General features: G+C 36.7%; 1 protein-coding gene across 1 annotated transcript; it reads left to right on the top strand.

Moving 5' to 3' along the window:
- The first annotated feature begins 1,248 nt into the window (after window positions 1–1,248).
- Window positions 1,249–56,376, top strand: LOC140171816 (phosphatidylinositol 3,4,5-trisphosphate 3-phosphatase and dual-specificity protein phosphatase PTEN-like). Its single transcript, XM_072195147.1, has 12 exons — window positions 1,249–1,980; window positions 12,264–12,358; window positions 20,020–20,104; window positions 21,596–21,640; window positions 23,661–23,835; window positions 27,304–27,411; window positions 28,713–28,916; window positions 40,209–40,310; window positions 41,150–41,359; window positions 43,087–50,303; window positions 50,819–53,625; window positions 53,892–56,376. Exons 2-10 carry the CDS (start codon window positions 12,280–12,282, stop codon window positions 43,264–43,266), a joined length of 1,188 nt encoding a protein of 395 aa, XP_072051248.1. The 5' UTR covers window positions 1,249–1,980; window positions 12,264–12,279; the 3' UTR covers window positions 43,267–50,303; window positions 50,819–53,625; window positions 53,892–56,376.
- Window positions 56,377–60,948: the final 4,572 nt, after the last annotated feature.

Genomic DNA, 60,948 nt, shown 5'->3' with positions numbered 1-60,948 from the left:
ATAAATTTGGGACCCACCCCCTTCCGAAGAAAATACCAGCCCCCCTATTGGATGGAAAATATAATTCCCATGCATATGTAGGCCTATGAAAAATAAATATGCACGATTTAAAAGAAGCATTGCTGACTGGGAAGAAAGGAGGAAAGGAAAGAAGCAAAGACAGAATAGAAGAAAGAATGGAAGAAAGAAAGAAAGAAAGAAAGAAAGAAAGAAAGAAAGAAAGAAAGAAAGAAAGAAAGAAAGAAAGAAAGAAAGAAAGAAAGAAAGAAAGAAAGAAAAAAAAAAAAAAAAAAAAAGAAAGAAAGAAAGAAAAAAAAAAAAAAAGAAAGAAAGAAAGAAAAAAAATTAAATGAAATAAGGAGAGAAAGGAAATGAAGGACTGAAGAAAAAAAGAAAGATAGAATGTATCATAAAGAAAAATTGAAGGAAAGAAAAAGAACTTAAAAGAAAGATTAAAGAATGAAAGAAACTAATTTAAGAAAGGACGAAAAGGAAAGAAGAAAGAATGAATGAAAAAATGCAAATGGACGAATGAATGAAAGAAAAGAAAAGAAAGAAAGATCGAAAGGAAGAAGGGAGGAAAGAAATGAAACGAAAAACAAATAACAATCTTAAAAAACTTTACATGAACTTAAGGACTTTGACATGAAATTGAAATCTGAAAAAAAGTTTTATTGCATTGCAAATTAAAACTTTTTGTTCGCTGGCTTTCTTCTTAATTTCGTGTGCATAAAGACATACAAAGTTGGAACCACCGCGGCACCGAGGACACTAAACTCTGACTGATTCATTAACACCGCACATTTTAGGCCGAAACAAAAAGGTACTGAGAAAATAGAAAAATCTTTACAATGTCTTTTTTGGATATTTTATCGAAATAATTATACATGATTATATGTAAAATCAATGTATTTAGTTCTTGAATGGATAATACAGTAATGTTATTGATTTTCTAATGAAAATAATTATCAAACAACCCTGCTACTTCTAAATAATTGAACATCAAGTGTAAGGTAAAATCAATCCATTATGATAATTTAGGAGATGCTAAAGTTACTTTAATGTATACGTTGAAGTAATAAATTTAATTGTTGTATCATTCCACTTACAACTGATTGTATTTCAAAAAGTTATTTCAACAGATGTAAGTCATTGTTATTATTGTTGAAATGGTGGTTAGATATTGAAAAATTAAGCTCAATATTCTGTATATTGTGAAAGGGAATATACTTTAACCGGATGTGTTTAAGTTATCATCGCTCACAGCAAAAAGGGTCGGGTTCAGTAGCATTCACTTCCTTGTTATTAGTAATGGGGTAAATTACACCAAAATTGGAGTTGATAGGCCTCGCAACATCAACGGAGTTGTATATTTACGTGTTAACTTCCCACTGAAGCTGTTTAAATTGGATTGGAAAGCTGACATGTTGTAAAATCAAGCCGGATCTGCAAGATGTGTACGGGGTGAAAGTCCTGTGTTTGTGTACATGCAGCACAGTGCGGTAGTGTCAGTGTATAGCGAACCGTCACGGCATTGCATTGCAAGGGCAGGTACTAGCTCAAACGTATGAACCTCCGTTCATTACTGTACGGTGCACTTGACATATATTATACAATTATACAACATGGACCATGTGGATAAACTTTTAGCAATGTTCAGACAAAATCATGAAAATTGTCAATTGCAGAAGTTCAGGAATTCTGCAGTCGTGCATTGAATCTACTACAAAAAAGACTATATCATGATGGCAAGTCATTGAAGAGTGCAACATTGTATTTCTATTTCGCCAAATTAGCTGATATTGCAACATAATGCCATAAGCATACGCACATTCGTGTTGACTGCATGTAAAAACATTGCATTATTTGAACTTGAAGTTGCACATCCTTTGCTTAATTTGCAAGCATATAATTGCAAACTATACGCCGAAAGTTGAAAAGTGAGATACAAAACCAGCTGAAACGGATATTACTGTGAAGGTAAGGAGGTTTGATAAATTACCGTGTCCACTCGATCGAGAACTCTAGCTTCGAATTTGTAAAGTGTACGATAGTTACACATTCGATGCTATACGTCGAACAACTGAATACATGCACAACGTGTGGACCAATATATTTTTGTAAACATTTTAGGCCTATAACAAAATGTATATTTTCGTACAATTGTACAACTATCGAGTGTGACGTGACCTCGCTGGGCATAATTCGATGCTAGAATCCATTGCTATCGTTTGTCAATCGATCGGCGTTAAAATATTTTGCAACTGATGTTATTTATTCCGTTAATGTTTAAATTTGGATGAAAGTTATTCAGACGAGTTTACTGTATCTTTTGAATTAAGATTGCCTGTTTTGAACAGACGAAAATGTTGTTGAGGTGCAACATTTTTGACGTGATTGCCTGTCGTGCTTGGCTGTGTTTACCACAATCTAGCCAAATTGCTATGCAATCACACAAACTAAAAACAAATAAAACTTTGTCACAATTTTGCTTTGCAAAATTCTGTGCTTCATGCTTCATCAAGTTCTACTAGATTTGATAGCAATGGAGTGGGCTTGAGCCTCGAATGTGAGTTGACTCAAGGGCGTTTCATCAAAACATTGGATTTGCTGGTTTTATGCGCCATCAAGATCCCAACTTTTTTTCTTGGTTTTTGTGATGTAACCATTTGGTACTTCAAAAAAATGCAAAATGTCGGTTGGGATGATGATGGCGCAAGATGTTTATGCCCCTCCAAAGTTTGTCATTTGTGACTGAAGGCTCAGAGAGGCCGAAATGTCAAGAATTTTTTCAGGAGAACGAGGGCGCTGTGCACGCTCATATTTTACATGTGAGTTGTTGGTGTTAATATGTACCAATATATTTTTTTAGAGAAAATTTAATTTTTTTTTGTATCGCAGTTGGGTACATAATACAGGAGACTGGCTCTTAAGTGTCAACCCAGAATCAGACTAAGTCTCATGAAGCCACCACTTGCTTAAGTGGTAGAAAACAAACAAGCCAAAATGAAAGTGTAATATGATGGGAAACTGTCCCTTTGTGAATTCCTTCCAGGTGATAATGTGAATGTCCTGAATTTCCGTGGGAAGTAAAAGTGGATGCAAGCAGTGGTATTGCAGCGGTTAGGTCCTGTCACATATGTAGTGAAGTGTGGTCAGAACATTTGTTATGTTCACACCGATCACCTGTCCAGTGTCCAAGGGTTGTTCAAATACAAACAACTACGTGTACAATCCAACTGAACTGTTGGATGATCATGATATTGATATTAAATAGCTCCCACGACCCACACTGATAATGAAGTGCCTGTGAGTGGTATGCAAGCGTTACCGCAAAATGTACCGCAACCTCCGGTAGCAAGTTCAAACGTCAACAAACGGTCAGAACCACCCAGCGTACCTGCTACAAGTGTGAAGAGATATCCTCAGTGGGAAAGGAAAGAGCCTAATAAAAGGCTGGACTTGTAAAACTGTGAACTGTTAGTCAGAAAAAAATACTGACCATGTGTTATCATAGACCATGGTCTATGGTGTTATTTACGTTGATCATGCAGACCTTTTGAAAATTACTGGCGAGTGACAAACCACTCTCCTCAAAACTTGATAGGTGAGCTGTAGGCGAGTGGTTTTAATCACTTAAGTATTATAATTACACCAAATGTAGGCGAGTGATAAAAAGCTCTCCTCAGATTAATTTTGGGTGAGTGATCACTCTCACTCGCCTCAAAAGACAAGGCCTGATCATGTAAAACTGTTAAAGTTTGGTAAAAACATCAAGGGCAAAATGTGTTTTAACACTGCATAAAAGTCGGCAGATTCATTGCCAAGTTTAAAGTTTTGCCAGATGTTTGATGAAAACTAAATGTTTCAAAAAGACTGTTTTCAAAAAAAGAAAACTAACTGCCAAAATTTAATTGGACAACTAATTGTGTAAGTCAAAAGAAAGTAACTTTTTGTGAGTCAATTGTTGTCTTTTGGAAGTGGAAATTTTTTGTGTGTTCAGAGTTATTGTTTTTGACTTTATATAAAAAAACCCTAAAAAGTGGCTGTTTAAATGAAAGCACAAGTATTTCAGGGTTCAAACTGCAAATGCAAAGTTTGTTTGGAAGCAAATTGGGTCTGTTTTGAGTTGAACCAAAATTGAGCTTTCTGGCAGGTAGGAAGAGTTTTAAGCTTAAGGGGGACGGGGGAGGAGTGTAGTATTATACCCCTTTAATATGAGTTGGTCAATGCACCTTTAGAGGCCGCTCCAAATATCTGGAAAACATATTAAGTTGGGAGTTGTGTAAAGTTTGGTGGTACATGTATAGCGGTGAACAGTGACTTGATTATTATTTTAAGCCTACCCGGTACTTACATGTAATTGGGTTGCCCTTGTAAGTTTGCCTGGTCAACTGGATGGGTCTTTAAGTTGTCTATCGCATCCGGGGATTCCCGTAGTTATTGTAAACAACATGTGCACCCATAACGCTTTGCGTGCGAGGTCTTGTCAAAATGGATGCCAGCTAAAGAGTAATAATAATACAACAGCTGATCATAAACTCTTTTGTTTTGTGCCGTCATTACTGACCTTGTGAGGACTGAGGATTTATAAAAACGGTGAAGTGTCATACTGGCTGGTGAAGCCGAAGTACCGTACAATGTATGACACTGAGCGCACAATAATTTACCGTACCATACCGATGTTGAACCTAATTTATAATAAATAAAGAGAGTATAATGATTGTCACTAAGTCATTCTAAATTAAAGTTACAATTTAGTTTTTAAACATTCTAATGTTTACACATGTTGCAAAAGAGGAAAAACAATACAAAAATTGGATTTTATCTGCCTGTATACATGTACGCAAAGCGCCTTTATACACATCTTGCCGTATGCGATTGTAACACAATACGCCCCCATTGACTACATACAACTAACATGTAGTAGACCTACAAGCGCAAGTACAGTGTATGTATTCAGTTGGTGGTGGTCTTTGAATTTGATGTTTCACTTTAGTGGTATGATAAGGCCAAAAAAAAAAATTGTTTGTTTGTCCAAAAAGGCTTATGAAATAGTTGGGTCGGTAGGTCGGATTTTTTTTTTTTTTTTTATATTTTTTTTACAGATATTGCACTTGAAACTGACAACTGACAAGACTGGTAAATAAGTCCAAACACACAGCACTTCACTGGTTTAACTCTTGAGATGGTTCTGCTGATAGGCCTGGCATTTTCGGGTAATTTTGTACCCGGTACCAAGCATTTTTGGGCGGGTAACGGCACCAAAAAAAAAAAAAAAAAAGTTTTTTTTATTTTTGTGTAGTGTCCCTGGACCTAACGCTAGGATCATTCATGGTTGATCTAAAAAAAAAAAAAAAAAAATTCAAGATGTTTTGTATTTTTAATATGAAAATTTATCCTTTTTATTCATGTCATACTCTATTAATGATTTCAAAATGCATTCAAATTCAATGCATTTTGAAATCATTAATAGACTATGACATGAATACAAATTATCAATTTTCATATTAAAAATACAAAACATCTTAATTTTTTTTTTAATTTTTTATAGGTCAACCATGAATGATCCTAGCATTTAGGTCTAGGTCCAGGGACACTACAAAACCGAAAAATAAAAATAAAAAATCTTTTTTTTTTTTTTTTTTTTTTTTTTTGAAAAATTCCAAAAAAAAAAATCCAAAAAAAAAAAAAAAAAACGGTCGGGACCAGGGTACACGGTCGGTCGGACGTGGACAAACAAACAATTTTTTTTTTTGGCCTAAAGTAGGAAATGATAAACCAAAAAATAAACCATTTCATAGGAAATGATAAACCAAAATGGGGTTTTATTGCATTGCAATTTTAATGGAGGCTATTATAAACTCTGTTGCATGGGCAATTCCATGGTGGTAACATGTGCTACACTTTTGGGTTCAGATGCCCAAATGTAAATCTAACAAAAAGTAACAAATTTAGCCAACAATTTTTCAAAGAATATTCATGGTATACATGCACCAACGTAACTGCAGGAGCATACCTCTTTCATTTGATACCAATTTGCCATTGATTGTTGTAGTTTTTAAAGTTCCGAGCATTTTTCATATTTTGGATCATGTCCACTTTTGCTTGGAATTGCCCATATGTACCGTACGGTCATGATGATGTACAATTTTGTGAATAAACTTCTGCCAAAGTATTGGGTGAAGTCATAACAGCTCCCCTGATTGCAAGTGGGGTGTTTTAGCTCACACCAAAAGCAATTAAAGATGGGTAACCTGATTGACAGCCTCATCCCCCACTTTTCCCCCAACAAAATGCAGATTTTGGTGTCAGGTGAAAGCTCATATTTTTCTCATTTTAAAACATACTTTTATTTATAACATTCGGCCGAAGACAGGCTAAGCCAAATAGTGCTCAGAGGCTACTAAATTTATTAGGGATGCCATTCGGATATGACGGGACAGGGATATGGGGAGAGGTCCGATTTTAGATGCAGGTGGAAAACCAGAGCACCCAGAGAAAAACCTGCGAGGACGAGCAATGCGAGCATGGATTGACAACCAAACTCACATGTGGCACTGCGGGGAATTGAACCCCGGCCACAGCGGTGAGAAGCGAGTGAGAAGACCACTAACCCGTCCTCCCCTAATACATGTTGAAATTGGGCATTCCAAACTGGTATATTTCCGAAGAAATCATCAAAAACTGTTGAATTAGTCTTAATTGTGGTACCGTATACCATGTTTGAGACTAATTTGGCAGTTTTTGATGATATCTTCGGAAATACACCGATTTGGAACCCCTAATTTTAATATGTTAATGAGAAAAATAGGATCTCTCATTTGATATGAATTTATTACATGAATATCATTAATAAAAACACTGTAGACTGACTGTCACGCTGTAGGGCCTACATGTTTAAATGTCAGTAATCCCATTAAGAAACATTAATGTGTACTTTTTGCATGAATGCTTAAAAAGGGACAACATTTTATGTTATGTCAATACTGCACACAGGTTGACACAACCCAATTTGAAAAAGGCAAGGGAATGTGCTGGCATGGGATTTGATCATTTGAACATGACCTGCCGCTCACTAGACAGACGCCCTAACCACTAGGCCACCAGCTTGGCAGTTCCCAAGTGCTGATAAACGATGGTTGGAACTGGGTACGAATCAGTCGAGGTATACAATATGCACAAACAAATTTAACGCAAATACACAAGTACAGGAGATCATTACTGATAATTAATAATTTCCCCTGGCAGCATTATAGGGCTACGCATCCTGCACATGAACATTACATGTACGTGAACACAACGCATGTGGGGAACGATTGGTCGCTACAAGAGGAAACTGGATACATGTAATTAATAAAAAAAGGAAGAACAGTTTATCAACCCAAAGTGTTAAACAAGACAAATACAGAACTTGACAGCCATACATGTACAAGCCATTCTTTAGCTATAAAATGACTCCAAAAGCATGACAATGTCTTCTTGTTTAGCAGAGATAACATCCACTGAGCAGAACACGATTTGGAAATATGTAGTGTCACCACCTTTATTGGTGGGCAACAAGTTCCAAACGCATGGCCCTAGTACAATCATAGACAGAATTAAAAAGACTAGTTTGTGTCTGCTGACGTCATCTGTCATCCTGTCAATCAAACTCGTGTATGGTTTGTTTACAAAATTGTAACAAGTGTCATGATGATGAGTTGCTGAATGCGGCAGAAAAACGGCGCCGAAAATATAATACAAACCGTCGCAAAAGTAAAATCTCCCTCACTCCTTCTCCAAAGCTCTAAGTCCAGTCTGAAACCGAAAAAATGTAAAAATATTTAAACATTTTTTTTACAATTTCTGAAATTTTTCCAAAACTTGGGGGTGGGACTCGAATGTGGGACTATATTCGCGTCAGTACGATGATTTTTTGGTAACTTTTTTTCCAATTTTTTAAAAATCAACCACGAATGATCGCAGTACATGTAAGTCAAGGGACTCTCCAAATCCGCATTTTTTTTAATACTCAATTAAAAAAAAAAAAGAAATTCCGATTTTGTGCAGGGGCTCTCCAAATCTGCAAAAAAATAGCAAAAAAAAAAAAAAAAAAAAAATAATTTTGCGTTTTTGGTGGGCAATCACAGATTTTTGCATTTTTTGGCCTCCAAAATCACGTATTCTTAGCAGCCCTTGAAAAAGGTGACGAGAAATTTTAAAGAAAATACTGTTGGAGATCGTGCTGATACATATCAAGTTTTACTATTATTTTTGATTTTGGAGGTAGTGGTTGTCCATTGGACAAGTGAATGGCTCAACAAAGTCAAAAACCAAAGTGAAGGCTCAAGATAGTGAATGAATGAAATCAGAACCTACATGTACAGGACCAGCAAAACAATGTGCTGTACTTTCCAACATTTTTGACTCAATATTGGGCAACATTTTCAAAGGTCGAAATCAAAAGTCAAGGGTCATTGACCCTTTGTATAGGGTTAGTGAATATTGGGAAGGTTAAACTTTCGGTGTGCAGTGGTATTCAAGGGTCAAGGGTCATTGACCCTTTGTATAGGGTTAGTGAATATTGGGAAGGTTAAACTTTCGGTGTGCAGTGGTATGCGGTCAGGGACACATTGAATTAGTATGCATTGCTAGCTGTTCAATAGAAGTAAAAGTAATTAAGATGTACAACTTTATCCAACTTTGAGTAGCAGTATTTCTCTGGTTTCCAACCTTGAATAACAAGTCATTTTGGGCCTATAACTTGCTTTTCTGGCCAAAAAATATATATATTTTTTTAATGTCGACTGTCGACGTCGGTATACGAATTATATCGACATGTCAACATTAAAAACCGGTGCCGACGACAGCACTAATTGTTAACACCAAGTGAGCACCTACGCACAACACAGATTCCTCCTATGTCAAGCTTTCTACTTGCTTAATTGGAGTGTAACATATGCATCAAGATGACAGATGAGTCTTGATTCTTCAAAATCTGATTTTTCAAAATGTTTTGTAATTAATTTTTTCCGCATATTTGGAGAGTCCCTAGACATAGAGCAAATTGCTAGGATCATTTGTGGTTGCTTTAAAAAAATTTGGAAAAAAAATCAGCAAAAAATGACAAAGATCATTCGGCTCTATGTCCAGGGTCTTTATAAATGCTCAATGTTTTTTTTATAAACTAATGTCCGAAAGTGCACACAATCAACAGCCTCAACCCCCACCCCCGATTTTCCTCATAGTTATGTTGTTAACAAAATACCAGCTTTCATGATTAACTAAAAGCCCGGGGGAGGCACTCCCTATCTGAAATGGCAGGGATGTGCCTCGGCCATGTTAAAAGTAGGGGGCATTCAGGTCAAATGTACAATTACAAAAATATGGGGTCATTCAGTACACAACCTGAATAAAAATGGGGTCATTCGGTATGAAACTTTGAAAAAAGGATGGTCATTGGGGTAACAAAAAGTAAAATGGGAGTCATTGAGTACAGGATTGCCAAAAGAGTATCTTTAAGTACACATAAATAAGTGCCAAACTAAATAAAAACAACTTAGCCACCTTGGAAATGTGAAAAATCTCATTATTTCCGGAGGAGAACACAAATACCACCTAAATTTGGGAATTAAAAGGGGGTCATTGGGTATAGCAGGAAATAGAAAAGGGGGTCATTGAGTACATGAATTTGCTAAAGGGGGTCATTGGGTAATAGGTAGGACCAAAACACAAAAAAAGGGGTCTATCCCGAGGCACATGATGCATATCTGTCATGGAAGTGCCCCCCCCCCCCGGGACTCAAAGACAGTGGAAGCCTTCAAAGGAAATGCAACAAAGCATTTTATTAGTCAAAGTCACTAAATCTTCATTAGAGTCAGCAGTTGGTGTGATATGCAGATTATGCACATAGTGTGCTTTTATTTACCAACTCAGTCAAGAAGATTTCGGTATCATATTAAATTATTTTCTCCTAAGTACCAACCTGAAATTTGATGTTCAAATTGATGTATTTCAGAAGAAATCATGAAAAAAACCATCAAATGGTAACCACGCTAGTGAAATTTCCCACACCCATTTGCATTGTGGATAGGTCCAGGAATTTTCAATGAAATCGGGATATGCATGGAAATTCTGTAAGCTTACTACCAGTTGGTAACAGCTTACTGATACTCCTTTATAATGATTAAATGTAAAATGAAGTTTAATACAATTACAATGTACATTATTCCGTCGTATGTTTTTCGCTGTTTACTTGGAACTGGTTCTAACTTGGCAGTTTACTGCTAGTATGCATCTTGCTAATTTACATAAGAATCACCTGAATAGCACTCAGTATACATGTAAAAGGTGCAAGGTTTGGGTTTTGCCTGGTTTAAACTGGCATAAATGCCAAAAAATGGAAAAAACTTTAATATAGTCAGTCAAATATTAAAAAGTAACACAGAAAGCTCAAACAGTGTTCACAGAAAGTTCTATAAAATGAAACATTCAGCATTTACATGTACCAAAAAAAGTTACTTGCATTTGTGCAGGTAACATAGAAAATCTACCTGCACAAAGTGAAAGTAACTCGCACACAATTTACATGTAACCATATAAAATTTAGAAGTTTGTACATGAAACTAATCATCTTTTTTACAGATGAAAAGTAAAAATTGGTGTATTTCGTGAGGGATATTTATATTACTTGTTTCTGATTCCAACTGTGTAATTTACGACTAAAATTCTACATGCACTTAGTGCAGGTACAGTTGAAAAGTTACCTGCACAGAATCAAAGTCACCTATGTGCAGGTGGTAAATCGAACACTGCTCATTAAGTCCTTAAAATGAAAGCATTTTGAACTTGATACCTGACACATATCAGTTAAGTGTATTATCGAGCAATGAAAACCCATGCCTTTAATTTCTTTTAAATAATTATGTTACGTTACTTATAATTACAAAATCTGGCCATACTCAGGAAATTATTTTTGGTACTTAATCATTTGTTTTGAGATGATAAAAGTGAATCATTTGTCAATTTTTTAGTTTTTTGCCATTTTTGTCGGCAAAAACTGTTTTGCCAAGTGGAAAAAAAAACACATTTAAAACCTGAAAATCCTTATTTAAGGGGGTACTACACCCCTGCCTAATTTTGTGTCTATTTTTGCATTTTTCTCAAAAATTATAAGTCATTGGTGACAAGTAAGATATGTATATTATAGGGGCAAGGACTATAGCTACTGCACTGGAAATTTTATTTCGCACAGACAACAGTTGTGGAGTTACAGTCAAAAATGAGGGAAAACCAGTATTTGATCAATAAATCAATAACTACTTGCCTTGAGTTGCTGAATTTTCAGTGCAGTAGTTGTAGTCCTTGCCCCTATAATATGCATATCTTACTTGTCACCAATGCGCTATAATTTTTGAGAAAATACAAAAATAGGCACACAATTGGCCAGGGGTGTAGTACCCCCTTAAAGGCTTTACATTCTGGGATTTCGAGTGGAATAGTTATGCAGTAATTGACGCAAGAGAAGTTTCAGCATAGACTCTGAAGACAAAAAAGTGTACATGGTTTCAGGAAGTTGTGCACGAAAATTGTTGACACATGTACTCATTAGTGGTATGTGACCTTGACCAGGTTTCACAAAACTTATACATTTGTATTCTGTGATCAGTTGTATTTTTGGTTTATCACAGGTAAAACCCATTTAATTGAAATGTTTTAGATTGATTTGTGACACAAGTCTTTGGCAAATGGACCCCTTGAATTAGGGACACACCATTCGATTCTCAGGGGGGGCATGGGAGTTTGGGTCAGGTGGAAATTTTTTTTCACCGGTGGAATTTTTTTTTTCGCTACCTTAAGCAGGAATTTTTTTGACACCTACGGCAGCAAATCTTTAAAAAAAAATTTTAATGTATACCTTTATATAGATTTGGGTGGGGGAATTTTTTTTTACTAATCAGGGGGGCAGTTTTTTCTTTTCTCACTAGTGGGCAATTTTTTTTTGCTCACTAGTGGGGGAAGTTTTTTTTCTTTCAAAAAACTCCCATGCAACCCCCTAGAAATTACAAGTACATAGTTGAACGTCCATTGGCAGGAAAAACCTCCTATATGTCTCTGGCCCCTGAACATGTTTAAAGCAAAACCGCCTATGTAACCTATTCACAGTTTTGTTTCAAACATGTCCGAGGGCCAAATACACATAGGAGGTTTTTCCTGTTTTTTCATGTTGGATCATGTTGATTTCAAATTTGTATAAAAACTTATGTTCTGTTTATTTGCAGGCAAGTTGGGAAAGCAATGGCTGCCAAAATCCGTGAGCTGGTTAGCAAGAATAAGACAAGATATACAGATGGCAACTTTGATTTGGATTTGACTTGTATCCTTTTGATTAATCATCTGTTCCCAAATAAATGTTTTGAAAAGTAAAGAGAAAAGGGTTGGTGGGCACTTCATGTGTTTAGTAATGAATGCAGTACCGGTGTAAGACTGAAACTTTCACATTACATGTAAGGGATATTCAGTGAGAAAAACAAACATTAAAAAAAATGGGGTCTTTGGGTGACTGAAAACTGAATTTTTGGGCGTAATTTCCCAGGGGGGGATAATAAAAGTGCGTAAAAAGGGGAGTTTGTCGTGGGTAGGCACGATACGCGCGTATCGTGTTTAGAGTGTCAAAAACATGAAAAATTGAAAAAAAGGGTAGCAAGTTGCAATTGCTAATTCGCGGAAATGAAATTTAGGGTATGAAATTTGATGCAAGAAATAAAATACCTGTTTAGGGTGTGAAAACAGGCGCGTGCCCAGGGCGAGTGTTACCTGTTTAGGGTATCGTTTTAGCCAAGGGTTAAATCCTTGTTTAGGGTGCTTTTTAAAAGTTGATTATCGCCGATGGCTCATAATTAGTGCACAGCCCCTAATTGGAATAACCTGCCTACATATTTGTACCTACCTACCTACATATCCTATCCCTATGGCCTACATGTATAAGGCTGCAAGTCCCCTCCTCCAGCTGTCCCTGTATCCCAGGTATTGGCTTGGCTTTGTTCCACAACTCCCTCCCGCAGATTCTTCCTTTCTTTTTCCACTGTTCGACTGCTGACCAACTTTCCCTTGTGTCTTCTGGAAGCCAGGAAAGTGCTGTCATCCAGTGGCTGTTGTCACCGATCCTTAGCACATTGCTGAACCATTTCAATCTCCTTCTCTTTATTTTACTTCTTTACCTACCCTGTTCATTTTGGTTTTCTGTAGTAGGTCATTGTTTGATATGATATATGGCCATCTGATTTAGATATTTGAATTGGAAAGTGTCCAACTTCATGTTATCAAGTCATTGACTTTCATCATCATTGCAACTGTATGGTGATACATGTATCATGATGTATATGTCAATTCTCTTCTCTTCCAAAAAAAAAATCACACTTTTTCCTGAGCTCAACTTAGCACCTTAAAATCAGTCAACAGTACATATAGTGATATTATGAATTTTTGAGTAAAAAGTGTTAATTTAAATGTTGGTCCCCACATAAATGTGGGACTTATGTTATCATCCAGATGGTTGTTGCTTGCCTGCCTGGTTGTTTGCCTGCCAGTTTGCTTGAGCCCCAAACACATCAATTAAATCATAATATCTCGCTTGCATCATTTATTTCAGATTCTTGCAACTTAAAAGTTGAGATTGCCAGAGTACCGACTGTGAACTCAGGTAGTGTAGTGGTTTGATTCTGGACCGGTAATCCAGCCACCTGGGTTCGATCCCAGCTGAGTCCTGATTTTCACTCTCTCAAAATTTTTGTATGTCAGTTTGCTTGAGACCCAAACACGTCAATTAAATCATAAATTCTCAGGCTTGCATCATTTATTTCCGATCCTCGCATATATTAATTTGTGTCTCGCATTGTCTTACGCTCTGCTAGGGTGAAGCATATAGGCCGCCTCCTTCTTCGTTATTGTAGAATTGAACGAAAAATCAGATCAAGGTTGTGTTTTAAAGCAATGCGTAATATTGATTCAAACAAATCTGTTCAGAAAACAATTTTACAAGAATTGGAAGTCATACTACAAGCATAAAATTTTGTGTGTTCAAATTGTTCATTTTAGTCACTATTATTAAAGTATTATGGATTTTTTTTTTTTTCATGTACATGTAATTATATAAACTGTAAAAATGTACAAGTGCACAAATGCACAAGTTCAGTATGCATGTATTAGTGTTGAACAAAAGAAATAATTGCAGCAGTCAGTTGATTAGCTGCTTTCATACTAAACCATATATTGTACATGTAATTGGATATTGTTGAGATATTAGCCCAATCTCCTCGCTGCTATCTATTTTGGGTTCTACGTGGCTTTTCAGTTTTCAGTTCACACACCCTGTGAAACCAATGGATAAGGGGTTTTCCAAAACCAACGGTAGCAGAAATTGTGAAATTTTTTAGTCCCGAGGGCATGACGATGTACCCCATAGGGAATACCCATCAAGGTGTATACACTATGGACCACAATGGCCTCGTCCCAATAGCATAGTTCAATAACCTCAATTAAATAATCAGAGTGCAAAATTTGACCTCAAGTTGCAGAGTATGAGTTTTTGTACCCAAATTTAGAAAGGTTAGCCAATGAATGTACAAATGTATTGGGGTTAAAGAACTGTGGCCTGATAGATGAGCATGTTGTGGATCCTAGTGATATATATTTAGCCATAGACTGAAAAAAGGCTAGTGTATGTATTTATAGTTTTGGTTTTGATCCAAATTCTAACCCACTGGCATTCAATTCAGGAATTGACTTTATGATATTGCACACTTCAGTGATTAGGCAAAAAAGAAAAAGTTAGTGTCAGTGACTTCAGCTGGAAAACCTGAAATTACTGTGTGTGTCTGTGCGTTGTATTATAGGGAAGCTATATGGATACCATGCTCCATGTGGGGGTTCTCTTTTATTATAACCCCCCCAAAAAAAAAAAAAAAAACCCAACAGCATCAAGCAATTTCCATATACACACAAATGAAGAGATAATATGTGTTGGGAATAGACATCAAAGGTAATATTTTAAAACTGGTCAACAACACTCACTTTTTGAACCGAATATTTCAGAGAAACCATTTTCCGTCACCAGCGGTGTAATGCTTTTGGTAGACTGACTGATGATTCTCCAGTGTTTCTAGATGTTGTTGACAATGTCCTTTTTGTCCTTTGTTATGGTATTTCTAGAAGAGAATCCTATATTCTAATCTGCATTAGCAGAACACAGCAAGGACACCGGACATTGTAAATGTTAAGTCCTCTGCAGAGAAGGCAAGTTTTTCCAAGGAAAGTATTAAGGGAAGCCATTAACCCTAACACTGGACCCTGCTTTTGGGATCGGAAGTCAAAGAAGATCCGAAAAAGTCAAGGAGAAGAAGAATTTTTGACTTGGCACCCCCGTGATTGGACCCTCTGACCACTCGCATGCCAACCGCATGATCACGGACCGGTAGCTACATCGGGTTATTGCTGCCCGCCAGCAATTCCGTGCTCATATAACACTTAGGCTGATTGCGTCATCGCGAGACCCTGGGATTCATGCATGCGCAGAATTTTTCATCGTAAGATTTTGTAAGATTTTTGGGTGTTAGGGTTATAGTAGGGTCTAATCTTGAAAAATACATCTTAGTTAACCCTAACACTGGACCCTGCTTTTTGGGATCGGAAGTCAAAGAAGATCCGAAAAAGTCAAGGAGAAGAAGAATTTTTGACTTGGCACCCCCCGGATTCGAACCTATGACCCCTCGCATGCCAACCGCATGATCACGGACCGGTAGCTACATCGGGTTATTGCTGCCCGCCAGCAATTCCGTGCTCATATAACACTTAGGCTGATTGCGTCATCGCAGACCCTGGGATTCATGCATGCGCAGAATTTTTCATCGTAAGATTTTGTAAGATTTTTGGGTGTTAGGGTTAAAATAATACTGATACATTTGGGTTGTTCTGAGATCATGTGGGTGTGTGTACACTTAGTGGAATAGCAGATTGGTTTCCTGTAGTTAACATGATATATAGTGGGGAAATTTTGGCGGAGTTTAATTTTCGCACTTTCCGTGGTAGGACAGGCAGCTGCGAATTTTTAAACCTGTGAAAATATTTATACACATAGAACTTAATGTGAATATATTTGGAAATGCGAATTGAACACCCACTAAACTGTGCAGAATTGATAAAATCATGAAAAATTAATCCAGCGAAAATATCCCACTACACAACACATTTATTGGTCTATCATCATCAGTTAGGATTCCCTCTCTTTGTCCAGCTGTCCACTCCCAGAGCACATCCCATTAAGAAACATTTTTGGAACATCCGGACATTATCATCATTTAATTCACATGCCATGTTTACTCGGACATGTAATTAATCATTGTATTGTAATACACACTGTATAGTACAATGTGATATTCGGGTTGCCGTGTTGTCAGTGGGTGTATGTACAGTTATTGGCATAGCAGATAGGTTTGCTGAGGATTCCCTACCTATCTGTTCTCCTGCTGTCCACTCACTGGATCGGATTTCTCTCAGCTGGACCTTTTGAACTGCAGTCATCATCAGGTTTCAGCAAGGATAGATGGCTTTTAGAATTAATATGGGAAAGAACAGCGACTGAGAAAAATGAGTCGATTTTGTAAAAGGATTTTGTTTGTTTGTTTGTTTGTATGTTTACCCAGGTTGGTGAGGGACACATGCTAATCCATGGGAAATCCATGGACCGTTCCAAGCTCATACAGGAGGAAGGGACAAGTTTTACGGATATTCTATAAACATGTTTTAAACAGGGCTGTCAACTTTTTGGAATTGCTTGGCGTGAGACAGAGGCGTACCGGGATTTGCCGACTCCAATGTTCATTTTGTACCATGATTATTTGAGCCACGGCGCCGAGACAGTGAAAAGCGGGGGGGTAGGAGTAACAAATTATTCATGACGATGCGTGAGATTTTACTCATTTTACTACCTAGGCGTGAGATTATACTACCTTGGCGTGAGACCGTGAGAAAGTGCCCCAATGCGTGAGACTCACGGCCAATGCGTGAGAGTTGACAGCCCTGGTTTTAAAATGCTTTCTGCTTCCCAGATATGATAAACAAGAATTGTCTTTAAAAAAGACAATGCCACGGATGAAGATCATGTTTCATAATTTTGCATTGATAAGTGCCTTATGTTATGATATGCGTATGTGTGCATGGGTAGTTGCCCTTGAACATTGTGTTCAAGGTCATATAACCCAGGTCAAAAGGTTAATTGAGGTGAAGATTTAAAGTACCCTAAAATGAAAACAAAATGAACAATCCTGATATTTAAGATTTTTAGGCCTTTTTGTACTTTTTTAGCCCATATTTAACCATGATAACCCCCTAGCAAGTTGCCCCCTCCTGAAAAGGTTTTGGCTACACCACCCATTAAAGAAAAGAATGAAGAAAACTTAGAAATTTCATGTTATGGTAATGTAATGTTCAAGGTATAAAAACATACTCCTGGCACAGGTCATTTGAGGTCAACTTTTAAAAGAGGCTGAAATAGATGGTCCTGCAGGGACAAAATGGGAACCTATGTGTAAACTGATATAGTGGTGTTCATTTAAACCATATAATCGCACACATACCTTGAAACCGCCGTCCCTATTTTTGGATCAGGGGTTGGCACCTACACTTGTTAATTGAGTGTATCTTTGAGAAGTGTTAATTGTAACCACAGATTTCTGTGTTGTAACACATAGGCCAGCCACCTTGGGTGGTGTAAGCTGTTCATTGCTACACTAGGTACAATCAAAGATACTTGAGAATCTTTGGTACAATGTAGTTAGTGCTGCATATTTTATCCTGTAATAAAATGGAATGAGCGTAGCAACTGCTCAGTGCCAGAAGTGGGTAAGTGCAATAGCTGCCCTGTGAACTAAGGCTGTGTCGACAGGTCCTCTGTCGGAATCCTGTCGACAAAGTGAATTATATCAACATATAGACAGAACTTCGTCCATGGCGACATAGTGCTAAGGCAATGGCCCTGTAAAACTTCGTCAGGCAAGCTCATTTTCACTCAAAATATTGGCCATTTCCAATGTATTGTCAACAAAATGCAATGCCAAATCTTATCTTTTACCTACTATTTCGCCAATTTTTCATGTTATTTGCCTTCAGGGGTCATACTTTTGGCAGTATTTTGCCTTGTTTTCCGGTGTAAATTGTACACTTTATCGCTACATGCTTGATATGAAGACGGACATCTTGGAAATTTGCTGAAATTGACCTTTTCGGTAAATCCCATAACCCTTTGCGAGCACACCTGAGAACTCATCATTTTACGTCACGCCGACTTGCAATGCGCAGTAACGATGTTCGATAAACGATGTGCGCATATCGGCGCAGAGCGGCGTGATGCAAAATGACAAGTTCTTAGGTGTACTCGCAAAGGGTTATGGGATTTACCGAAAAGGTTAATTGCCGGCAGTGTTTCTAGATATTTTTAGGTTAAAATTTTTAAAATATTCCTAAAATCATGAAAACAAAAGTCCTGGTATTTTTTCGAAACCCAAATGTATGTCGACACACTGTCGACGTCAAGAATACGAAATATGTCGACATGTCGACATCAAAAAACGGTGCCGACCCCGGCCCTACTGTGAACATTTGGCAATTTCCACACAGTATGTTGTCCCCATCTACACATGGCAGCTATTGCACTTACCCATTTCTGGCACTAAGCAGTCGATATACAAAGTATCATTGAAAGTCTGCAAATGAAACAATTAACTGCTAATTAGGTGAATCCTGACACTGCAAATGCAGGGACATGTGCGTGACATAATTAGCGGTGTTTGTTACAATGTGAAGCTAATTAGTTACTAGTTAGCTCATTAGTTTTAAGGTAAGAGCATTAGATAATAGACCCATGCAGGAAAATAGCCACATATCATTTATTAAATCAGAATTATGTAATATAACCAATGTTTCATGAAATTTTAAACATTTCTTATGTTTTTCTTTTATTTTTTTTTAAATTCCCTAATTTTTTGCCCCCACGCATATGTGGGGCTTACATGTTATCATCCAGATGGTTGCCTGGTTGTTTGTTTGTTGGCTGTCCGGTCGGAGGAAATTCATATCCACTCTGCAGCTCCAACACAGTAACCGTCCAACTTCAAACTTGGTATGGGGATAGGATGTGGTAGCCTGACGTGCTGTATAGTTTTGTGTCATGTTATTTGCATATTTATGAATATTAATGAGCTTATTTGCATATTTTGCCTAAATTTTCATTAATCCACTTTGGAGCTTAATCGCAGTTTAAACCGATCAACTTCATTATTATGTTTTCAGGGTTATTAGGAGTTAAGAAAACCTAATAATGATAATATTGATGGCTTATTTAGATGATACCATAACATATCGGATTCGTCATACAAATATCGAACTCGCCGCTGGCTCGTCCGATATTTTTATGACTCATCCGATATGTTATGGTATCATGCTCAGCCATCCAATATTATATCAAACTTGGTATTGTGATAGTATATAGTGGCCTAATGTGCTGTATAGTTTTGTGGCATGTTATTTGCATATTTATGAATATTAATGAGCTTATTTGCATATTATTTTTTATTAACAAACCTTATACATGTATTATTTACACACCATTGTGTGGGGGCCACCTTAATTACGAACTGCATAATAGAGTTTCTACCAATAATTATTGCTAGCCAGCCTAGAGGTAATGTGATATGGTTTCCATAGTTTGAGGGGCAGCGTAACCTGTGTTGCTACCGGTCGGTGATCATGTGTGATTGTGTGTGGCATGCGAGGGGTCACAGGTTGAATCCCGGGATGCCAAGTGACTTCTTTGTTCATCTTCTCTCCTTTTTTGTTTCTTCTTAAACTTCCAATAGCAAAATGCAGTGTTCAGTGTTAGGGTTCATATCTCGAAAGCATTTTACAAAATATAAATGACTTGGTATATGTCATTTATTAGATGTCAATTTTATGATTTTTCCTTAATGTAAACACTTTGATCAGATATCTGTCCGAACATTATTGCCATGGGATTCCCAGCAGAAAGACTGGAGAGTGTATACAGAAATGATATGGAATCAGTTGTCAAGTAAGTACAAACCACAGACTATTACAGACCATGTATCAACAGCCAAAGCCCTGTGTATTGTATGCTGCAAATTCTTGAATATTCATGAGGGCTGAATCAGTTGTCAAGTAAGTACAAACCACAGACTATTACAGACCATGTATCGACAGCTAAAGCCCTGTGTATTGTATGCTGCAAATTCTTGAATATTCATGAGGGCTGAATCAGTTGTCAAGTAAGTACAAACCACAGACTATTACAGACCATGTATCGACAGCCAAAGCCCTGTGTATTGTATGCTGCAAATTCTTGAATATTCATGAGGGCTGAATCAGTTGTCAAGTAAGTACAAACCACAGACTATTACAGACCATGTATCGACAGCCAAAGCCCTGTGTATTGTATGCTGCAAATTCTTGAATATTCATGAGGGCTGAATCAGTTGTCAAGTAAGTACAAACCACTGACTATTACAGACCATGTATTGACAGCCAAAGCCCTGTGTATTGTATCTTGCAAATTCTTGAATATTCATGAGGGCTGATTGTTTGATCGTGCTGTGTCTACCTATCATGCCACCATTGCGTGCATTCGCGTATAGGCAATAGAACTTTACTGTGTCTTTGTGTAATGCGATAGACCGTAAAAATATGCGGTAAGTGCGTATTAGTTTTACGTGTTGCATTTCATGGAACCGTCATTATCGGGTGATGCTGAGACTTTGGCTGCTTGTACACGATCTGTTATCTTTTTCGTCCATGTTACAAACAGACCATTCAATGCCATAGTCCAGCAGCATCTGTTAAGGAGGGCCAATCGTTCCATGAAGTACACGCCTGAAAATGCCACACCCATTCTGCGCTTGTTTCCATGTATTTTTTCAAAGCACAGTCTTGACATCTTTTGTGAGGCACCATAAAGCTGATAATAAAGCGTAAAGCGGCCCCATGATAGCCGCAAACAGATGCCAACTCTCCCTGATTCTCGGGTAGGAGGAAAGTAATGGAAAGAAAAGGAGGAACAATTGAAGGAAGACAGGGATGGTCTGGGAATGATTGTCAAGGAAAGAGCAAGAGAGATAGGGGGAGAGAGAGATAGGGAGAGAGAGAAGAGGAGGGAAAATATAAGAAAAAAAGAAGCTAGATGTGGAATAAAGGCAGTGGCGTAGCCAGAGGGGGGAAGCTGTTCCGTTGGATTCTGGCCATCCTGATATTTAAGATTTTTAGGCCTTTTTGTACTTTTTTAGCCCATATTTAACCATGATTGTCAATATTTTCCCCCTTGCAAGTTGCCCCCTCCTCCTGAAAAGGTTTTGGCTACACCACCGATTAAAGGAAAGAATGAAGAAAACTTAGAAATTAGACTGATTAAAGGAAATATTGAAGAAAACTTAGAAATTATACGCAAAATGGAAGGAAAATATTTGAAGCTGTCTGCACTTGCAGTACACAGGACAGAAGTTGTTTTTTGTATTTCATGATATTTTTTATGCTCTTTTTTTTTTCATTGCAGATTTTTAGACCAACATCACAAGGACCACTATAAAGTTTATAATTTGTAAGTATAGGATACCGGTACTACAAAAATAGAGATTTTTACAACCCACGAAAGGACTGCAATATGTGAAATAACTAAAAATGTTCTTATGATGTGATGTTAATGAAAGCCAAGGCAATATTCCACAAAAATGTAGAGTGGATTTAGCAATATTAAAAGTGACATACCTTATTTGTTCTATTAACTGCCTATGCCCATATCAGTGTCCACCCTAGCCCTACTAGTATAGGGCCTTTTGACTGTGGTGATCCAAAACCTGGCTATATCCAGAGAACTGCTAAACCCTGTGACTGCTATTCCCCAAAATAATTAATTAGCATTTATGCAAATTAGCTCATTAATTTTGCAAATATGCAAATTAGAGGGCGGCTTCAGTATATAATACATTAGGACATATTAGAAACACTTTGACCAGGTTTCAGGGCAAAAGTATGCAAAATAAAAGTACCATGAACATTTATGCATTGATTTTAAACAAAATATTGGCAAAAATTGCATATTAATCAGCCTTTTCAGTCCCTTTAGCTCATTAACTATATTGATTATTGACAAAAACAATAGGATACAATGAAAATATAAATTGATACATGTATTATGGAAACCGTATGTCTGATTTGTTCCAAACAAAAGGCATATTGATCAGTGTACTTTACCTTACTCAATTAATCTGTTCAAAGCATTTCCTAATTTCTAGAAAATGCTTCCAATACCACCTTAATGAGCTAATATGACTGAAAAGGCTCATTAATATCTCATTTTTGCCAATATTTTGCTGAAAATTTTAAATGCTCAGTGTACTTTTATTTTGCATACTTTTGCCTTGAAACTTGGTCAAAGCTTTCCTATTGTTATGTTTTATATTGTCTAGCCACCCTCTAATTTGCATAATGGCATAAAGCTAATTTGCATAAAAATGCTAACTTGCAGAGATGCTACTTTTCCTACTTTTGTCTGAATTCCTACTTTTATAAAGTCAAAATTTCCGCACTTTTATATATTTTCAGCCCGTTTTGGGATTTTTTATTCTAAATTTACGCACTATTTCAGGTTTTTCAGACTTTTTGAGTGGTACTTTGTGGCATCTCTGAACTTGCTAAGATTTACAAATGAAATTGGATAGGGTTCATTATTTTGTAACCCCTACTCCCCCCTTTATTTGGCTTTAAGTAACTTAAAGTTCCACAATGGGCATTTCAAATGGAAGTCACCAAATTGTCTATTCTATTTGAAACTCATACTCCCTCTATGAAGGTCTTAAATAAGCTATATCTTCCATGGGGGAGTGTGGATTTCAGGCCTTGCCGTCTAGATTTTATGTTTATATTGTCTAGCCACCCTCTAATAATGGCATTATCATAAAGCTAATTTGCATAAATGCTAAGATTTAGTGCCTATAGCGAGAGCAAAATCACTCACTAGAAATCAAGTTTAGGTGAGTGGTGGCGAGCGAGAGCGATCGCTCGCCTCAAACGGCAAGGCCTGGGATTTCAAATGGAATAGCCCACTTGAATCCTTTGTGAATCTGTCTGACAAAGAGTGACCATGGTGCAGTGCATGTGATGTATAATTAAAGACAGGGATAAAAAGAATTTATCGCGTCTGATGTCACTGTCAATTACGATCTTTGATTGGTTAACACAGGTTATTAGTAATAGCGCGTAAAAGGAAGACAGGTCTATCTGGTTCTGATCGGAGAAAAGGAATAGCAGCAAATGGCGAAAGGCAAAAAGCAGCTTTTCTAGGTATTGTTGACATGTGCCTTTGTGTAAGAAAGTTTCCTACTATAAAGAACTAACTTTTGAGATGTTTGAAGGTGCAAAATTAACAATAAGGCGCCCGGTTATACCGCCGCGTTCAGCAAATCATCATCACGACACTTGTAAACAAAACGTGCTTGAGTTTGATTGACAGATGACGTCAGACGTGATAAATTCTTTTTTATCTCTGTCTTTCACTATAGTACATAACATTTGTTCAACGGTTTTCTTTTTTCTTACTCTTTTAATACTGCTTTTCACAGGTGTTCTGAGAGAAACTATGACCATGCCAAATTTTACCACCGTGTAGCACATTACCCATTCGACGATCATAACCCACCTAAGATGGCTCTTATACAGCCATTCTGCCGAGATGTAGATCAGTGGCTGGCTGAGGATGATAAAAATGTAGCGGCAATACATTGTAAAGCTGGAAAGGTAGGGAAGATAGTCTATAAAAGTAGTTATAAATTCCCCCCCCCCCCTTGCTCTCTCCTGTTTGTTTGCCCCCCTCCCCGGTTTTGCCCCTGATATTCAATTCAAATGCAAGCCTTCCAATTTGATCAATGCACCTCCAGCCAAAATATGCAGTGCATCATGGGAAATTTCAGCATCCAAAGCCTGCGTAATATGAATGTAACACTGGAATATGTGTCTTGAAATGTCAATATAATGATGTTACACGCGAATGCATACTATACTATGATCAGCTCATAATAGGTGAGAATTATTCGGTTTTTGTTACTGCACGCATCAATAGAGTTCCAACTTCCAAATTCACAAAAGTGCGCGTCAATCAAGCAATACGCAAAGCACAGTTCGCGTAGGTGGTGTGCCAAGCTCTTTGTACGCTATTCTATATCAATCCACGACGTTATGAGTCCCGCCTATTACGAGCTGATCAGAGTATAGTAGATCTATCTATTTTCTATCTATTGATAACGCGAACTTCTTTGTGGAGCTGTTTTCAATATATTATTATCACGCTCGTGTGAAAATCCAATGATGCCTAGACCCAGGAGGTCAAAAATTGCACTGGCAAGAGCAATTACTGGTGGCGCATCATATTTGTGAATCGCTGAGAAACAATTCTCTGAGCTTGTAATTTTGAGAACCTGTACTGTATTGAGCAGAAATTAAACAGGAGTATATTTTGGACCTAGTACCTGTGATGAATGAATTGAGTGCAATATCTCATTGACATACCATATGCACAGGTGTTGGTTGTCCACACCGTTTCTCAGTAGAAAGGACTGTATATAGCAGGAAATTTTCACAGTTTTTATTTTCAAGATTTTTACTGTTAATTTCAGAACAGCAAATTTAAAAAGCCTGCAAAAATATTTTGACCCACAGGCTTTAAAGTTTAGCAGTTAAGTTAGATCAATAAGGCGTTCAACTATGGTGCAAGAGATTGCGGGTTCGAACCCTGGTGGTGGTTTAGTACGCTTGTGTGGAAAAATTGAGTTAGCTTGAAATTCTCCTGGACAAGGAATTGTCTCATTTTAACCCGTACAAGACTCGGGGAGCTGATCCTGGTTGCGATGGTCATATGTGGAATGTCTAGGGTGTGCGCTCTTGAAGCTGCAAAGCCCCTGTGTTGTTTTTAAATGGTTTATGGAATGATATCGGGCTGTAGTGGTCAGCGACACCCTGTAAAGTGTGCTGAGGCTTGTGGATCAACATCTAGGCATTGTGCCTGTGCATAGCGCACTATAAATCATTGTGCTTCTTTTTCTTTTAAATAATTTGTAGCTGCTAGACACTGTGAATTAAAGAACCTGTAAACTGTTCAGAATAATTCAAATTGTGAAAAATTAAAACCGGTAAAATATCCTGCTATACAGTACATAGTATAATGTTATGAATCATGCAGTTGAAGAATCGGAGTTAAGAATAAAAAACGATGACTTGACATTTGATTTTACAAATTCCCATCCAATCTCATTGGAGTTTATGTGGCACATTTGGTAGTACTGAACGAGGGTCACCCATCAGATTTCCTGTGATATGTATGAGTTATGAGTAGACAAGGCATGCCATATACAAGTGCATGCAACATATAAGAGTACAATCATGTATACTATAGGCCATTACTTAGTACTCCAGGTTGGTAAATGTGAGTAACATTTAATCTTTCCCAAGAGAAGTCCTTTTCAAGAACTCTGATCCTTTGAAGCTCTAGCGAGTGCCATCTTCAAAGCAACTAAATAGACAAGATATTGCGCCTTATATACATCATACACTAGGGGAACTGTCAAAAGGACATGTCAAATATTGGATAAGCAGTGTCAAGTGGGGATGTCAATATGATAGGAAGTTCCCTTATTGACTCATTGACACATCTTTTATATTGACATCCCCTCTTGACTCTTCCTGACTATCACTTTGATGATGTGTCCTCTTGACATTGATCCTAGTGTATGTATGGCACAATATCTTGTTGATTTAATTGCTCTGAAAATGGCACTTGTTAGAGTACCAAAAGATTAGCCCTCTGAAAAGTCTTCTCTAGGTAAATCATAAATCCTACTGGCAAATTGTAATACACACCGTAGGTAATGGAGATACGTCTTTATGTCGCTGAGTCATTGAGTATGAGTGTCACATTCACATGCAATGCCTTGCTTCCTTATTAGGGGTAACGATGCTCTGAACACCAGCAAACCTTAGGACAGTGTACAAATTTGCACAGCCAAATCCAGGCCCATAGCCAGGATTTATTTGTTTGGGGGGGTGCTGATTTTGAAAAGTGGACCTTTTTTTCTTTCTAAATATGGACTTTTTTGGACTGGAGGGCATAAAACACCTCTATTTTTTTCAATCGCTACGCTCGCAAATGGGACTTTTTGGGCCTTTGGCATTTTTTTTTTTTGTGTGGGGGGGAGGTGCGTCGCACCCCCTGGCTACGGGCCTGGCCAAATCATCTTGTAAAATGCTGATGTGTGTTGATATGCCTGTGGATGGATGTGTGGCTTGTGTGCAGGGTGGATGTAAAGGGTGGATGCATGTAGACATTCAGTGCAACAAGATACACCTTGACAAGTTTTGTTGTACTACGGCTATTGTCATCAAACTTGGGTGACCAGTGCAATATGGGAACCTAAGAGCCCTTCTTTGCTCTGTAGTGTATTATTTTGTTATGTATCATCACACCGTTAGAAATGGTGGGCTACAAAAGCCTTGTTGTATGTATGTATCATTAGGGCTTTTACTAAAGGACAGAGACAGGACAGAGCCACCGATTCTTTCATGTTCATTGACATTCTCAGCGAGGAAAGAGATCGCATGCGCCTGCCTGCATGTGTGTAAACAAAGGAATTAATTATAATCACCCATGAATTGTCAAGCAAGAAGGATCAGGTATTCATAGCATATTCCTGTGTATTGGAATTTCAATAAGTGCCCCTGTAATTTACCTGATAGACTCTCTCTGGACCCAGTGATGCCAACGCCGCGCCTTAGGCGCACAATTGGGCTACTTGGCAATCACCTGCCGCTACTCAAAAAGCATGCCGCTACTTGTCTAAAATTGGGCTACTTTTGCCAGTCTCAGGTCAGCGGCACTAATTTGATGTATTTTCCTTTCAATTTAGCCGATTTATAAAGGTTTTGAGTCTCTGAAGCTCCAAATTGAAATTACAATGGGTTTTGTGACCATTTATTGATCGGTCAGTAACTTCCCAGTAAGTACCGGAAGTTTCAAAGTCAAGTGCTTTTCCGCCCAATTGGGTGTTTTTCGTTCTAAATTCGGAAGCTTTTTTGGAAGCTTGAAAAATTGGGCTACTTGAGAATCCTTTACCGCGGCCTGGCGAGTCAATGCGCCGCGCCTTGACGTTGAAAAGTTTTGGCAACACTGCCTGGACCAAGTATTTACAGATATTAACTTTTTGTCTTTTGTTACAGGGAAGAACGGGTGTTATGGTATGTGCATTACTCCTAGATAGAAAAGAATGCAGGACTGCTGACGAAGCTATGGCGTTTTATGGTGACAAGAGGACGCAGGATGGCAAGGTAAAAAGTCGCAATAGTTCTTCTAAATTTATTTATTACAAGATTTTATTTGAGAAAAACAGGGTAATGCACCCAGCAAACACAAAACGTTTTCGACATCATTCGCAAAAGGTTATAAAAGGTTGTCAGAAAACGTTTAAATGTCGGGTTATATAAAGGGTATATTAAGAGTATAAAACGTTTTCTTTACCTTAAAAAAACATTTTTTGATAACCAACTGCTCAGCAAACAAAAATGTTTTACAGAAAACGTTTAAATGTCGGGTTATATAAAGGGTATAAAAACGTTTTAATAACATTCCAAAAACATTCTTGAAAACTTGATACAAAACATTCTAAACAGAATGTTAGTTTGGGAGTTGAAAAAATATTTTGTGAAAATGTTTGCCCAAAATATTTGCAATAACGTTTTAAAAACGTTTTCATGACCTTTATATAACCCGACATTTAAATGTTATTAAAAGGTTTTGAAAAGAACATTTAAAAAAAATTTCTGTGTTTGCTGGGTTCAAATATTTTAACATAATGTTATTTAAGTATTGACAAAATATTTGGCAAAAATGTTTGCAAAAATAGTTTAAAATAACATTTTTTGAAAACCTTTAAAAATATTGTTGTAGTGTGTTTTCATACAAAACGTTTTAAAACGTTATCATGACCATTATATAACCCGACATTTTAATGTTATTAAAACGTTTTTATTTAAACCAAAAGCCAAAATATAACTTATTTAAAACGTTTTTAAAACGTTTTTGTGTTTGCTGGGCAGTTATCCTTTACACCCAAATAATGTGTAAAAGGCAGTAAAAATAACAATAATGGGCAAACCTGCAGCAGCGGGAAGGGAGTATCCCATTATGCTTTGCAGTACCATAATAGAACTGCACGTGCAGTGGAAAATGTACACAAAATCCCCACTTCAAACTTTCAATCACTTGCTTAAATCAGGGGTGCTTAGACTTTTGTTTGACACATTATTACACCAAACAGACTGTCGTGGAAGAAGTGGTCAAGTGCCAAAATACTAGTTATGAGAAAATGGGGTTGGTTTTGAAATATATCTGCAGATCACAAACTTCATTATTTTGGCCTAAAATTAGGACTCGGACAGTAAAATGCGGACAAACGTTTACGTGGGGTTACAAAAATGTTTGACAAACGTTTGTGATCAGCAATTGTTTGCCCAATTATTTGTTGACATATTTTTGTTGTGTTGAATATCTACAGTTTTATGTCTGTTGAATAACCCTATCAATGTAATTCCTATAACTTTATAAGTAATGTATGTGTTTTCTCACTCAGGGTGTTACAATACCAAGTCAAAGGAGATATGTACAGTACTATGCGGAACTTATCTCTAGGCATGTACCATATGAGTCAATGGCATTAATTCTAACTAAAGTGGAGCTAGAAACAGTCCCAATGATGAGTGGGGGCACGTGCAATCCGTTCTTTGTTATATATACAAAGCAAAAACATAAGGCACACACCTCAGATGTAGTACGGGTAAGTAACCCAATGGTATTTTGTTTATTTTTGAGCCATGCACAAATACAAGTGATTTTGTGATGCATTGATGTAGCGCATTTTCTTATTTAACACTTCTTCTAAAAGTAAAGGAAGTGGAATATACAGGGTTTTTTGTCTCGCCTGAATGTTCAGGGAGAGACTTAGTAATCACTATGGTGTGTGTGTGTCCGTGTGTGTGGGGGTGTGTGCGTGTGTGCGTTCGGAAAAAGCTTGTGAACGCGTTATCTTGAGAACCGTAAGTGCTATGATGATGAAACTTTATAGGGGGTAGCATGACCAGAGGGTGTCGACCTGATTAGATTTTGAGCGCAAAATATGGTAATTAAGTACCTAATTTGCATAATTTATGCGTAATAAGCAAAATACCTTGTGAACAGATTATCTGGAGATCCGTATGGGATACAGTGGCGTAACTTGGTGGGGAGAAGCGTGGCCAGATGTTCTCGACCTGATTAGATTTTCAGCGCAAAATATGCTAATTAAGTACCTAATTTGCATAATTTATGCGTATTTGATGCGTATCAAGCAAAAAAAAACCTTGTGAACAGCTTATCTGGAGATCCGTATGGGGTACTGTTTCTTTACTTAGACGGCAACCGCCCAGATCTACACTCTTTCCCTACACAGCGCTCTTGCGATAAATAGGTCAATCATGCACCGAATTAGCATAATTTATGCGTATTTGATGCGTATCAAGCAAAAACCCTTGTGAACAGCTTATCTGGAGATCCGTATGGGGTACAGTGACGTAACTTGGTGAGGAGAAGCGGGGCCAGAGGTTCTCGACCTGATTAGATTTTGAGCGTAAAATATGGTAATTAAGTACCTAATTTGCATAATATATGCGTAATAAGCAAAATACCTTGTGAACAGATTATCTGGAGATCCGTATGGGGTACAGTGACGTAACTTGGTGGGGAGTTGCGTGGCCAGAGGTACTTCGACCTGATTAGATTTTCATGAGGTCAAAGGTCACATACAAGGTCAAAGGTCAACTGAGGTCACCAAATCTTTTAATAATTAATTTTCAACTGTGCATCACATATCCCAATAACAGCTTGACCGGTCATGTAATTAAGGAAATATAGCGACTTTAAGATAGTCGCTTTCTTTGTAAAGTATAGCAAAGTAGCACTTTCAATGAGTGATAACTCGTAAAGGAAGCATCTTTCTGTTTTGATTTATTTGATGAAATAGTTCTTTGGTATTGCCAAATTTGATTTTTCAGCGCAACATACTTTTTCCAATTTCGTGAGGTCAAAGGTAACATACAAGGTCAAAGGTCAACTGAGGTCACCACATCTTTTAATAATTAATTTTCAACTGTGCATCACATATCCCAATAACAGCTTGATCGGTCATGTAATTAAGGAAATATGACGACTTTAAGATAGTCGCTTTCCATGTAAAGTATAGCAAAGTAGCACTTTCAATGAGTGATAACTCGTAAAGGAAGCATCTTTCTGTTTTGATTTATTACTTTGATGAAATAGTTCTTTGGTTTTGCCAAATTTTGGAAGGTCATTACGGGGTCATCCGAGGTCACTCAGGGGTCATCTGAGGTCAAGTTATTAAAAACTCGTATGGGCATGAAACTTGGTGGGTACAGTCATCATTTAAAGCCAAATTTTTGGAAGGTCATTTTGGGGTCACCAGGGGTCATCTGAGGTCAAATTAGTAAAAACTGTCGTATGGACATGAAACTTGGTGGGTACAGTCAACATTTAAAGCCAAATTTTTGGAAGGTCATTTTGGGGTCACCAGGGGTCATCTGAGGTCAAATTAGTAAAACTGTCGTATGGACATGAAACTTGGTGGGTACAGTCAACATTTCAAGCCAAATTTTGGAAGGTCATTTCAGGTCATCTGAGGTCAAATTAGTAAAAACTGTTGGATGGACATGGAACTTGGTGGGTACAGTCAACATTTAAAGCCAAATATTTGGAAGGTAATTTCGAGTCACTAGGGGTCATCTGAGGACAAATTAGTAAAACTGTCGTATGGGCATGAAACTTATACGAGGGGTACAGTCAACATTTAGAGCCAAAATTTTAGAAGGTCATTTCAGGGCCACCAGGGGTCATCTGAGGTCATATTAGTAAAAACTGTTGCATGGGCATGAAACTTGGTGGGTACAGTTACCATCGGCCAGATAATCGTGCCCAGCCGATAACCGCCAAATTCATTTACCTCTCTACCAACAGTTATCGCAAAAGCAGGCGGTCACAAAAGCAGGCGAGACTCGTGGTTCGAGAACCGCCTTGTTTATAATGAAATAGTGTTTTTGAGTCAAAATGAGAGATTGCAACTGCAAAATGCGAGAAAAGGCAGGCGGCGAGTGGCATGATGGTCGGAGAGAGCCGGCAAAACCGCTCGGCCGTATGGCATTTTCCATATACTCGGTTAGTTTTGTGGGGTTCATTATCGAACCCCAACGGTTTTAGCTTGTATTTATATTATTTATTAACATAGGCCTAATTGTTTGTGATATTTCAAGCGTTTTAAAATTTCAAAATAATCCCATTCAATTACACGGTTGACGATAGAAATTTACTGAATTTAGAGAATGCACGCTTGGCGCATACCACCTGAGAAAATATACTGCCCTCTAGGCTATGGACTCAATAACCAAAACAAGTAGCTGACCGGACTGGCTAAAAAGAAACAACTATTTTCCTCTTAAATCGACTTGAAAGGTCAATATACTGAATGGTTTGATTAGTAAATAGAGAATTATTACTTGTGTTGTTGCTTGGATGTGCCACAAAATGGACTGTTTCTGTAAATCAGGCTGTAAAATCAGGTCAAACTTTATAAGCATAACAGTTGTAATGGTTGTCGAATTCTACATATATCCGCACTTAAATAGATTTTCGTGGTAGAAATTAATCTTTTTAAAGCGAGAAAAGCACTCAAAAGCGAGATTCACAACAAGAAATGCAAGATTGTGTTTTCTCTTTAAGCCTAGCAATATGCTCTCAGCGATGCACTCAGTTTTTCTTGAATTTCCACTTCTTGTACGACTGTAATACCCAATGATGTGCTTTTAATACCCTGTGAAAGACAGCCTGGGATGCGTTTTACAGTAAAGTTTTATAATAAATCCTGGATCCCTGGTTTATTTGAGCATCAAATTGATTGATATAGTACACAGTGGACGATATAGGTGCTGGAATGAAATAGCAATTTTCCCTGAGGACATATCCGATAACGAAAACTAACAATATTTGGAGACAAAAATCAAAATCTATATTTAATGTGTAATTGCTCATTATTGCTTTAACAGCCCCGCTTCCAGTTTGTTTAACCCACTTTTGATTTTTGCATACTACATTGTATTTGCAAAGTAAATCATGACTTATCTCTGGGGGCATTTAGAAAGTAGAATAGTAGGATACCCATTATCAATTTATGAGTTTATACATTGTACATACGTGCAATTTAAACTGGTTCTATAGGTCTCAATGAGCTAGATGTAGCAATGGGAATTATATACTGATAGTGGTTTTGATAGCACTTTTAATTGATGTGGTACTTGTGCCTATAACAACTTCATACTTCCCTTTCCAGGGCTCTCTATAATACTGTAAAAGTTTTGAATTTTCGCTCTACATTTATTTTCACGCCTCTTCGCGTTCCAAGCAGCTACGGCGAAAATTGCAATGCACGAATATGTTCATTTTGTATATAGTTTGATTTAAGGAATTTAAGTGAAGTTAAGGGATCTAAAATGAGCATTTATTGCGTTTCGACAGTATTTTTTGTGGGACATGAGAGCACCTCAGACCTATCAATTGCATTCTGAATCTGAAGCATGTCTTTCTGATATCAAATAATTTTCATTTTTGAAAATCACAATATAATACAAATTTTATGACAAATTATAAAAATTTGATATTTTTCAAATTTTTGATATATAACAGTCCTCAAGTAAATTATATAAATCTAATAACATATTCTTAAAGTGTATGTAGCAGGGAGGAAAAGCCGACGGTCAATTGAAAATTTTGACCTTTCATATTGAAGATATGGATTTTTTCCCAAAAAGACCTAATTTTTTTGGTGTTTTGGGAAAAAAATCCATATCTTCAATACTGAAAAGGTCAAAATTTTCAATTGATCGTCGCTTTTCATCCCACCTACATACACTTTAAGTACAAATCATCAGATATATAAAGTTTACTTCAAGTACTGTTAAATATCAATAAATTGTGTATTAAATTGCAATTTCAAAAATCAAAATTATTTGATATCAGAATGACATTCTTCAGTATTCAGAATGCAATTCGATATGTCTGATGTGCTCTAATGTCCCACAATAAATACTGTCCAAACGCTCATACCCCAGCCCTTAAGAACAAGTGAAAAGTTCAAAATTGGCAAAGAACAAAATTAATCACGCAAAAATTTCCACATAACTTGTAGTAGACCTTATGTAATAATCAAAAGTGCTCACTCTGAATGACCACACTTCAAACATTTGGTATCTAAATAGGCAAAATTAGAATGTTCCAATTTGAGCGCACTTTAACTCACACTAAATGCTTATTCAGCAATCCCAGCGAAAGTGTTAAAAAAATTGAAATTGTGAATAAATTTCCTAAAAGGGAAGGATAAGTCATTAAAATTGTCATTGGGTATTTTTGAAATGAAAAAAAATGGCAAAATACAAGGAAAAAAGCAGTTTTAACGAAGTTGAAGTCGCATTCAAATACATGTAGCTTATTTCTTTACTTTAAAGATCCATTCAGTGATCCCAGCGTAAGGGTAAAAAAAAAAAAGTATTGTTTATAAATTGCTTAAAAGTGAAGGATAAGTCATTCAAATTGTCATTTGGTAATTTTGAAATGACATATTTGGCAAAAACTAAGAAAACAGCAGTATTAAAGTTGAAGCCTCATTCAAATACATGTAGCTAATTTATATACTGTCAGTATATAAATTACAGATTCATATGTAAATTTTGTCTAAAATACACAGCTTTCGGCTGGACCACTAGCAGGCTATGTTAGCACATCTATGACAATAGCAAAGGTACCAAAATCTGAATTTTGATGATTTTACGATCCTCGGATGAGCAAATCACTGAATGGGCCTTTAAATGAAAACAAGCAAGTAATGTAGGTTTCAGCCAGTTTAGATTTTCAAATATTGGGACCATTTAAAAAAAGATTTCTTTAAAGTCTTTGAATATTACTCACCTGCATGGATAATAGAATTACTTGCATTTAGGAATGATTGAAATAATATACTACAAAAATTGAAAACCAGTATACAACCAATCTAAATTTCCTTAACATTGATGAGTTTTTCCTGACAAAAGGCGATTTGCATCTGAAACTATCTGCATAATGGCAAAAATAAAATAAATTATAAAGTGTCATATTTCATTTCACATGTGATACCCATCCTCTTATCTTAAATTCTGAGCTTTTATTATATTATTTTGTTCCAACTTGATCTGTATAGAAGAGTGTGCATAAAGTAGACACCAGGAAAATATTCTGTTATATCCTTTTTACGTGGGTGTTGCAAATATTACATTACATAGTTATAGATTATGGGGAATTTGGATTGTAGAACCATTCACCAAACACACACAGACAAGTTTCAGTTGTGATCTTGTGCTTTTAAAGGGCCCATTCAGTGATCCCAGCACAAGTGTAAAAAAATTAAAATGGTTTATAAATTGCTTAAAAGTGAAGAATAAATCATTCAAATTGTCATTTGGTAATTTTTGAAATGAAAAATTTGGCAAAAAACAAAGAAAACAGCAGTATTGACGAAGTTAAAGCCCCATTCAAATACATGCCGCTAATTTATATACTGTCAGTATATAAATTACAGATTCATGTAATTGCTTTATTTTGTCTATAATTACACTGCTTTTGGCTGAACCACTTACAGGCTATGTTAACACATTTATGTCAATGACTAAGGTACCAAAATCTGAATTTGGATGATTTTTACGATCTTCCGGATGAGCAAATCACTGAAGAGGCCTTTAAAGAATGCACATATCGACTGCTCAGTGCCAGAAGTGGGCAAGTGCAATAGCTGCCATGCGTAGCTGCCATGCTGAGGAGTACAATATACTGTGTGTAAATTGCCAAATTTTCACAGGGCAGCTATTGGACTTACCCACTTCTGGCACTGAGCAGTCGATATGCCGTTTGAAACAGGCAGTCAAATGGTCAAATGTTGGGAAATGAACTTTGCTTGTATGCTGAACTTCACTGCCTATAATATTATAGTTCTATGGGTATGAGGTTGATATTAGTGTATATGCATAATTCTATTTAAAGAACCATTGCATTCTCAGTTCCCTTGGTCAAATGTCATGAAGTGCAGGTGTTCATTTCAATGCTGGATTTAACTGCCTACATTCGTAGTTCCATGTGGGTATGAGTTTGGTAAAATATGCATATTCTATTTATAGAAACATTTTCAATTTTCATATTAAAGGTGGTGTGTATTTCTATACTGAAAGAAACACTCTCAATAATTGTCATAAAGTTGTGCTCATTTGTTGAACTCCGGGGCTAAACCCAGCTACCATATTTAAGCCAGGCCGGTTACTTTTTCTAACAATGCGTCAGTATGTGTGTAGTTGTTACATATCAATTCTTTTGTTCAGATTTGTGTGCTTATGCCCTGATCAAGCAAAATAAGCACAGTGTCCAGGGGTGGATCCAGGAAATTTCAATAGGGGGGGTGCTGTGGCAGCTCTGCGCCCACATAAAGTCAGGCGCCGCTCTGCAAAAATTAGGGGATGCCCCCCTAAATCTGCCTCTTGTATCAGCAAATGTGCATTTTCAGATATTTTAAATTGCATCATGATAAATAACTATCCATGAGCTTGTTTTCATAACTGGAAATGGCCAACAAATTGTCACAATCAGAAAGCCCAAGTTATTGTTGAAACTTAAAAACATAAAATGCTCCTCAAATTCGGCGACATCATCTAGTTTGACATCTTCTGATCAGGTTGGTCTCTAGCAGTTTCCAAGAAAAACATCAAGAGCTAACAACATCGGGCTGACGATGAGGGAGTTCCTTGAAAGCGAACAAAATAGACAAGTAGTGTGGAAATCTAATTTAAATTATTCTAGTCACCAAAGTTGTTTTCAAGTATGAGCTGATTATACCCATATTACCAATCCTAAGTTCTTTATTGTTTTTACTCAATGTTTTCAAGTTTCAACCATAACCGACTTTCTGATTGTGAATAAATAAATAAGCAAATAGTGTGGAGGTCTAAATTTAAATTATTATCATTTTACACCACTATCTGTGAATCTGCAATTCTATAACTTTGCATGCATTATGTTATGTTACATGGGTCATTTAACTCATTTATATATACCACAATTTGGACTATAGAAATTGATTTTACGAAGTACAGAACACTTTCATTTTATTTCTTGATTTATAATTTGTATTTGGTTATCTTTATGTTTGGCAATTTTTTAACTGACAACAGTTTTATTTTTAACTCAAAAGCATCATTTTTTTGTCATAACTATTTATGTGAGCGGATTCGTAGATTAAAAAGGTTCAACAAGGAATTAAATGTATGTATATATACGTATTCATGTATGTAATATGAATTATTTTCTATATAATATTCATCTTTTAACATTTCGCAGCCCACGGGCTGATTTTTATGCAGATTTTAACTTCTTTGTAAATAAATGCATTTAAACAAAGTCTATCAAATCAATCATTTAGAAATAATATAAATTATTGTAGTTACAGGCACACAATTATTATGAAATTATCAGATATTAGATTAAATAATAAGACAAGTTAAAGACATTGTTACCATCATAGGCTATATTACCCTGAGATGAATATGAATAAATCTTTATTTCCATAATAAAAAACAACAAAATACAAAGAAATTCAACATCAAAAAAAAAATAAAGCAAGACAATTACCATTTATATTTACTATTATACATTAATGTTGTCAAGGTATAATAGAGCCAGAAGTTACAAGCATGATTTGGCTCGCATAAAAAGGAGACAATTTAAAAAAAAAATTGTGAAGTAAGCGGATAGGACTGTTTTTTGAATTACAAAGTTCTGATAAAGAGCTGGGTCACTGAGTGAAAAGAGGGTGGAAATGATCAATCACATGGGTTGCAGTGGGAAATTCCCTTTTCACTTCTCACAGAAATCCCCCTTTCACCTTTGTAAACATGTCTGTGCAGGTTTATTCACCCAATATACACACCCATACACCTAAAAGTGTAAAGTCTAGTGGAACAATATTAATGAACAAAGTGAAAAAAAATTCAGATTCAGATTTTGCCTGGGTCTTCAAGAGATAAAGACAACTTCAAATTTTGAAGTCAGCGTAGTGGTTTCTACAATTGTTTGGAAGAATGGGTGACTCTATTTGAAATCTGTACTCCCTGTGTGGGACATTAAGGTCATGTCTTCCTTAGAGGGTGTGTGGATTTCAACAGGAATGGCCTAATATAATGTGACTATGACAATTGGAAGGAAATATCAAGTACCATGGATCGACTGCCATCTGGTATATCGGCCAGCCCGGCCGGGAAATGATAATGAGTCCCAATGAAACTTGAGTGTAATATAAAGTAGTCTACACTAGGATCCACAACATGCTCATCTACCCAATACATTTGCACATTCATTAAATGACCTTTGAAGATTTGGGTACAAAAACTCATACTCCGCAACTTTAGGTCAAATTGTGCTCTATGATTATGTAATTGAGGTTATTGGACTATGCCATTGGGATGAGACTCTTGTGGTCCATAGTGCTACCTGTCTAGACAATTGTACAAATGTTCACTTTCATTTATAATTCATGTGTCCATGTTGTATAACCAATATTTGACAGACAGTACTGATTATAATTGAATACCTGAGTGGAAGAAGGGCCCAACTCCATCAAAACTGTTTTTGAGATATTAAGAAAAAACCTAATATTTGGGAAAGTTTTATAGACAGAATGTTTTCATCTTCAGGGGACCTTAAAGGCCCTTTCAGTGATTTCACAGGAACATTTAAAAAATGGAAATTTGTCAGAGTTGCTTAGAAATAAAGAATAAGTCTACAGAATTTCATTAAACCACTTTTCCCTGAATACATCGACAAATTAGTCAAAAAACAGAAGTTTTAGAAAGGTTTTCTACTTCAACTCAGATCACTCGAGAAAATCGAGATTTTCGTGACAGTGCGCCAATTAATCGACTGGAAAAACTTCCTAGTCCAGTGTTTCTAACACGGGGAAGTAGAGTCTAAATTGATTTAAAACAGACGCTTAATTTTTGTAGTAGAAAACAAAATAAGCAATTAAACGTCACCGAGGCAAACTAACGGTCAATTCAAATATGAAAAACAGTTAAAATTGTGTATTTTGTTTTAAATAGTAGCTACTGATGTAATAAGTAGTAGAAACAATACGCAACGCGTGTTGGTACGTGGAGAGTGAGCTTCTTTCGATCTTGAGTCGGACTTTTTGTACTGTCAGTATCAAAAGTCCAGAATCATGCAAATGCTTTATTTGTCTAAAATACACGGCTTTCGATCGAACCACTAGCAGGCTATGTTAGCACATCTATGCCAATTACAAAGGTACCAAAATCTGAATTTTGATGATTTTTACGATCATCCGGATGAGCAAATCACTGAATGGGCCTTTAAGTACATAAACATAAAATATTACATACATTCGAAATTATATATGATGTTTACATGGCAACGGTACGAGCTGGAGTTGGGCCCTTCCACTAATATACTGCAAGTGCCAGTTCAAAGCAGATGTGTTAAAAATTAAATAGCTACAGAAATTTGATAATTATCCATTAATTGCACAAATCGCAACTCCATGGAGTTGGGCCATTCTTCCATGAAAACCATGATTAAGTGTACATGGAAGACTATTTTGAGAGTGGATTTAGGCTCATCTTTCACACACAAGGAAGAACAGTCTGCTGGCAATGAAATGTTGGGTCGAACTCATTTTTGTAAAAAATTGGAGTTGGGCCCTTCTTCCACTCAGGTATTCAATTGAATCCACATGAAAGTGTGTGTTTCTTAGACCGATTTGTTACATTGATTGCTGCTTATGAAAGACTCGCTGATACAATGTGGGCAATCAGCATTCAATTATGTTCAAGGTTTACCAATTGTAGTTTTTTTTTTTTTTTTTTTTTTCAAATAGGCACAGATTGTCAAATGTGGGTGTCTTGTTTTATAATGAAATTATTATTATCCATAGAAAAGTAATCAGATGTCCTTTGTGTTTTGGAAAGGATGCAATGTACATACTAATTTTGCTATTTACTGGGTCAAGGAGTTATTGTTCGTAATGTAGGATTCACAACTTGTATAAGTTCCATGGAAAAATGGTGGCATGATCGACAGGACTTCTTCGATCATGCCACTGTTTTTTCCATGGAATATTTCCTCACAGGGAAGATGGCAATTTATTTCTCGCATTTACGGCCCTAGCTACTATGGGCTATTTGCGGGGAGGAGAAATAGTTTGAAGTGACCGCTTATGGGTTCGAATTTCAACCAGCCTAATCGTGAAGCTCCCGTGGCCCAGTGGTTAAGCCAGGCGCAGGTCTCGTAAACCTGAGGTCCTGGGTTTGATTCCCAGACGGGATCACTTTTTCTACTTGTCTGCTTTATTATTTGCGACGGCGAACCTGGTGAAAAATTATGTTTATTTATATAAGTTCCCCAACACTTTTTTACATAATTCTAGGATTCACAACTTATATAAGTTAAGGGAACTTTTTTACGTAATTCATACATTTTGTAAATTGAAAAATGTTTTACGCAATGTAAAAGGTATGTGTAGCCTTATTTGTCTTACACTTCTGGACCAATTTATAGCGAAAATAAAAGGGGTTGTTTTAAAAGTTGCACCTGAGTCCATAGAGTCAACTGATCTACTGTATTGTTTGAGTTGACTTCTATGGACTCAGATGCGACTTTTAGAATGGCCATTTTTACATAATGAGCCATTGTGACCGAATGCAATGATGTGTAACACTATTAATTGGTCCAGGTGTGTAAAAGAAATAATGGCTACATATACCTTTTTTTACACTTTCACATTTCAAAAAGCATTTGGAGGAAGTTGTGGATCCTGTAGTTATGTAAATATTATGGCCATAACCTGAATCTTCTGACCTTTTGGTAAATGTATAATAACATGCATGTACATGTATGATAGAAAATAGAATGAATCTGATAAAACATGTTCTTCTTTTTATTGCAGGGAATTAAAAAGGGCCAAAGGGTTGTTGTTTTTGATATATCCAAGAAAGTAGCGGTGTGTGATGATGTTAAAGTTGAGTTCTACCACAAAACTCCAATGCTGGTATGTATTATAACATTGAGAAAAGGATAAACTCACTTCATTTCATTCCTTTCCTTTCCTTTCCTTTCCTTTCCTTTCCTTTCCTTTCCTTTCCTTTCCTTTCCTTTCTTCCCTTCCCCTTCCCCTTTCCCTTTCCCTTTCCCTTTCTCTTTTTCAAAACATTGCTGTATTGTTAATATTGAACGAAATTGGACAAATGGTGTATCAAAATGTGTGTAAATAAATCAATCTTCTTTCTATGTTAAAATATTGTGAAAATGGTTATTAGTTCTGAAGCTATAGGCGTATTTATAATGGCTGTGTTACTTTTTGTGCAGTCTTTAGTTGAAATGAAAGGAAGGTATGAATTAACCATAGAGGGCTATATCATGTATTGAGCCTATTGGAAATACAGTCCAACCTCCCTTATCCGACCATGATGGGACCAAACATTGGCGGATGAAGTGCTAACATTGAGACAGCAAATGGTTACTCAAAATAAATTGGGTAATAACACTGAAAGATGGTATCTGAGTTATGTATACCACATAGTTATGGTCTTCTAAATGCTTAAGTGCATGAAATGAAGTTCTTAAAACATGAAAAACATGTTTTGCTATGAAGATCACATGTCCGGATAAAAGAGAGATCCATATAAAAGAGGTCCGGATAAGAGAGGTTGGACTATATGGTAAGAGTTGGGCTGAAAGATCTGAAAGCTCTATTTTGATTGGTTACCCAGATGCTTATATCGTGCGATCAACCAATCGGGGCCCCTGTAAAGGTAGTCATGCTCATGGATTAACTTGCATAATGATCACATCATAATTTACACTTCTTTTTTTTCTCTCTCCTCACAGGAAAAGAAGTCGCCAATGTTTCACTTTTGGTTTAATACATTCTTTGTAGTACATCCCCTGCCACACGACTCAAGGCGGAGCACCGACTCAGACACTATACCAGAGGTGAACGGTAGCCCTGCTGACACACTGGTGCTTACACTTAGAAAAGATGAAATAGATAAAGCTAACAAAGATAAAACAAATAGATTCTTTTCTCCCAATCTAAAGGTGAGTGTCAAGAAGGATATGGCTTCTTTTTTCTTCTTTTTTTTTAGCTCATTGTGTTAGCACAATGAAAGCTCATTGTGTTAGCACAATGAACTCTAGGCATGATCCATTTTTCTGTATGTTTTTTTCTTTCTCTTGCTACATCGTTTGAGCAATGGATCTGGTAATTTGAGGTGGCGATCTTTGCATGATGGTTCATGATTGTTACTTATTTAGCTAAAAAATTCGGACAGAAAGTATCATTTTTGGAGCATTTTCACTAAAAAGTTCTACCAAATTTCATGGAATAGTCTCCTATGTAGACTGTTTGTGGTGCTTTTCATATTACAAACACTGTACAAACTCCTTGATCGTGCGAATTTGTAAAAGAGATTGTTGAACTTTACTGTTTCAGTGCAGCTACAATGTCTGCTTTTCAGTGTTGCTTTTAGCACCAATTGGGCTTGTGCTGTCTATAGGCCCTTACTTCTGTGCACGAGCCATGAGCAAATAGTGTCTCAAATTCTCCCAAATCAGAACTAATTGGGCTACCAAATTATTAGTTGGCAACCCTGACTATGAACAAACATCTCACTCATTTACACTTTATATCACACATCTTGACCCAATTAGTTATGTAAACATTTACTGAAGGTGAAATGTCCTTTTGACTGGCACTGGCCTAGTATATCAGTATATGGGACCATGACAACCCCTCTCTGACATTACAAAACAGACAAACAGAAAGTCTGAACAGGCTGTATTAAGCTGTATTTTTGCCTGAAAGGGTCTGAATAATTGGCAGTCGATGTGCGCCATCTTGGATAAATTTGGTGTTCCAAACTCCCCAGCAACTGTCAATCAAACTACGGATAAGTATGTTTCACTATTGAAGTAGTACGCACAACGTTGTCGTGCACATGTACATACATTTTAGGCTAAGCGTTACTATGGCGTTACTAGGTGTACCAAACTCCTTAGCAACCGTCAATCAAACTACCGTAAAGTGCTTCACTTTTTATACAGGGATTGAATACGAGTGTCACGGCCCTGGGTGTATTTCTTACTTGCTTGCTTAGGTCGACTTTTGTAGACGGACTCCCATAATGGCTCTCCAAACTGCTCTATCCAGCATATAATTTATGATGACTGGTCCTGTTAATCCCGTATCATCTGCCATCCTTGGGTGGGCCTCAGATCGACTTATTTTTCCATAAGAGATGTATACCTTTCCATGACTTGACAATGTTTTTCAATGGGTAAAAGTGAAAATTATCTTCCATAAATGCCAAAAGTGCTTATTTTTTCCATACCCAAAGTAAGACATGCCAACTAGTATGGTTTTGCCGTATTTTATAGAGAAAATACGTTTGTACGGTTTTCTTTCACAAAATAGGATTTCACCACTGCAAATGGTGGTGCACCCAACATCGACAGTGAAAAAAGTTACGAATTAAAAAAGATACGGTGTAAAATACAGAGGACAAAATTCTGGATTTCAAAGTTGGCATGTCTGCAAAAGTATCAAAGTTTTTATGTACCCCTGAAATAGCGTGTATGCATATCACTTTGAAGCGTACCAGCTGAACTGTGTTATATCACGTCATATCACACGGCTAAGAACCAATGAGATTGCAGGAACTTTCTCATGTGTTTAAAAATGGAAATTAAACATTTAAATATTGATAGTTGAATAATTACAAATTAACCCTAATTTTTTTGTCACTGTTTCTCTTCGTCCTACACAGGTTCGATTATTCTTTGTACGCAGTAGTCATTCCGATCAGCTACTCTCACCGGTGAGCGAAACCAGCGTGAGTCCTGCCCACAGCAACAGTGACTTATTAGAAATAGACTGTGATGAGGACTCGTCGGACAGTGATGCCGGCTCTACCGACTGGGTAGACAGTTATACAACATTAGTATGATGATTAATTGTGTTGGCTAATAGTCTTTTATTTGTCCGACATGCTCAAAGTTTTTTTTAAACTTGTGATCGTTGCTGTCATATCATGGAAGAAATTGCGAGAAACAGTACTGGCATACGCAGCTGGGTTTGCACTTGCCATCTTGGATGTTTGCTCGCCTATTTTTATTCCATATCATACGCAGAGGATCATGGTGATAGATGCTAACCTCAGGTGCATTGTGGGTAATCAGGAGGATCATGGGAATCCACTAGCTGCTGATGATGAGAAGAATCATGAGAAGAATTACTTCATGGGAAGTAAAAATTTCATACGTTTGTGGACAAGGACAGAAGATTGAAGAAGCATTCCACTTATTTGTGTTTCTACTTTTATGTGATGGTTTTATCAACCAAAAGCAACATATCTCATAAATTGATAGTGTATACTTATGTATTAGGGAACAATCTAAAATATTGATGATGTCCTATAAGCAAAACTAGTTTTGTTAGGGAGGGAACAGTTAGAAATACCAATTATGTTTTCTCCCCATGCTCTTCAATAACATTGATGTAACTTTGATCTGCTTTGTTACAGACGTGTAGGGAGAGATTCTGGTATGAAAAGAAACTAGCTATGTTGATAGGACATCATCTATCCTTTGGGTTGTCCCCTTACAGGTGTTAAACAAATGATGAAATCTTTCTATTTACCTTGCTCATGATCATATCAGACTAAGTAGTTGCTATCAGTAGCGTTTTTGATGTTTATTTGTATCAGCATTTTGCTCTGGGTACTTCTGTAAACCACAACAACCAAAACAGCAGGGCCAAGGCTAAATTTTGTTCGACTTCTATAAGGCAGAAATTATTAGGCTTTTGTTACTGCGTGCATCAATTTAAGTCCCAACTCACGCTGGCGTAAATTCACATAAGCGTCTGCCAGTCACGCATTACGCACAACTAGTGTAAGCATTGCGCCCAAGTGTGTGCATGCCATTCTATATCAATACACGGTGTTACGAGTCTTTGTTTTTTCCGCCTTATATAAGCCGAACAAACTTTAGTTCTACACTCCTGTAGTAATGAGAGCAGGTGTCTCTGAAATGGTCATGAGAAAGTAAATAGAAATATTTATTTGAAACAAAATCATCATAGCTACAGATAAAGTATTAAATTCCTAAATTAATAGTTTATTAACTTTTAAGAAGTGTTATTTTATTTATATTTTTGGTTACAGTCCGAAAACATGTGGATAATTTTAAATTGAATGTACGCCCATTTTTACTTGATTGTTGAACATGTACTGGTTACAAACATTCTTATTATTAAGTTAATGGGCTGTCCCAGTTGTAATCCATACACCCCTATGGAAGGCATAACCTTAATCTCAAAAACAGGGGGTGTAGATTTCAAAGGAGTCACCTATTCAGGTAAACCCATTTGAAATTCACACTCCCTGTGTGGAAGATTAAGGTCATATCTTCCACAGGGGGTGTATGGATTTCAAATGGAGTCAACCATCCAGGTAACCCCATTTAAAATTCACACTCCCTGTGTGGAAGATTAAGGTCATATCTTCCACAGGGGGTGTATGGATTTCAAATGGAGTCACCCTTCCAGGTAACCCCATTTGAAATTCACACTCCCTGTGTGGAAGATTAAAGTCACATCTTCCACAGGGGGTGGATGGATTTCAACAGGAATAGCCCAATTCTATACAGATTCTGTTGGTATCGATGGGCTATTTTTGTGGCAGTTATAATGAGCTTTGATATCACCTGTGCAAGTAGTGTTTTTCTTTGCAATAATGATGTGTTGTTAAAAGTTACTTTTTCTGTCATTACTCATTGCAGATTTAAAACTTTTCCATTTGGTTTGAAAGTCAAAATTTGTTTTGTAGTTTAATCCTACTTTGACCACACAAAAGGGAGATGTTCACAATTCTTAGTTTCTTGCAGCAATAAAAAAAGATCACTTTCTATATCTGCAAACTCGATTTCCAAAACAATTTATGACATATTCAGTTCACTCATACTACACTACTAGCTATTACTCATTGAAATTGTACTATTTTGAATTTATACACGGGCACCAATGAAAATTGTTTGGTATTTAGTGAATCAAGTTGACGTATCAAAATCAAGGTACATTTCAATTCTCACGCAATTAAGGGGGTACTACACCCCTGCCCAATTTTGTGCCTATTTTTGCATTTTTCTCAAAAATTATAGCTCATTGGTAACAAGTAAGATATGTATATTATAGGGGCAAAGACTACAACTACTGCACTGGGAATTTTATTTTAGCACAGAAAACAGTTGTGGAGTTACAGTCAAAAATGAGGGAAAACCAATATTTGATCAATAAATCAATAACTACTTGCCTTGAGTTGCTGAATTTTCAGTGCAGTAGTTGTAGTCCTTGCCCCTATAATATACATATCTTACTTGTCACCAATGTGCTATAATTTTTGAGAAAAATGCAAAAAAATAGGCACAAATTTGGCCAGGGGTGTAATACCCCCTTAAGGCCATTGTCTAATCCAATGTTTCTCTCTACATTAATTTTAGTCTGTTGCATCAATTCTGCAATTTGTGGTTCTCTAACTGCAATTGTTGTCTGAAAAGATTTTGGGGCTTTGTTTTGATTACTGATGTGTTTGTTGAAATGGAAAAATGAATGCACACAAAATGTTGGCTAATGCAGTGGCCTTGATCTATATTCTGTAACACTTGTACATGGGATACTAGCTCAACCAGAGATAAAAAGGAGATCAAATGCATATGTGTGGAGTTAATATGTAGCAGATTTCACATAGGACTAACTGACTGATAAAGTGGAATCAAAGAGTACTGACTCTGCCATGTTTGTGCGTTGCTCATGGAGGCCACTTAATGTACCTCTGGATTATTTTCGGTAACTTGGCATAACGAACACGTTTCAAGTTGATGCTGCAAATAGATTATATCGCATACGCACATCTGCACTTAAAATACGTAATATGGTCGCGGTGAACAGCATACCATCTTCTCTAAGAAAAACATTGTGCCAATGAATACCAGAGGTGTATTAAGTGGCCTCTATTAGCAACAAACCAAGATGGCAGATTTACCATAGCGTATGTATGGTGCAATTTTGAGTTGGTAATCTTTGAGTGTAATGTCTTTGGTGCTTATTATTCTATAATTGTCCTTGTGTAAACAGAGTTTGCATGGCATGGCATTTACTCTGAAGATGAAAAGACTTTGTTTTGACAAATATGTGGTGACAGAAGCAGAATGCGCATACTGTAAATGTTTCATTTATTGTCAAATTTGCGATTCCAATTCCTTCCTTACATTTACCTATACACAGAGGAATATACTCACACGTTGTTTTTTTCACGTCAGCTGCTTGGAATACAAAAAGTACACAAAATATTAACTGTATCACGAAAATGTCCACTTTTACAGAAGCATATCCGTCTGTCGCACTTTATGGAGCAATTGGCCCTCGTTAACGACATGCATTTGCCTTTGATCTCCTTTTTATTCGTCTTTTATTTTGAATTACTTCTAAAAAGTTTGAAACAAATTCTACATCTGTAACTATTTTCTGTGCAGCGTTGTCATTGTGGAAGACTTAAATTTGAAATATTTGTCCAGAATTGTCAACAATTCAGCCAACTTATAAAGTTAACAAATGTAATTTCAATATCCAATTTCCAGTTTTTTTTGACACAAAGTGACAAGAATTATATGAAATTGAAGTAAGCATTATATGTTTGACACTGGTTAATCCTTGAAGGTTTCTAATTGTTAACAAACCCAAAGTACGTAAAGGTGGGTGGCCCGAGTGTATGTACCGTTTTGTTACTAATAAACGCCTGCCAAGCAAATTTAAAATGAAAAAATCTTAACAATTGGACCAAAAATAACGACTCGCTTTCGGGTTCAAATCCAAGATTCCAAAGCCAATGGCAAACAGCAGTGTGTTATTGATAAATACTACAAAATTACATTTGTATTTTCTTTTTTTATGCAAGAATGTAAATACTTAGTTTTTTAAGTGAAGATTCTACCATAATTTGGCAATGAACTTGATGATGGAGATTGAGGTTTTATCAGTGCAATTTAACGGACTCACAGCAAATGCCAGAGCTTTAAAACTCACATGATATGGCATGGATATTTCTGCATTTTGGTCACTTTTTCATTGAAAATAATTAAGGGGCGTTTATTAGAGCAAGTGTGTTTATTATATTAGGAACAATATGGTATGTTTTCTACCTCACATTCTTATTCCAAATGCGAGTTACTACTCCAGTGATTTCAATTGATCACATTGGCCTATAAAACTGCACATGACTGCTGGGTGGTTATGCCACCAAACTACACTACCTTGTTTTTTGTTTAAATTCATTTGTACCACCTAGGCTATAATGAAACATTTCAGGCCAAAAATTTCACTGAGTTATTAGAAAAATATGAACTTTCATGCGATACCAACATTTGCATTTTGATGAAGTAAAGTGGGGGATGAGGCTGTCAGTCGGGTCACACACCTTTTCAAGTATGGTACACAAAAAATGATGTTGAAACCAAATAGGTCAACAATCACTCTGTATGTGTTGATATGTACATGTAAATCACACAATGTGTCGTCTGCATCACATACTGTCGTATCTCAAAAGGCTGCCTTGTGTGAATTTTTATTATCATTGTTGTAGTTCATATTGTTATTTTTATTTACATTTCAGCATGCTTTCTTTTATGAATGGACATGAGATTGTAATATTGTGATAATACCTCAAAATTCATTTATAAAATTAATTTTACAGTGTATCTCATCACAATTAGATGACAATAATATATAAAATCACACAAGGCAGCCTTTTGAGATGCGACAAATTGGGAAATAATGAACTGGAGATTCATTCCATTGTTGTTTAAAAGTTTGTCAATTATGAGAAAGGGTCCAACTTTTTTAAACCATGTTTTGTATATATGACCAAAGGAGGGCTTGCAAAAACCTGTTAGACAAAAGCATATACTTTGTCATAAATGCATTCAGTGTTTTTATGCACAGCAAAATATGTTTCCCATATTTTTGGCTTATAAAATGTCTGTGATTAGCCCGAGTGCATCGGATCATGTTTCAACTTATCCCCATTGCACAAAAGTCTAAGTAACCATTAGGGTTATTCCAGTTGAAATCCACACACTCCTCTATGGAAGACATGACCTTAATCTTCCACATAGGGGTGTAAAGTTCAAATGGAGTCACCCATTCAGGTAACCCCAATTGAAATTCACACTCCCTGTGCGAAAGATATAAAGTCATGTCTTCCATAAGGTGTAGGGTTTTCAACTGGAATAACCCATTATACCAGGGTTCCTAACATATTTTTGGAATTCCACCAAATATCTTGACTCTCTGAACAGGGATTAGAATATCAGGGAACTGTCAGACCTTTCAGTAGTAGGTAATGCTATGTAAGCTGCCAGTATCAGCCAAGTTCAGTAAGAAGCCTCAAATTAAGCCGATATCACATAGCAAATTTGCACTTGAAAATTTCCTACTGCAATAAACTGTTTGTGGTACAAAATTATGACATAACATTTTTAAGCATTCATACTCTTGTTTTCAAGTGAAATTGCAATTTGCATTGTCAATTTGGAAAGTAGGATGCAATTTGGCAAGTTTCAACATGCCAAATTTTTGTCACATATGCCACTTTTTTTCCTAGGCAATCTTGTGACCAACGTTTTGAGCTCATGACTCATCGGGTTCAACGTTTGTGTACACCCCCAAATATAGTAAAGATTCACTCTTTGGGAAGCCTGGTATCATATGGATTGGGGTGGGTTTTTTTTGGTAATGTTGCTTTGCGTTGCATGATCACGTAAAAGATGCATGATACCAAATCAGATCCTCACTGTCCACTCTTCACAATTCCAATATTGGAGGTATGATTACCTCGTTCTGGAAATAACTTTTAAAAGTTTTTAATGTTTATCAAAAATGCTTTTATAATGTTAAATGTTGAATTCTAAAAAAGTTATAAACATTTGAAATATTTTAGTAAAGCATTACTTTTTTTTATAAACTTGACAAACTGTTGTCATATTGCGGCACAGCATAAAGCCAAGGGTCATTTCTTAAAAGTTATGAAGATGTTTCGTATATTGTGGCTTTAGAAGATGCCACAGATAAAATGACAAACACAAGGGTGTGTTTTATGTTTCAAGATTTGGTGTCCAACCCTTGCCAATGATAGAGAACAAAATGTGATTAAACACAGGTAAATCAGACTGATGTTGGAAACAATTGAATACCTGAGTGGAAGAAGGGCCCAACTCCATCAAAACTGTTTTTGAGATATTAAGAAAAAACTCAATATTTGGAAAAGTTTTATAGACAGAACGTTTTCATCTTCAGGGGACCTTTAATACATGAACATACAATAGTACATACATTCGTAATTATATTTGATGTTTCCATGGCAGCGGTACAGGTCTTAATTCGAGTTGGAGTTGGGCCCTTCTTCCACTAATATACTGCAAGTGCCAGTTCTGTGTTATAAATAGCTACAGAAATTACGTAATCACCATTAATTGCACAAGTAGAACTCATGTAATATGTTAGCAAGAAAATTTGTTGTAGTGAAAAGCAGATTTCATGGATGAACAAAATTCCTCTTTAACCCTATATTTGTGGAAGAAGGGCCCAACTCCATGGAGTTGGGCCTTTCTTCCATAAAAACCATGAGTAAGTGTACGTGAAAGACTATTTAGAGAGTGGATTTTGGCCCATCTTTCACACACAAGGAAGATCAGTCTGCTGGCAATAAAATGCTAGGTCTAACTCATTTTTGTAAAAAATTGGAGTTGGGCCCTTCTTCCACTCAGGTATTCAATTGTTAAATTGGAACTATTAAAACTTGGTTGACAGTTGAGTTCGTCACATTTTGGGGGAAAACTGAAATATTTTGGAAATGACATGTGGCAAAAATTGGCTTCAAGAACTATTCATTGTTAGCTAAGAATCAGACATGAAAGAAGGAATATCAGTAAGGTAGGCACCGGAGTTTCGCGCGATTTAAAACGGTAAAATGCGCTGGCCACTTTTCAAAATGCGCGAAAATGCGCCAAAAATAAAAATGCGCTAAAATGCGTGATCCCATGTTATCAATGCAAAACACGAGAAAAACATCGGTAAAACCATGGCCTGTCAATCAATTACGAACGACTTCCGGTTCATTTCCAGTTTCTGGAAAAAATAAAAAATAAAGATGGCGACCATCACAAATCGTCGATCGAAATGTCGAAAGCAAGGGCAAATTTCCCCACATTATGCTTGGTTTAATGATCGTTATTTGTATTTTGATGTACATAAGTGAAGTTAGAACCAATATTGCGTGTAAATGCTGCCGATTTGGGGCATAAAATCGTAAGTTTTAACTTTAAGCTTATCGATGGGTCAAAATCGTGAACATTCTCGATGGAACCCAAAATGCGCTTTGGACACCCAAATGCGCGAAAATGTGCGCTTTTGCGCGAACCGCGCAAAACTCCGGTGCCTACAGTAAGGCATGTGCTTTTGCTAGAAATGGAAGAAATTTAGAGTTTTTATATGCATTACACCCATTATTCCATCAGTCTCGTTGACTTGCATCAGGCTATTCCATTTAAAGTCCACACTACCTCTGGAAGATTTTGGAAATATCTTCCACAGCTAGAGTGTGATTTTCAAATGGAATGAACACATTAGCAGCTCCATTATATTACACACACCCTCTGAGAAAGATTCAACCTGAATCTTCCAGAGGGAGTGTGAGTTTCAAATAGAGTTGGTAAATGTGCTAATTCCATGTGGAAGATGTTACCAAAATATTCCACAGGGGGAGTGTGGATTTGAAATGGAATAGCCTATTGATACACAAAGTTGAGGATGTGCATGGGAACCACAGCTACCTCATATGGTTGGATTAACCCTCTGAGCACTACCTGTCGATCTACCATTGCCTCTGATTGGTCAATTGCATGATATCTTCATTTTAATCACCAATCAGAATGGAGCTTTGCAAATTATTCATCTCATTTTTTTTGCGTGGCGAAATTATTCTAACAATGTTGCCGATTGGTCCAATTGATAATGAAAACTTCTTTTTGGCCAATTGGCAGGTAGTTCTTATGGGGTTAATCATGGAATTAATCAATGAATGCCTCTGAATTTGTCGTACTACTAGTTTGTACTACTCAAAAAGTACCAATTGATTTAGGGTACCGGTCAGTGTACTATATGCTGTTAATAGTAATGGACATTAAGAAAGGTTTAATGATATCCATGCTTGTGACAACAACAAGGGCATCTAAATGGGGTATCAAATCAAAGTGGCAGCTATTCTATTGGTCGGTCATCAGTGCTTTTGCTCCATCTAGTACTCTTACTCCCTGGATCTGGAGGGAAACTTTGCATTGGAGTATTGGGAAAACACAGTTTTTGTTCATTCTTTTCGGTTTGAACATTTTCTTGGGCAGAAATTGAGAGAATATCAAAGTAGACAATATTCAACAAGTTGGAACTTTTTCATTAAAGTATTTGGTGGCTATTAATTAAAATTTGGTTAATTTTCCCAATTACCACAAGAGCAATCTTTCACTCCAGTGGGAGTCTGAGGAATAACCACGGAATAGCCAAGTTGTGACTCCCGACAAATAGATAATTTAGGGTATCCAATTTACTGTTAAACTTGAAGAAATAAATTTCAGTTTGAGTATCAAAAGCTCACTGGTGTTCAAAAATATTTTGGACAATCATGGAGAGTGTGTTAAAATGATAATAATTGTAAGTCCTTTCTGCAGAATTCCCCCAAAATTGGGAAATTGGGCAATGACAGATGCAGCACAAGTTGTGATTTTGTGGAGGACACATTTTGGAACAATTTACCTTTAATAACTGGCCAATTACTTTTTTGAATCTTTGGGAAGCACTTGAAATACAAAATCAATTTTACGAGTATGCCTTGTCACACAGTAACCCAATAATGCTAGCATGGTGGCCCTCAACATCCACACGTATGTACAACCTTTCAAATTCACTCAAGAGTTACACAGTTTGCATGATATCATATATATTCTTCAGTCCTAAAATAGTATCCCACAATGCCTTGCTGAAACTTCACTACCCTAATCATGACATCGCCATATTTGTTGCACTATCCTTACATTCATTCAGGGCTGTGCCTTGTGGTTGGTTCCCCTCTAGCCACATAATTAGAGAAGGAGAACCGAGACTCCCTATACCGCCATGTACAATCACTGTCAGCTATGGGGAGAAAATTAGGGGTACCGTATTCATTCTAATAAGCGCCCAGGGCGCTTAACAAAGTCATTTGCGTGGGCGCTTATTTTTTACCTGGTTTACCTAATTTTTTCGTAAGGGGCGTTTATTAGAGACAAATTGACGTAGGTTATAAAAGGGTCCTGAGACGTTCTAATAGTTTTTTTGATGCAGAAAATGTATTGCAAGTTTACACAGGACTTGTAGTCCTCCAGCTATTTCACTGTATCAACGCCTATCTGTCACTTCAACATTAATGGTACCCTTTAGCAAATTGAAAATACCCTGGGTGGGCGCTTATTGGGGCATGAGCGCTTATTGGAATGAATACGGTAATTGGGTCCTTGCCGATGGTGCGTGGAGACGACCGAAAACAATTTTGCGTCTCATCTGAAGCGTCTTCTTGGTACTCGCATGCGTCTTTCAAATCATCCATGTCATGCTTGCATGACAGCAAATGCCTCGAGCACATTCCGAGAGAAACCGAATACCCCCAATTTTTGCTCCATGCCTGTATCAAGATGGCGGCCGAGTCCCGATTCTCCTCCTCTAATTTTGTGCCTCTAGCAGAGAGCTAGTTGAGTTTGTAGTATTCTCAAAAGTTATCAGCCTGACTACACAATGATGTACATGTAGATTACTTATATTTGTATAGACCACTTTACATCATTGTTTATCAACAAAGGCTAGGGATTGGTCTGTCGATATGCCCGAACGAACCGCTGCACTGTTCAATGGCTTTCTTGTACTATATGAAATGTGGTGGGAGATATAAATACACATGCCCTGAGCAGACTACGATGCGCACGCACACTGCAGGGCAAAGAACAATGGAAAGTACCATAATGCGTGCGCATACTGCCGGGCAATGACGTCACATGTCAAGTGGTCTATAAAATTGTCAACTGCTGGACATGTAAGTACAAGGTGTCCCAAAAGAAATTTTATCCATATTTTTGGTCATAACTTGAGTAAATATTAAGGGCGAGTTACAAGAAGAAAGAAAACAACATATTGAGTCTTCGTGTCAAAAGCTGACATAACTTCATGTAAGGCCAAAAAAAAAAAGGTTTGTCTCAAAGCTTGCGCGCGCGTTTGTAAAATCCCACGATTTGACAAAAAACAAATGCGGAAATTTTTTTTATTTCAAAAAAAAATTTTTTTAGTTTTTCCAGAAAAATCGGGCGAAAATCAGACTTTTTCTCAAAATACCATGAAAAAAGAGTCGGAATAAAAAAAAAAAATAAAAAAATTGCATTTCGCATTTGTTTTAAATTTCTCGTGAGCTTTGAGACAAACCTTTTTTTTTTTTTGCCTAAGTGAACAATCTTGCTGTGTGTAATGGTTTAAGCTCTGTTACTTTTACTTGTTATTGCCAAAAAGATCCATTTTCTGTCCAAATGTGTATCAAAATAAGCAATCGATTATAATCAATTGTAACAAGTTTTACTTTACATAGCTGCAAGAAATGTAAAAAACCCAAACTTCATTACTAGAGTTTATGGCTAAAAGTATATATGGGTAAAATGACTTTTGGGACACACTGTCTGTACTTCTGAAATGTTATTCACCTAAGAGCAAAACTGCAGTCACTGATCTTCAGGTTTGGGGTTAAGGTACAGCCTTTTTAACAGAAGTGTTTTCACGGCTGACTGTGACTACATATTACAGTATACACAATAAAGAAGGTACCAGGCACATGACCTCACAGGTTACATTTTGACTGCTCAGTGCCAGAAGTGGGTATGTGCAGTGGCTGCCCTGTGAACATTTGGCAATTTACATACAGTGTATTGTACTCATCTACACATGGCAGCTGTGTGGCAGCTATGGTACTTACCTACTTCTGGCACTGAGTGGTCGATTTCAAAAATCTAAGTGACCATAATGTGTGCAAGGAATGTTCTCTTTAATTTGAGATATCAGCTGTGATGGCAAATGATTCAGAAATTATCAAGTTATGAAACAAAAACCGGCAGAAGTACACATTAAATTTTTGCTCTGTTAATGCTTACCGTGTCAGATCCCATCGATTTGTACGCATGAGTGCAATACTGTGAGCACACATGACAATAACCTTACTCAATCAAGTAATGTGAAAATCAATAATAGCGTAGTATTTTCCATTGACAGAGGTTTGAAAATTGTGAGTCTCTGTTGGATTTCTTGAGTTTCCATCACTGATCACCCATTTTCAACGAACAAGGCTCAAATTACAGAGGACACCCTTTTGTTGATATCTGCCTTCACTTTGGCTGTTAGGTTATATGGGGTCAGGTGTGATCAAGCAAAATCAGTCTGAAGTCAGTCATATACAGTTTCTTATTGGATTGTAACAGGCATTTGCAAAGCTGTACTTTGCAGAAAACCCCATTGAAATTAAACAACCAGTTCAACAGGTAAAAAGAGTTTCCAAAACAATAGGACACAAAAGGAAATATTCCTTTGTTTGGGTATATCTTGAAATCAATATTTCCGACTTCTGACTGATGTTGCCTGATCACATCACATATTAAATAACTGGTACTTTATTTAGTATGCATACTGTAATCTTGTGTTTAAAGACCTGTATGAAATTTTCAGCTAGATATCGGCACAGTTGGCCTTAAAGTCCAGCCAGATGACATCACCTGCAATTTTGTAAATGAAATGGGAAGACAAAATAATAGTCCCAGTCGTTGACCCTTTAACCCACATAGTTCAGTCATTGACCTTTGACCTCTGTCTCCTTTGTAGTTCCTGTGTAGTTTTTGTTGTCTGACTGTACTGAACATTATGTACAAAGTAAAACAGTGTGTAGTATATATTCCTCACTGCTTTGTAAAAAAATCAAAGGAGGACATATTTTTTTGAAGAAAAAAAATGAAAAAAACAAAAGAAAAAAAAATATTTACATTGCTATTGTTTGAATATGTGAGTATGCACTAAGCGCCTTGTTATATCATTGGTTGATTGTACAATTATGTGGTTCATACTGTTTTTTATTATTATATTGACATACAAGAAAACCATGTAGTTACTGCTCCATTTTACTGTGAAACAACATTATTTTTGGTTGGTATTTTTTAGCCTATAAAAAGAGTATGTCTCAGATCAAACAGAGAATTTTTTTTCCGCTGTCTGCTCCCCTTCCCAATCAAACTTGGAAAAAAATAAGCCTGAGATGTTCGAACCTCGAAAACTTCACATCCTTATACACATGATATATTTAATTCTTCTAAGACTTTTTTTTACTGTGAAACAAATATCATTGTTTTTTACCCTTTGAAAAAATTAATTGTCAAATGGGTTATTCCATTTAAAATCCACACTACCCCTGTGGAAGCTTTTGGAAATATCTTCCACAGGGGGAGTATGAATTTTAAATGGAATGGACACATTTGAATTTAACACATCCTCTAAGTAAGATTCAACCTGAAGCTTCCACTGAGGGAGTATGAGTTTCAAATGGAGTTGCTAATGTGTCCATTCCATTTGAAATTCATACTCCCCCATGGATGATATTACCAGAATCTTCCACAGGAGTAGTGTGGATTTTAAATGGAATAGCCCAAGGAGACGAACGCATATCCCAAAACGATCATGTGCTCCGAGACATACTTTTGTTTCTCTCACTATGGAAGTTTACCTCATCCGGTTCGTTTTGTACTTATAACAATTTTTGCGTATTGGGCTATTCAGTTGAAATCCAAATACCCCCTATGGAAGACATGATTGTAAGTAATCTCCCACACGGGGTGTAGATTTCATATGGGGTTACTTGAATGGTTGACTTCCATTTGAAATACCCCTGTGTGGATGATTAGGGGTACTACACCCTGTGGTAAATGTGTGACTATTTTTGCATTTTTCTCAAAAATAATAAAACACTGGTAACAAAAGTTATGTATATTATTGGGGCAAGGAATCCAATTACTACACTGAAATTTCAGTGACTCAAGACAAGCGGTTCAGTATATATGATAGGAAATGAGGTACATCCTAGTGGTACCTTAATTCTTATCATAAATAACAAACCGCTTGTCTTGGGTCACTGAAATTCCAGTGTAGTAATTGGATTTTGCCCTATAATATACATAACTTTTGTTACCACTGTGTTATTAGTTTTTGAGAAAAATGCAAAAAATAGACATAAATTTATCGAGGGTGTAGTACCCCTTAAGGTTATGTGTTGTAATACAGGTGTATGGATTTCAACTGGAATCTGGAATAGTCCATTGTGTGAAGGCCAGGATATTATAGTCTGCATTTTTTTGTTGCAATAGATTGCGTTTCGGGTCTCTACTGCAGTGGGCTATTCCAGTTGAAATCCAGACTACCCCTGTGGAATAGGTAGCTAAAGACTTCCACAGAGGGAGGGTGTATGAGTTTTCAATAGAATAGACAGTTGGGTAACTTCCATTTGAATTACTCACTCCAGTTGTGGAAGATAGGTAAAGCCATAATACAGGAGAGTATCATACTGGATTTTCATAATGGATTTCAAAATGATTAACACTCACCAATTACATTTGAAAAACAAACTCCCCCCATGGAATATATTTCCAAAATCGGGAAGATATTTCCAAAATCTTCCACAGGGGTGGTTTGGATTTTAACTGGAATAGCCCAATTTTATCCAATGATTTGATTTACGGTTCTCATCTGTGATTTTCTGCTGAAGTGGTAAACTTTATTCAGCGCTTTGTTCTTTATGACGTTTTTGCAACAAAATTGTTCCTGCGTTTGGGCAACGGCAAAACGACGCACACAAAATGTTGAACCGTATTCTGGCTTTGACGCATCTCATTCAGGGCCGGCTTATTCTCAGAGTTGTGTTTTACAGGGCTATACTTGATATTTTCTGATGAAAAACTAGCCATCCTTCGCTTTTGAGTTTGGTCAAAATGTTTTAATAACATTTAAATGTCGGGTTATAAAAATGTTTTATATGAAAAAACAGGACAACATTTTTCAAATATTGTCCAAATTGTTAAATTGTAAAATGACCAGCCAGATCTCAAAATGAGCAGACTAATATTTGGATTTCTTACACTATTCTGAAATTGTTACTTGTGGGTTCTTTAAATTTTAAGCCAACTTAATGTCTGTCCTTTCGAATCTATCAGTTGTGACCTCTCTCCAGAAACCCCTACGACATTCAACACCACTTTCAAATTGATATGTATCTGGAAAAAAACACTGCATTTAAAATTTCCTATCAACCTTCATTACTTGAACACAGTACGTTGAAAGTGGGTCAAATTATACTTTCTGAATCCTTACAATGAGAGGAATACTTTGGCAGTGTTTTAAATTAAAATTAGCCAACTCTGAATTTGATCCAGGTACCCTTATGAAGACTTTCTACAGCTTTGAAAGTACACATAAAAGATTCAGAATGAGTACACCCAAAATGACCAAGAACCGTTCTCAAACAGACCAGATCTTTTTAAATTTAAATTCGGAGGCTTTTTGGCAGGTGGGGCCCCTAACTATTTTATCAAGGAAAATTTTAGGCTTTAATGGTCCAGCTTTATAGCACCATTTCCATCATGAGCAGCTAATATTTTTATAAGGATAGATGGTGATATTAGCAACTTTATTGCATTGGAAAACTGTTTGACATTCGGGATACCGATCACAGCAAGACCACTAAAAGCACTTCACATGTTACAAAGGTATGGGTGATAGCAGTCTGTTATTAGTCCACATAGCTTCAAAATGGTCTAAATATTCCAGTTGAAAACCATACGCCCTGTATGAGAGACACACCCTTAACTAACAAAGATTTATGAATTTGGGTTACCTGAATGGGGGACTCTATTTGAAATCTATAACCCGAGTGTGGGGGATTAAGGTCGTGTCTTACAAAGGGTGGTATGGATTTCAACTTGACTAACCCAATCGATACCACCAATTTGTTTTAGTAGCCAGTGTTGCATCAACTTCACTTCACAAAATAATGTTCATTTTACTGCTAATTATGTTGGAACTGTGACTGTTCAAATAAATGTGGGGCAGCTTTTTGTGTTGTAAAGGCTATTTAATCTCTTATGCTCAAATGGGTTGTTCCATTTAAAATCCTCATTCCCCTGTGGAAGATTTTGAAATATCTTCCACAGGGGAGTATGAATTTCAAATAGGATTCGCTCGTTAGGCAACTCTATTTGAATTTCATACACCTTCTGAGAAAGATTCAACCTGAATCTTCCACAGAGGGAGGGTGAGTGTCCAAAAGAGTTGGTTAATGTGCTAATTCCATTTGAAATTCATACTCCCCCTGTGGAAGATATTTCCAAAATCTTCCACATGGGGAGTGTGGATTTTAAATAGAACTGCCCAATTCAAATTTGAGATTGGCAGTAATAACAGTGTACTTCCCACATATTTATTATTGTTATGTTTTATAAGATGTTTTACAGATGAAAGTGTTGTATTTTTTTTTCATTGAGAGGAACAATCGAATAAATAGTACAATATCCTATTGTATTGGTAAATTGCATGGTGTCAAAATTCTTGTATAGAATGAGTCTAGTCTTCAATCCCTGTATAAAAATTGAAGTCACTTCGCCGGCATTCCCTGCATTCCGCAGCAGTTTGATTGACGGTTGCTAGGGAGTTTGGTACCATCGGTATGTCGATTGACAGTTTTGGGTGGTTTGGTACCCTAAATTATGTTGATTGACAGTTTTAGGTAGTTTGGTACCCTAAATTTTTCCAAGATGGCGCACATCGACTGCCAATTATTTGGATCCTTTCCAGGAAAAAATACAGCTTATTTAGCCAGTCTCGTCATGGGGTCATCGAAGAGAATATTTTCCTAGCATATTGAGCTAACTCCTCAGCTATTTGGTTTTTCACGATATGATAGTAATGGAAAGATTCGACCAAATGTTCGCCGTTTTTCGCCATTTAAACGTAAACATGCATCATCTCTTCCACAGGTTATACACTCCTACACGTACAGGGGTACAGCTATGCCATCACATGCATGATCGCGCATTGGCTGTGACTGACTTCATTTGCGCAAACGAGTGGCTTATCCTATAGTATATTAGTACTCGAGAATCCTTGACACGATCTGATCCAATCATACCAAAGTTTGCAATGATGAACTTGAGATATGAGCAAAAACATTAAAACAAAGAAAATGGACATATTAAAGAGGCACGGTCCAATTTTGTATGTTCTGTTTTCTATCTTGGATTTAGGCCTACCATTAACAAAGTTTCCAAATTTTTTACTTGTATTGCTCCAGCAGTTTTCCTATGAGAACTTACTCATATCCCTGGGATAATAATGCCCTTCCGGTGGGGTTAGCACAAATCACTTTGTTTTTGTTCACATCAATCATCATTTAAACGAAAAATATCTTGCCATTAAATTTCACTGGGATAATGAGGAAAAATACAAGCTTTCTCCTGGTATCAATTTTGATGAAAGAAAAATGGGGAGGGGGTCAATCAGCCCAAGGACCTTTAAAAGTTCATAATTTGCAACCAAGTGTTACAAGGCCATATGGATTTCAATATTGGGATAAAACTAACATACTGAGGTGAAAAACACTTTTTTCTCGGATCGACTTGGAACTCTCAGAGAATTTTACTAGGGTACATACTACTATTGTGCTAAAATATCAGTAAGATCGGAGCATGTTTCGCCCAGGCAGTAGATTTTCTCAAAATCTTTACTTATTTGCTATTTCTTACTGTATAACTATATATGAAATCAGTAGAAACATCCTGGGAAAAGTAGGTATTGAAATTACATCATAGCCAATATTAAACAATTTGGGTAGTTTGTTTAGACCCTCCAGAACATCGCCAAGTAGCAAGCAGTCTCAGATTGATAACCATTATTTTTTACTAAAGATATGTATTTAGTTAAATATTGGTGATATTTGAGTTGCTAAATTAAGGGGTAGGGGTTGCATTATGGAGCATTTCCCCAGTTCTACCGAGTCAAATTTCACGATCTTGGTCTTGTTGGGTAGATATGAACTTCAAAAGTACAAACAATACATGAGATATGCTTTTAGAGCAGCTCTGACTTGACCAGTGCTTAAAGGGTCATGTTATTTCTCTATATAGGGTTATACAGTAAGAAATAGCAAAAAAGTAGGGATTTTGTGAAAATCTACTGCCTGGGTGAAACATGCTTCGATCCGAGAAAAAAAAGTGTTTTTCGCCAACCCTACACCTGATAGCACAGTATGTATGGTACAGTGTGTGTTGCTATCTACCCCTGATAATACACTATACAGTGTGTATTGGAATCAACACCTGATAGCACATTATGTATGGTATAGTGTGTATTGTTATCTACCCCTGATAACACGGTATGCACTGTATAGTGTATAGGCCTATTGGTATCTACACCTCATAGCACAGTATGT

Source organism: Amphiura filiformis, chromosome 15 (genome assembly GCF_039555335.1).
Source record: "Amphiura filiformis chromosome 15, Afil_fr2py, whole genome shotgun sequence".
NCBI classification, from domain to species: domain Eukaryota; kingdom Metazoa; phylum Echinodermata; class Ophiuroidea; order Amphilepidida; family Amphiuridae; genus Amphiura; species Amphiura filiformis.
This window is presented reverse-complemented; position numbering and strand designations above follow the sequence as displayed.

Coding starts and splice junctions, on each gene's coding strand:
- LOC140171816 (XM_072195147.1), top strand. CDS start 12,280: ATGGCTGCCAAAATCCGTGAGCTGGTTAGCAAGAATAAGACAAGATAT. Junction 21,641..23,660: donor CACTATAAAGTTTATAATTT/GTAAGTATAGGA, acceptor TGCTTTTCACAG/GTGTTCTGAGAGAAACTATG. Junction 40,311..41,149: donor ACCACAAAACTCCAATGCTG/GTATGTATTATA, acceptor CTCTCCTCACAG/GAAAAGAAGTCGCCAATGTT.